The 72,089-nt window shown below is 41.3% G+C and overlaps 1 protein-coding gene across 7 annotated transcripts; it reads right to left on the bottom strand.

The window, feature by feature from the left end:
- Nucleotides 1–8,147: 8,147 nt before the first annotated feature.
- Nucleotides 8,148–59,578, bottom strand: CSNK1G3 (casein kinase 1 gamma 3). Of its 7 annotated transcripts, none has more exons than XM_079995682.1 (15): nucleotides 59,045–59,577; nucleotides 52,126–52,198; nucleotides 47,855–48,286; nucleotides 41,030–41,070; nucleotides 38,927–38,996; nucleotides 34,459–34,607; nucleotides 32,665–32,899; nucleotides 30,593–30,678; nucleotides 30,416–30,500; nucleotides 29,428–29,576; nucleotides 28,088–28,183; nucleotides 25,980–26,069; nucleotides 19,007–19,113; nucleotides 17,995–18,018; nucleotides 8,148–10,437 (listed from the first exon to the last, which is right to left on the bottom strand). In XM_079995682.1, exons 3-15 carry the CDS (start codon nucleotides 48,030–48,032, stop codon nucleotides 10,383–10,385), a joined length of 1,365 nt encoding a protein of 454 aa, XP_079851808.1. In that variant the 5' UTR covers nucleotides 48,033–48,286; nucleotides 52,126–52,198; nucleotides 59,045–59,577; the 3' UTR covers nucleotides 8,148–10,382. The 7 variants fall into 7 exon arrangements, with proteins under 7 accessions (XP_079851808.1, XP_079851806.1, XP_079851807.1 ...); XM_079995680.1 differs by having other exon boundaries at nucleotides 25,974–26,069; nucleotides 59,045–59,575; XM_079995681.1 differs by lacking the exon at nucleotides 59,045–59,577 and adding an exon at nucleotides 57,870–57,976 and having other exon boundaries at nucleotides 25,974–26,069.
- Nucleotides 59,579–72,089: the final 12,511 nt, after the last annotated feature.

The following is a 72,089-nucleotide window of genomic DNA, read 5'->3' on the forward strand; positions in this document are numbered from 1 at the left end:
CAGCGTACAGCTTCCAGGTCATATGGCCAGCATGACTAAGCCGCTTCTGGTGAACCAGAGCAGCGTACGGAAGCGCCATTTACCTTCCCGCCAGAGCGGTACCTATTTATATACTTGCTAAAGGTAAAGGTAAAGGTACCCCTGCCCATACGGGCCAGTCTTGATAGACTCTGGGGTTGTGCGCCCATCTCACTTAAGAGGCCAGGGGCCAGCGCTGTCCGGAGACACTTCCGGGTCACGTGGCCAGCGTGACATCGCTGCTCTGGCGAGCCAGAGCCGCACACGGAAACGCCGTTTTACCTTCCCGCTGGTAAGCGGTCCCTATTTATCTACTTGCACCCGGAGGTGCTTTCGAACTGCTAGGTTGGCAGGCGCTGGGACCGAGCAGCGGGAGCGCACCCCGCCGCAGGGATTCGAACCGCCGACCTTTCGATCGGCAAGTCCTTGGCGCTGAGGCTTTAACCCACAGCGCCACCTGCGTCCCGCATATACTTGCTACTTACACACTAATTTAAAATACCAAATTCTTTGCTTAATTTAAACTAGAATCGTGCAGGTTCTTAGCTGCATAAAATTGTGGTTAAGGTTCCTGATGTCTTCAGGAAGTGCACAGGTGGGACTTGAAGGCAATAACCCTTTTTCTACCATTGTTCCCCTCAACTAACTTTAGAGCTCTAAACTAGGTTATCTGTAGAGAAGTGCCTTTACCTGTATGTTAAGATCAGCTTTGGATTGGGTTACCAGACGTCCCTGGATTTGCAAATCTGTCCCCGGGAAACATGGCAGTGGCAGTCAGCCGCCTGGAGCCAGCCTGGTAGTGCAGTTGGCTCTGGCTGGCTTCAGGAGCTGCTCGCTGCCGTGACACCACCATTTTTCCTCACTGGAAGTCCCCTTATGATGTGTCTTGTGCACAACACATCATATGGGGACTTCCGGAGAGGAAAAATGGTGGGTGCCATGGCAGCGGGTAACAAGCAGCTCCTGAAGCCACTGCGCTACCAGGCTGGCTTCAGGCTGCTGTGGTTGCCACTGGCGCCACTGCCGAAGGGGAACTGGGGACGTCCGGCGGTACAGATCTCCTGCCCCCTTTCCTCGCTGTTTTGACTGATCGGGGGAGGCTCAGGAGTCGTGCCCGACCGGCCCTTGCCCAGTTTTTAAAAAACTCTGCACATTTATGTTTCACAGGGTGCAAAAGAAAGGCTTTGCACCTTGCCTGGCAGAGAAGTCGTGCACCTTGCACCCCTCCTGGGCAACAGCCGCCCGTCCTTTACTCCCGAGCCTCCCCCAAGCAAAGGGGGAAGGGCTCAGGAGTCACGGGCGGGCAGTGCACTGTTGCCCAGTTTTTAAAAAAACTCTGTGCATTTATGTTTCACAGGGTACAAAAGGGCTTTGCACCTTTATACAATATGCATGTGTGCTTGGGCCCAGGGTCTTTTGCCTCACCATCCCCACTACTGACTCCCTGTTGCTACTCAGCTTCAAAAAAAAAAAGTGTCCCCAGATTCATTGGAAAAAAATCTGGTAGCCATAGCCTTGGAGGCCTCCGCTTCTATCACCACCAATAAGATTGGCATGCACTAAAGGCAGTGCCTTCTTGGTGGTGTCCCCTGCCTAGTATGGAACTCCCATTCCAGCAGTCCTTAAACACTCAATTGGTCTGGGTGTCATTTTCCTAAGGGCCTTAGCGTTGTTGGTTTTTTTAAATGTCTGACATGTTTCATTTTATTTATAAAGGTATTCTATCCGAGAGATTTTTCTGGCATAACTATAGTTTTTGAGAAACCCATGCTGTGTCTTAGTAATTACAACATCCTTTTCTATTACAGCTCAATGAACAACTGTTTAAGTATCTATTCTACGACCTTTCCTGGTAACAATGTCAAGCTCACCAGCTGGTAGTTACCTGGGTCTTTCTCCCCTCCTTTTTGAAGATGGGGACATTATTTGCCTGCCTCCAGTCTGCAGGGACCTCACCTGTTCTCCAAGAATTCTCAGAGATTATAGACAGAGGATCTGAGATTAGATGCGCAAGCTCCTTAAGTACCCTTGGTTAAACATACCATTTCCTATTTACAGCCTGAGATTAAACAGTCCGGCAACAGCTGTATCACCAGAGGTCCCTGTGAGCCATGGATCAGTGCTGAAACAGCACATTCAGCTGTTTTAGGTGTAAGTGACCTGATCTTGGAACAAGAGATAAGACTACATGTTCTCAATGGACTGTCTGCGCAGGGCATTAGCAAATTATTCAATGGAGTGGGTGGCAAAATAAGAGAGCAATCTTTTTGCAGATTGTGATTGGGGTATACCCTATAAACAAAATACCAATGGCTGCAATTCTATGATTTTCAGATGGATTCAATGGAGCAAGAATGACATTAGCCTTCATTCATATGCTTGGCAGGTCTAGGAATTGTGTCTGTAAGGTATTTTACATTTGAATGACGCCACTGAAATTTGATATAGTCAATAATAAAAACTAATTGAGAGAGCACTAAATGCACTTATGGGAGGTCAAATGATACAGGGCTAAGTTGGAAGGAGCTCGGGTTGAGTAACTTGCGCATCATATTCTAAGCCCCCACGGAAACAAGTTTGTCTGTTAGCTACATATGCAACACTTTAGTAGTTGTAATGCGTTACATCTATTACAGCAAAATTGGACTAATCACTTCGATACATAAAAGCTTGCCTTAAAGTGCCTTATATAGATGAGGCCTGACCTTTATGATACAAATTTCATTTCATTTCACTGTCAGCTCTTACATTTATTAATGCTTAACACAAAGTATTTCAGAAATATTACCTGACAATTTCACAGTGCATTTTATTCACGCCAAGGTTTCATCTTCGCTACCGTTGGGCTTGGCATATTACAACTGCTAGAGAGCTATTATTTCAAAACCAGGAAGGTCACACACACACACCCCTGCCTATAAGCTTCATGTTTTCTTACTGTCTCATCTAAATTCAATACATTACTGACATAATATGTTTTCCTGAGTCTTTTCACACCTGGTTCATTTGGCAATCTACATGTTCTGGTGATTATTTCATCATCCATGGGGGGTAGTCTTACTCCAAGCATTGTTCAGAATGTTCCAAACAATAAAAAGACCATTGGAATGATGCCAAGAATTTTAAATAGCATCTATGTTCCATCAAATTTGGGACGCAGGTGGCGCTGTGGGTTAAAGCCTCAGCGCCTAGGGCTTGCCGATCGAAAGGTCGGCGGTTCGAATCCCTGCGGCGGGGTGCGCTCCCGCTGCTCGGTCCCAGCGCCTGCCAACCTAGCAGTTCGAAAGCACCTCCGGGTGCAAGTAGATAAATAGGGACCGCTTACCAGCGGGAAGGTAAAACGGCGTTTCCGTGTGCGGCTCTGGCTCGCCAGAGCAGCGATGTCACGCTGGCCACGTGACCCGGAAGTGTCTCCGGACAGCGCTGGCCCCTGGCCTCTTAAGTGAGATGGGCGCACAACCCCAGAGTCTGTCAAGACTGGCCCGTACGGGCAGGGGTACCTTTACCTTTACCTTATGTTCCATCAAATGTATTTAGTCCCTTAATAAGAGTTTCTCTTTCTAAACCTTGGTACTGAAATGGAAAAAAATCATCATCATTTCTGCTATACATTCAAAAGTTCCCATAAAAACTGATCAATAGGAAACCGGAGGTTTTGATGAAAAAGCTATGGTCAATTTCCAATTCAATTCTATCGTTGCCTTAATTCACCAGACTAGCATTCTGCGGTATTTCAGCTGCTAAATGTATTTAATTAATCCTGAGCCTGTCAGTTGCATATCTCTTGATAATTATTGCAGTTATGTTAAATTTTAAACAATTCTTTGACTGTCTTTCATTTCCATAACTATTCTATATATTGATTCAAAGTCAAGACCGTTGCTTTTGGTATTATCTACCTACCTACCAGTTCATACAATCCTATGGACAGATAACTAACTGAAATTGAAATTAACCATTTGTTATCACATTTCCAAAATATATGAAGGCTGCTACAATATTGTTGCATTGTTTTTCGAATGACAGCTTCAATATGTATGCTTATTTTGCATTTATAAGCAACCGCAACTGAGCTCTCCTAGGACACTGAAAAGCTAGACAGCTAGAACTAATAGTTATTTATGTTCAATGATGCATCATATACAACATGTAAAATGCTTGAAATTTGCTATTAACCCCAGCAAGTGAAATACAAGGGAAAGTATACAAAATTATCAATTTTATTAAAATATTTGTTCCTTGTGGTTCTTTTCCATTGTTTATTTACCTCTCATGCCTTGAAGAATTCCAATCACAGTGTATGATCAACTTCATGGTCAGTAGCCCAAAACCATGTATGTATGTATGTATGTATGTATGTATGTATTTTGCTATTTACTTGTAAACCCCTTGAGTTTTGGATTGGTTCTTTACCATCTCTAGATTCCAAGCTGGCAACATTTATGCATTTCTAACAAAATTTATTGCCTCCCAGAAAGATGGGGGGAAATGACAGTGCAAAGGAAATATACAATATAGTTAATAATAGTTATTTCAGTAGGTTAAACTTGTTCAAACTCACTCTCTTAATTTCTTCCATAGCTCTATTTTCCAAATATGTAAAATTGTCAATCTCTTCATCGCTGCCATTTCCCTGTTTAGTATTTCCAATGCCTTACCTGTATATTTTTTTTCATTAACTAGCAAATTTCAGAAAATGCAAATTTATCAGCATTTGGAGTACCTCTAACTATTCCCAGGCGTATATATTTAAAATAAAACACTCGGCTATGCACCAGTTTGTGCTAGTTCTGCAAAAAGTGGAATACTGAGTGCTTCTTCCCTTGCTACAACACATACTCGTGATGTGCTGTGTGTTGAAGACAAAATTGTTATTTTTATGTCAAGCAGGGGGAAAACTTGCAATATTTCACCAGCGCAGAAAACAATACAAGCCTTTTGGAAACAGTAGAAATTATCATCTGCCACCAGCAAGGGAAACACAAGGAAAGAGGAACCCTAATTTTTTATTTTCAGATCATAGAATACAAGTTGGAAGATACTCCCAAGTGTATGGAGATGGAGATCCAACCCCTGCAAGGCAGGAATCTTGAAATGCAGGCATATTTTGCCCCCCGTGAGGCTTGAACCTGCAACTCTGAGGTTGAGAGTCTCATGCTCTACCGAGCGAGCTATCCCACCTTAGGGCTCATCTACACTTAACTTTTGCTCTGCTTCTCTAGACACAGGTTTCCAGGACCATGTTTGAGCCTTTTTTTGCCCTGGCTCTTTCCCTGTGAAAATCTGCTCTTTACCACAGAAACCAATTCCGCGGAAAAACTTGGGAATTGCCGTTTGCTCTGTTAAAGATCAGTAGAGACTGGGTTTTCCTGGGGAAAGCAGCGGGGGCACGGGGAGAGTGCAGATCTGTGCCTAGAAAAGTATGGATGACACCTTAATGTGGTTGACAATCAGTCTCTCTATATATAGGAAGATTCCTGCAGGGAAGAATCATGTCGCAGCAGGTGACTCAGGGTTAGCATTAAACACAGTTGGCACTGTGGCACAACTGGGTTTAGGATCCAGCACAGGAATGTATGCCAGTTTTGAGAGCATTTGAAAAAAGGCCAAGCCTATCAACTAAATTATTTTTCAGGTCTGTGGTTCTTCAGATTGGTATTTTCTCTGCCTCAACGCCAGTAATTGGCTGCCATGGCAACTTGGCCTGCTGTCTTCATACCAGGCAGGTCATAACAAACCAGGGAGGGGCAGGGGGAAGATGTTTATTAATATCCTATTATCTTGTACCTGTTTTAAGCCTGTCCTTTTCCAGTTCTCTTAACTGTTTGATGTATTATGTTCCTCAATTGCATCTCTATTTTTCCTATAAATCTTGACCCTTGTTTCTTTCTTATTGTAGGTCTAGGGCTTTGTGTACTAACCCTTTGTACTCTTTTCCTTTGGCTGTTATTATGATTTGAATCGTGTATACCAAGAGCAAACTTATTATCCTAGAGTGCATCCTTGTAAAGTCAAAATGCCACCATATATGCAGAAGAGAGAATGTCCTTGTCTCTATTACACTCTCATGGAGATACACTGGGGGGGAAGCTTCACTATCATTTTGGCACCAGGTAAACCTATTCTTATTCTTCAGTCTTATGGGTATCTTTAATGATATTGTTAATTGATACTCGGTTCAAGTTTTGCTGGAGTTCTTTTTAAAACTGTTATTAAAACAATGCACAGTTATGATGCACTATGTTGTTATGTTTTAACCTAGAGGCACAAACCAAGCCCTACTTGTGTCTTCAAAGTACCGTATTTTTCGCTCTATAAAATGCACCAGACCACAAGATGCACCTAGTTTTTGGAGGAGGAAAACAAGAAAAAAAATATTCTGAATCTCAGAAGCCAGAACAGCAAGACGGATCGCTGCGCAGTGAAAGCAGCAATCCCTCTTGCTGTTCTGGCTTCTGGGATAGCCACGCTGCCTGCATTCGCTCCATAAGACGCACACACATTTCCCCTTACTTTTTAAGAGGGGAAAAGTGAGTCTTATAGAGCAAAAAATACGGTATATATTTTAAGTTCTTTTTAATGCTTTTTTTAAAGCCTCAAGAACACAGCTTTTCCTATTCAGTCTTAATTTTTGTATTAGCACAAAGTAATCTTATTTTATAATATAGAATAGTCATACCTCATGTTATGTTTGCTTCATGTTACATTCTTTCAGGTTACGTCCCACGGCAACCAGGAAGTACCAGAAAGGGTTACTTCTGGGTTTCGCCAATCGCACTTCGTGCATGTACACAAGCGCCAAATCGCGCTGTACACCTGCGCAGATACAGCACTTCAGGTTGCATGCTTTTCATGTTGCGAACAGGCCTTCAGAATGGATCCCGTTCGCAACCAGAGGTACCACTGTAAATTACAGAAGACCTGCATGACTCTAGTCTGCTATTTTCTTGAAAGACCTTTAGACCTCTAATAAAAAAAAATTGTTGTTACTACTACTACTACCCACCCTTTACCAGGTGAATAACCCCATCCAACAGAAAAAATTGCCACACGCAATGTAAAACCATGATTATGTTTAACAAATCACAAGTTAACTGTGAGTTGCTCTACAGATAATCAAGCCATGGCTTGTTTCTATGAAGTGTGGTTTGTTTTCATCTGCTTTTGCCTCATGCCTTTGTAGTTTGGTGAGCTTCTTTGGTGGGGTCAAATAAACCATGGTGATATGTAATGTCAAGCCAGCAAAACAAAACAATGTTCTAAGACAACATACCAAGGTTTCAGCTAGTGGTTTGTTTCCAGTAAACAATTCAGAGTTGAACTGAATTGGGTTCATACTATACTAAGCTATAGTTTAATAAAACATGGTTTAGCATTATGTGCAAACCAGGCAAGTTGGAGATATCCAACATTGGGCATACTCAGAGTAGGCCCATTCAGTGAGTCTACTCTATGCCTAATGTTGGATATCATCCAGATATATACTAGCTATCCTTAGTTCAGTCACTTCTATTTGCCAGTTAAATCAATTAATCACTATTAAACAAAAAAACCTGCCTTTATCAATTATTTTTTACATTACCATATATTAGCTATGAGTTTTATGTACTTTGTCAAACTAATACAGGTTTGACCAAGTCTAAACAAATGTGCTGCTAAGCCAGGCTTCCTCAGCCTCGGCCCTCCAAATGTTTTTTGGCCTACAACTCCCATGATCCCTAGCTATCAGAACAAGTGGTCAGGGATGATGGGAATTGTAGTCTCGAAACATCTGGAGGGCCAAGGTTGAAGAAGCCTGCACTAAGCTAAACAGAATCAGAGATAGAAAACAGCCATAATGCATGGACAATGGCACACCTTCACCTTGGTAAGAAATAAATTTTGCAAGCCTAGGTTAGATACATTACTGCATATCTGAAGTTGTTAAAAACTAGAGTACCGTCAGTAATTACTTTCAGCTTGGTATTTGAAGTAGCAGCACATGCCACTGCAAGCCTGTGTCTGCAATGGAGTCATGAAATATGCCTATTGATTCTTTTCATAGTTGTGTACAGACTTTAAATTAAAAATGTTTAGTGGTAGTGGATATAGGCCAGTTTCAATGCTGTGGAAAAGATGGAAGAGACAAGTAAAAAAACTACCTTTATTTTTTCTTCTTCATCTGTTACATATTTTTAAACAGGGATGTGTTTTATTATTCAGACATTCAGGCAATGTTGATTTCATTAGTTTAGACAGGGAAAAAGCATATAAATGCAAACATTGTTGGCTTAACCTGAACATAACTGCATAACTTACTACTGACCAGTTGTGTGTTGCGAGGACAAGGTCTTCCTTAGCATTAAAGTGGAGTACTTAAAAATATTGCTAAATAGCCATGACTAGATTCTGGTCTTTGCAGTAAACAAACAGGTTTTATATTTTTTTTAATCTTCAAGTCCATAATTGGATTATGTGTAAGGAGTTCAGATCATATAAACACTGTACAGGCCAAAGAAACCCTTGAAGATGAAATCGAACAGGTGTATGATAGGATACTGCATGTATTTACAAATATTATGAAGAAAAATTTGGTCAAATACTGCAAAGAAAGTGTTCACATTAGGATGGCTACCTTCTCAGCTCAAATAAAAATTAAAAACTCTCATTGGGAGTTTAAGACATTATCAATAATACAAACAGGTAGAGTGAAAACTTTCGACCAAGTAATATAGTCTATGTTTTAATAGGCCAGGTTCAAGCTTGTATACCAAGGATTTACTAAAGTCATGAACAGCAACAGTGACAAACAATGACCAGATCTGCACAATGTGTTCTTATGTGCACCTAATTTCAAGACAATGCACTGCACTTTTGGCTGTTAAGGGAAAAAAATAAATTACAAAACAATCCCTGTAAATGCAATAATGAATCCAAAGGTGTGCATTTATCGATTTTAATACACATTTTGAATGTTACCACAAGATATTAAAAATAAATAAGTATGCCCAAAGGCATGCACTGATAGACAAAGTTATTAAAAGTTAGCTCTAGGAGGCTCTTTTTAAAAGGAAACAAACCATTGAGTTTTGGTCAACAAATCTGTCTAGCCATTTTACTTCCTTTGCTCCATTCTCCACATGATGCTGGCAGCTAAACATGACAAAAGCACACCTCTGTCATTATGGCTTTAAATGAAACAATGGGGGGGCTGCCTTTTCTACTGAACAGTTCGCTTGTTCATAATACAGGCACTTCAAGGAGCTATGAGGAAAGTACCTGACCAAGGCTATTAACTGTTTCTTAGTGTCGCAATATTTCACCAAAGCGTAAGAAAGTTCCAGGAACCCCCGGCTGTGATCAGGAACTAAGGGCTAGCATTCATTAAAGGCAGTATTACATCCAATCCATTTCTTTTCTTAAATCAAATAGCAAAATAATTTACAAACAGACCTAAATCTTGTTACATGGCACATCCAGACCTTCACTTTGAAACTTGTTATTCAGCACTAACTTTTGATTAATTTTTTTTTGAATGTATTCCCCGATTCATGTTCACAGTTATTTCCTTGTAGTGTGTTTTTTCATAACTCCTAAGCATCTTTCTGTTGAAGTTTCAGCCTTTGTGTCGGACATAACTGGAAGCACAACTTGCATTATACAAACATTATTTCTGTACAAGCACTATTGCCACTTCTACTACACTGCATTTCAATTAGAGGCACAACAAAAGCTGAGTTTTAAATCCAGATTTTACCAACAGTGATTCACCTGCTCCCCTAGAAACCACAGCACAGACTTTTGGCATCAGAGGACTCCTTCTCTTGCTTCTGTCTCAGTACCACTGGGCAGTGACTGTACCATGTTTTCTGATAGGATTTAATGGTAACAATTTTGCAAATGCAGTACCTTCAAAGCAATGGGGGAGGGGAAAATCAATGCAAGTGTTACTGACAAAAGAAATCTTAAAGCAAGACGTATTTCAAATGTTTGGGTAGTTATGCTTTCATGTCCATTGTTCTCTGAAAAATCACCTGCTTTCGGTATGGCATCAGAAAAACCTCAGCACATGCCAGGTTTATGAAATATCTGGTCTTCAGCTAATCACTGCTAATGTTTTCTATGACAGTTTAGTTTTGCTGGAGGAAAGAGCAGCATTTTTCCCCATTGGTCCAGTATCTTAGTGGTCAAATATATACTCATGTGGACACAGATTTAAAGCTTCCAGAAGAGATGATCCAAACTAAGTATGTTGAACCACCAAATCAAAGCAAGTATGAGGACCTTCTCATTGAAATAGGGGTGCCAGAAAAACGTGTGGTCACTAATCACGATATAGCAGATGAGCAAGTAAGTAATTCCCCATGGTCTGCCTTCTTCCAAAGTCATTTGTGACGCTGAATGGTTTTCCTTTTCCTTCGCTTGAAAAAACAGCAGCACCTGCAATTGTGAAATGAAAACAGTCTTACATGCAGAACAAGGCATCTCTGATATAAATATCATGCTTATCTAAATACAGTTAAGAAAATTAAGCCAGTTCAAAGCAGGTTAAAGAGAAATCACATCGACTTATAGGGAAATAAGTGTAATAAAGCAGACTTCTAAAACATTTCATCATCTGATATCTATGCAGATGGTGCAATGAAGGTGGTATAGTTATGTGGAATCAACATCTATGAGGGGGAAAATAAGCACAACACAAGACAACAGATCCCTGTACATTGGTTTCATTAGTTACTAACAAACAGTATATGAACTAGGCATGGCAATGTTTGAGCATAAATCTGTAGTCATCAGTGGGCATATTTTGTGTGGCTTTGTTGTTATTTTTTAAGCATGTGATGCCGTTGAATCTTCTGCTTTTGACATAAGCAACATGTGCCTGAATCAAGAGAATGGCTTGTAGGAATGGCTTTCACTTTTTAAGGTTTTGTTTATATAGTGAAGAATTACTTATATAGCCTCTTTTACCATTTGTTAGTGTTAATGCCATCAGTAAGTGATAAATGTTGACAGTTACACTATAGCATTATGGGTAGACAAACAGGAAAGAGATGTGGTGGATGTTTGTACCAGTTTATTCACTGGTGTCATAACGTTCCATCCAACTGCTCTCAGGTCTTTATACAGGACATGGAACAGGCTATGTCCCCGCTCTAGCAAAGGAATAGAGCAAGAATGTATTCCTGCCTTTGTGAAAGCAACCAAGCGGCTTAGGCATTAAAGTGTGAAATGTCAAAAGATGAACATTACAGCAAAATCCTGAATGTCTGAGAAAAAATGACACTGCTAACTTCTAAAACATTGCAAAAATGGGGATCTCTGCCCCATGTCTGTTCAGTATTCTTTAACATCAACACAGAACTGTAACTGCACCCTGTAATATGCTGCAAAATAAGTCCCAGGATGACAAGCAGAAATCCCCTTTTCCCCTTTCAACAGCCTATATGGACTATGCTACAGAACATGAGACCCAGTTCTAAGTCTTAGAGAAAAGGCCACTGAAGACACAGTATGGTCTTAAGAGACACAGGTCATACAACTGATCACACTCTCCCTTACTGAGTGTGAATCCCCTCTGTTCACTTAAACTTGGCACCACCATTAATAAGGGTTCATGCTAACCCCAGTAAGGCCAGCAGAGGAAAAGTGGGAGGCAAATTCACACTCAAAAAAAAAGCTGCTACCAGCCAGTGTACTCAATGATGAACAAGAAGGTTCAAAGGGAAAGACAATGTATGATTTGTATACATTATATGATTTGCATACTGCCCTTCATTCGAGGATCACAGGGTGGCTTACAATATAAAAACACAAAAATACATACCACAGTAACAAAGAAAATCATCACCCATCACAGTTTAAAAGGTCGATACGTTACAATACGATATCTTTATTGTCATTGTCCCTTGCGGAACAATGAAATTGAAAACTACATAAAACTACATAAAACGACCACAAAACTACATAAAACTACATAAAAACTACATAAAACTACATAAAAACTACATAAAACATTCAAAAACCCCTAAAAACTCTAAAACCCCATTTTAAAATACACTATACTACAGAGACCCCTTATGCTGCGTTTAGAACAAGGAGGGCACACCAGGTTTGGGAAGGGTGATAGACTGTTTAATTAGCCAAAGGCCTGGAAGAGGAATGTTTTTGCCTAGCACCTAAAGATATGTAACAAGGGTGCCAGGAGAGCATCTCTGGGGAGAGTATCCCCTAAAAGGGGAGCCACCACAGAAAATGCCCATTCTCCTGTTGCTGCTCTCCAGAGCTCTTGCGGAGAAGGCACACAAAGAAGGGCCTTATATGATGGTTGCAGGATCCAGGATGGTTCATATGAGGAGAGACGGTCCTAGAGGTATTGAGTTCCTCAGCTGTTTAAGGCTTTCTAGGTCAAAACCAGCACTTTGAATTGGGCCTGGAAACTAATTTATAGTACAGTCGGATCAGCAACCTGGCAGCTGAATTCTGCACCAACTAAAGTTTCTGAACTGTCTTCAGAGGCAGCTCCATGTATAACGCATTGCAGTAATCAAACCTAGAGGTTAACAGAAGTTAAGCTATCCCTGTGTCCAGATAGGGGCGTAGCTGGGGCACTAGGCAAAGCTGATGGAAGGCACTCTGCGCCACCAAGACCACTTGAGCTTCACACGACAGCAATCGATCCAGGAGTACTCCCAGTGTACCAGCTCCTTCAGAGGAAGTGTAATCCCATCCATCCAATCTAGGGAACCACCCATTAACAGTGCCTCAGTCTTGTCATGCTAAAATGACAGTCAATTTTGGAAGACTTGCTTGAATGAAGATATTATGCAAATCCAAAAGTGATCAACTTCGGATATATTAATAGTAGCCCAACTTCTGATTATAGCCAACTGAAAATAGGCTCAACCCCAATCATATCAAAGGGGCTTAATAAAATCTGGGTGATTCTGAGAAGCATAATTCTAAGTATTGTAAATTCAAACATTGTTTAACCTCAGTGGATTTGACTAATCTCTACTTTAAGTGGTTTAGTACTGTTTATTTTTTTCCCTGGTTTTTGTGTTTTGTTCTACTGTTTTATTTGTGACTTTGGGTGCATTTTTATTTTATTTGCTAGACCACTTTTGTTATTAGGTGACCTAAAAATAATCTAGTGAAATAAAAAAATATGAGGAACAAGGAAGGCACACCAGGTTTGGGAAGGCTGATGTAAACAATTATCAAAACACATTACGATAAGAGTTGAAGAAATTGATGCTAATACATGCATAACACTATCCTCAACATCACCCTGTTTATTTGGACAAATACATATTTCGTAAAACGTTCTAACTGCTTTGTTTGCATTAAAAAGATATTCACACAACTGTAGAATACCAGTTGCAGCCAATGATATGCTCTTAACTATAAATGGTCACTAGAGGGCCTCGCTTTCCCATGTATAACACACAGTTACTATTCTGAGGCATTCTACAATCTATCCCCTTTGAGGCAGAAATTCCAAGTCTGTGAGAAAAGTAGATACATACTCATGACCTGTAACACAGAAGGCGGCATTTATAGTCTACATGAACTTATACTGCCCTAGTTCTAAAGGCTATAAAATGATTTAGGACTTAATTGCTTTGTGCAAACAGTAGTTAACTATTTTCAGGACCTTTGTTCTCACTTAAGGCAAATGCATGCAAAACTAAGCTGCCCTGTGCAATGTCATGGGTCTATAATATAGTTGATTTAACAACTTGTCTGCTCCCCACCTACAAAGTAAAGTGTCAAATCTTGCCCAGGCTGAGAGCCAAGGCATGGGAAATGAAATCTCCTTTTCCCTTAACATCTCTATATGTGACCTTTCCCATCATTTACTTTTAAGATGTGCCTGCACTTCAGGATTTTCCAGGTCTATTTTATAGGCTTTTAATTTTTCGTTGCTTACATCAACTTTGGCTTTGGTTGTCTAATTGTTTTCAGGAGCTTTTCCTCCTCTTTTAGGCTTACAGTCATCAAGTTCTGCTGGGATAACTCATCTGTTTCTTGGAAAGCATACTAACATTTTAAACAACAACAACTACTGAATTTCTATATGCATGGAAAACATGATTGTTCCAGCCAAATGATGGGGGTGTGGAGATACAAATATGCATCAAAGAGCTGCAAAATAAAGCCACAAGCCAGGCTTATCTAGATGAGACAGCCTCAAAGTACTGGAAACCCTTAAGTTTGTTGGAGTACAAAAACAGCTCAGTGAGGACTGTGCAGAACACACTGCCTGTTGTAAAGAAGGTGGTCCTAAAAACATGGGGCAGGGAGAATGAAATATTCTGGAAGAGAGCATGGCTGACTGTAAACATGAATAGGAGCACTGCACACTTCAACCTTTTTTTGGTTTTACATGCCCCTTCTGTCTCTGATATTCAATTTGATATTTCCCACACCATTAAATAGCAGGCAGCAAACATTCCACTCCTATTCCTATGCCTCTAAGGGCTGGTCCAGGCCAACTCCCAACAAGGAGGCAATATTTGTAGAGAGCAACAAAAACAGACAGCATAGCTGAGGCTGAAGGGGGAAGCAGACCCCAGATGCACTCTTGGTGGCAGCTACTGATGCTCTTTTACCAGGCTTGTTGTCAGTAGTTGCCAAGGGACCAACCTCCTGACATGAACTCCAAGAAATGCCCAACCAGGCTGAATCCCGTTGCCAGGGATTTTTTTAAAAACCCAAAGGGAATTTCACGAAAAACTCCCAAGTATTTAGAATTCCACCTGAAATATATGTTGCGTTTCAAGGTGACTTCCTTTCCAGGTGAACAGAAGTTTAGATACTGATTGTAAACTATGGTAGCCAAATTGATTTAGAGCTAAGAAAGCCAGTCAACAATTACTTATATTTTCCAAAGGACTCCAAGTGTGAATATTGAAATACTACAGAGACTATGATAACAGGGATAACAGTGGGTTGTTAGTAAGCTTATTTGTCCACTTACAACAAATGAAGGACACACACACAAGGTATTCCAAGAAAGAAAACAAAGAGAGAGACAGAATTAGGAAGCAAAATTTTAAGAAAGGGCTACCTAGGGGGGAAAACCCTGAGAGGATGAAATGAGAGCATAAAGAGCAACATTTGGTCCTTTGTCATTTCCTCCTCCTCACATGCAGAGCCACACACCTACGAATCTCCTATTTCCCACGTTTCCTCCCACTTTATCTCATGTAATTACTAATGGGTGGTGGAAATGTACGGTGACAGACAGACAGGAGCAGGTGACTCAAATCAGTTACCAATCAAACTGCCAAGAAAAGGTCGGCTTGAGCTAACAAATAGATATAAAGATTGGCCAACATCTCCATCCTAATAGAAAAAGCAGCTAACGCACCTACCCAACTCCCTCCCCTTCCCCACGCTTCTCAGTACTGAGAAATGAAGCAAAGTAGCTGTCAGGAAGGCATGCTTCCTAGTACTGTAATATCATTCACCACTTCAAGGAAAAGGGCTACAACATGGGGAAGGAACACAGAACATGTGCATTTCTCCAGCATCTCAAATGAACTCCACCTCACTGCTCAGTCTCAGAGAGAAGAAAGATGATGGACTATAGCTCAGAGTAGCTGTTTTGCATGCAAAACATCCTGGGTTCAATGCTCTGCAACACTAGGTAGGGCTGGGAGAGATTCCTGCCTGAAACTCTGAGGAGTCACTGGCAGTCAATGTAGACAATATTGAGTTAGATGGACCAATGGCCTGACTCCTATGTTCCTTTCTAGCCTTCAGTTAATCTCTAAACTGGATCAATGTTTCTAGAAGATACAGTGAAATTGCCTGGGAGGAGGGAGCTCCTTTCATTAGTGAGAAGAAAACTGGTGGCTTAGGCTGTGAGGCTTTGAATCAGGGTGTCTGAATGAATTCAAGGCAATTTAACTCCTGATTTGAATCAGCAAGAAGAAGAAGAAAGTATGAAGATGAAGCTTGCCGCTGATTCTGCATCAAAACAATGGTGTAAATCTGACTACTAAACTATGTTATTTTACAGTTAGTACTTTTACACTTTTCATTCTTACCACTAGGCTTTGCATCCCTTTGCCACACAATATATGCATTGCAAAGGTTTTCTTTGTTTAGCCTAGAGACGGAATGCTTCTAAAATATTCTTATATAGTCTTTCTTATAACCAGCACTTGTTTAATACATTAATGGTGCAATCCCGTGGGCATTTCTCCCTATTGCACTTAGGCAGTAAGTAACCTGTCACTCAAGGAACTACCCTTTGCAGTTTGGGAGGGGTTTTTTTCTAACTCCTCAGTGTTGGTGGGTTTTTTGGAACAATGTGAGAAGTTGATTTTTCCCCCCCAGCTGGTTTCCATTGATGTCTTCCAATCTAACTCTATGACATGATCATAAACAATATCCAAGGTTATGGAAGGACTATACCTGCCACTGACTCTGCTGGCATTACAACACTTATTTGCACAGGCATTAAAAAAAATTGCTAGCATTAGTTTGTTGTTTTAAGGAGTCCTGCTGACTCCATAATGTATTTTTTTATGATTGAGCTACCATTAAGTTTGTTTTATCTGTTCTGCACAGCTCTTAGGTCATCTGTACTTTAATTGATTAGTAACCTGCCCTAAAATCTTGCTATAGGGCTGAATAAAAGTATATTATATAAACAAATAAGGTGAAGCAAAAGCTGTGGAACTGCACATGAACAATTTCCACACGTACACAATAGTTCACAGAGACTTGACATATACACAGTTCAAGAAGAAATGTTCTGTAGTCATTTGCACTTCCCACTACTGTTGACATCAACATGAGCAAGAGCCAGCATGAAAGAACTTCCCACATTCATCCCAGGTTTGTGCAAAGATAAAGCTAGCTGAGAGCTCATTTGTACTGAAAAGGGATGACTGCGATACCATATGTGATGCATGTAAGGATGTCATCAGTGATAGGATCTTTTCGGTCAGTGCGACAATGCTTCTTTTGAAATGCATCTTTGCCTGCTCGTTCTGCACTGCATGGGAATTTTTCCTAGGCAGGCACAAAACTTTCACTTCAAATTGCAGCCAGGGCACACTATTTTTCTGACAAGATTTTGTACGAAGTCTGATTATCATTCCCAGTTCTAGATAGGATATATTATTGGTCCATCCCTCAAAGCGTTTTCTTCTCTGAATGATTTATTTTGTCATGCCTATTGTGTACCTGACACCATGCTTGTTCTGCAGCTTTACTGAGGCAGGTTTACACAGCTTTCATCAATGTATTTTAGGCTGTGACCTATACCAATATATTTATGCTCACTTGTATATTATTATAGCTCATGTTTAAACAAATACACTGGATTATGTTGTTTTAACCTTAATATGCCTCAAGAAAATGCCCCTATGTCTCCCAATTGTCTGGTACAAATACCAAACAACGTAAGTTTGACAAGCTCTTCCACCACTTTAGAAAATCTGCCATTTAGTTACAGGGTTAGTAAATCAATATGATAAAAATTAGCTTTGTGGACAGATTGCATTCAGCAATAAAGTCAGGGAACACGCAAAAGTATGAATTTGAGAAATGCAAATGTACACAGGTTGAGCTATCAGTTAGCAAGTAATTACCAATGACTAAACTTTCATAAATATCTGCTATAACTTAGCGGCAATAGTACTTTAATTGTTTATGATGTTAGCACCTAAAAAAAATAGTCTGCCCTCTATAATGGCATACCAATAGGTAAACTACTGCATATAATCATTGACATTAAAACAAAAATTTAGAAGTATTAGATAAAAGTACACCAAGATTTGAAAAACAAGCAGAAACAGAAGCAGGCAAAAGTGCTCCTCAATAAGGTAGTAAGTTTCTCATGTTAAAAAAGACCAATAGCAAAAGCCATTAGAATTCATTTGTAATGGTTTTCCAATTGTACTTTGCTCTTGAGAGCTCTTTTGTTTTTAAAATGCTCTGGAGCCTTTTTCTGCCTGCCTGCACTTTAGAACTCACCACATGTTCAACACTTTCTGGCAGCTAATACAAAGAAAATACAAAGGGGAAAGAGAATCAGAATGCTATCCATTGTAAAAGTGCTGCATTTTGCATATATAACATAACACCGAAGTTATCAAGAACCGAAACGATATTTTACAGTACAACAAATGCAAAAACTTTGCTTCTTTGCTATGCAATTTGCTTTGCAAAATTTTCAATGAGGGTATAATTATACCCTAAAAGTGTCCCATGCTCACATGCAGAGGGGTTCTTTTAGGTGTCAATAAAGCCCTATTCCTTTTACCACTACCACATCACTGGCGTATGAAGATCTTGAGTTATTTGGAGTTAAGAGAAAAGGGTACTTACATGGGTTTATGAAAAGATGCACCCACCTCCAATTTACTGTACTAATCAGGTGGAGGAGGGAAGAAATATGCTCTGTTGAGTCCCTAGAAAAGTGGCAATAGTGCTTTAATTCCCTAGAAAAGGGACTCAAGCTGCAGCCTTCCCTAGAGAATAGCTGCACTCATTTGCATTCTTTTGGGTAAGTAGTTTTGAGAGCTTTCTAAGTTAAAAAGTGGCAAATACAAGCAGCGATTGGATCTGAAGCACTTCAGCTCAACACGCACGGTCACATGTACCTTTGGGGGCCCTGTGATTTGAAAAGCTGCGTCTAAAGCGCACCATGAATGCCCCTACTGGGTAGTACTATGACACTGCCCATTTTAAGCAACAGAAATCCCTCCCGTGTCAAGTATTTGTTCCCTCCAATCTGTCCTATCTTGAGAACTAGGTACTGAAAACTAAAATGCTCCTATGCCTTGGAGGTTTTGTAGAAATAACAAAACCTCAATTTTTAACAAGTTTAAATGCAAAACTATTGGAAGCAGTTTGTGATTTGCTAGTTAAAGTCATGAACTAAAAATAGTGGAAATTACACTTGAAAAGACAGACTAACTCACACATTCAGTACCACAATATGTGATGGTAACATAGCGATTATTTTGTATAAGATAATACGTACTTTGTTTCATCCATTACTTCCACTTCTGTAGGGGCTGTGATGGGTGCATTTGAACGTCCTGCAGTAGGATCATCTGTGTTGAGCTCTCCATTTGTTGAGCTTACAACCTGCAATTACAAGCATTTCCAAAAATCAGACACTAGTAAGCGCCCATATTTGGTGTAATATTTGTTTCATAGCATAAGGAGCTGAAATTAGTATATTAATGTGTTACTTCTAGGTTATAACTATTTTTCCATTCAAGCCCCGTGCATATTTTTACTAAACTTTCTCCAACTGCTTGTAGAAAAAGCCATCTACAAAAAAATTGACTAGTTAAAGGAGAAAAAAGTGAAGAACTACTATATGTAGCAATAAAGGATTTGCCGTAAATTACAACAGCTACTATTAAAAAAGAGAACTATATTGTAATATGTAAAGACAGGTATTCACAAACAGCACATTTTCAGCTGTATGGTATAATAATGAATAACAGGATTACTATGAAGTATAGCTTTAACTTCAAGCATTGGCAACATTCAGTGGCGCCTCCTGTGGCAACTTGTAAATGCCAGCTGAAAAGTTTTCTATTCTGCCAGGCCTATGCAGGCAATGGTTTCCTGGTCTTTTTCCTGAACTTTATTGTTTTTTAACTTGTTTTAAACTTTGTGTGTTTTTATGTATTCTTGTTTTTACTGTTGTAAACTACTCTGATATACTTTTGTGATATAGAAGTATAGAAATATTTTTATAAATAAAATAAATTCTACAAAAGGGAGAACAAAGGCTTGTCCTATGAATGTCCTGTGAAGGGCTATTTTAATGAAGGTACATGCCCACAAAAACATAATGAATATGATACCAAACACTCTTCAAGCCTTTTCTGCTTCTGAGTATACTTTCACCTTAGTAAATAAGCGGTGCAATTTCTACCAAAGGGTGGAATTAAACATCACACTATACCAACTTCCTGTGTGTGCAAGAATTTCGCATGCCAGATGGAATGATCTCCTCTCTCCCTTTCTGTGTGCCATTCTCCCACCCCGCCATAGCCAATTTCTAGGGTGCAGCAATGGGGAGAGCCCTACTGTGAAAGCAGAAGTCCTTGCACAGGGCTTCCACTGACAGGGAACGTTGTGTTAATCCCATCCATAACATCCAAACATCTGCTTTGCTTGCTACATGCCTCGTGGTACTACCAAAGATCGGGGGAAAACTTTTTTTTGGGGGGGGAGAGGGGTGTATTTCAAGAAATTAAATTAATATAAATCTGACTTGTTCCTTACAAAAACCACAAAGCATCAGCCAGTTTTCAGTCTTGCTGGCTACAGGGGTCTGTTTCACCAGCAAATTCTGTTGAGGGAATGCTCTTCATGAAGCAGTACCCAGCAGGACTGAACCTCACCACCCAGCAGGTCAACATTGGTCTGTGGACCAGCCCTAAAGCAACAGCAAACTGAGAGCCTATAGTAAAGGTAAAGGGACCCCTGACCATTAGGTCCAGTCGCGGACGACTCTGGGGTTGTAGCTCTCATCTCGCTTTATTGGCCTGGGGAGCCGGCATACAGCTTATGGGTCATGTGGCCAGCATGACTATGCCGCTTCTGGCGAACCAGAGAAGCACACGGAAATGCCATTTACCTTCCTGCCAGAGCGGCACCTATTTATCTACTTGCACTTTGACGTGCTTTCGAACTGCTAGGTTGGCAGGAACAGGGACCAAGCAACGGGAGCTCACCCCGTCATGGGGATTCGAACCACCGACCTTCTGATCAGCCAGTCCTAGGCTCTGCGGTTTAACCCACAGCACCACCCGCATCCCACTAGGAAAGAAAATACAAGAAAAGAAAAGCCTATAGGCATGTCTAAAATATTTAGAAAAAACCCCAAGTGAAATCTGCCTCTCACAGTAAATAAGATGTCTGCATAATTTGCTGGGGGGGGGGGGAGAGAATCATTTTTAAAAAGACCTTTTATAAGTGTTTCAAGTTACTGCAACACAAGAACTGTGAAAGAGACAATTCATCAGAGCTATTCAGCTGACATTTTCAGGAACTAAGGCAAACTTTTGTAAAACAGGAATGTAGGAGGCTAGCTAGTGAAACACTAACAATGAACGGTATGTTTCTTCCAGAAATCAAAGCAAGTGAGAAAAATGGACAGTCAGAAGAATTTTCTTTTTTATGTCTCACATTGACAAGTCAAATAGTGTTAGACAACCAACAAATTTCTCTCCACAACTTGAATCATTCATTCGCTTTAATGAAAGCTAAATAGACAGAATAAAACTGAAGACAGATTTCCCAAAGCACCATAACCACACGTTTGAGACAAAAACCCTAATCACTACCAACAGATGCTTTGCTATTCTGTACTTACTAAAATGATAGGTAAATGAGATCAGTGAACTATTTTGAATGCATAAGGTCAAGGCTAAAGCTTTCCATTTTAAGATGCTTTCAGGTGCTTTATAACCGCCGAAGTTAATAATGTAGGCCAGTATCTTCCAACACAATAAAAGTACTTTTGAGGCAACAGTACATACGGTCCACCCATTTACAAGACTGAACACAAAGAACATTTTGCCACACAAGGTTGACCTGCTAGTGATGACGGCAGGTCCTCAGGTCGTAGGAGAAGGGATGTGTGTTGTTTAGAAGTGTACATTTCCATGAAAGCAGCACTAGGTTCCCATTCATAGTTCAAAGAGACAACCTATCTCATTGCTCTGGTACTGGGACCTGAGCCTCTCATGCCAACTCTTGTGTTTGTTTAGCACTAGCAGCAATCAGTACTGCTGTGCCAGTAAACAATGCTCTCTGCCCAATTCATCTGTGCTGCAAAGGAGATTATAAAGAATGGATTTGCTAACAGCCTCTTATGTAGGATCCTAAATGTTAGTATGATGAACAAGCAAAAACACAGCACTATAAAAAGGTTACTGAAATCAAGTAGGATAGAACTGCATAGCTATACTCTATTTGCTGGAATAGGCTATTTTTTAGCTGTAAATGGCACAAGCCTCTCCTGTGCTGAAGTTAAACCAGAAGCACATAGGTTGCATGCTATTGGAAAGTAGTCAAGATTAAAGTTTCAGGTGTCACTACTGAATTAGTTTACTTAAAAGTTTTTCTTCCTTTACACAAAACTTGTATTTCAGATCTCCCACAAGTTGCACATTTTTATTTCAATATTATGATTCATAATAGCTATTCACAACCTTAAACTCCAATTTTGGCTATGAACATTTTATTTGGAAACCCAACCCAACCACTCATTTCAGATGTTACATAACGAAAGATAAATACTCCAAGCTCAAACCTAAAATGGTTCATTTTGTGTGAAGGTAAATTTATTTATTATCCAGGAACCCAAGAACACCCAAGAAGTTCACAAGGTGAGCTTTTGCAAACATAAGCAGCAAGCCCAACAAGATGTTAAATTTATGGGCTTAATTCTTTGTATGCTTTGTAGAAGGATCCTGTAGCAGTTTCTGGTAGTTGTAGTCAGGAATTGGAAACATCTAAGCCATTCAGGAACCTTCTTCAAAGCTCACAGCAACAGAACAGGACTTAAAATATGCCAATAAGTCATATCCAAGGACATCTCCTTTTGTAATTTACTACCTAATTTGAGATGCCCTGAAAAATACAAACCATCGTGATTCAACATGGATTAAGGAGTGAATGGGATATGTTTTTAATTATTTGCTAGATTTATATTCCAGCTTGCCATAAAAAAGTCCATGACAGCTAGAACTGAAAACACAATAAGAACTTAAACCTAGACTTATTGCATTGCACCTACATATTTCAATGATTCTGATGTAGTCACATATCAGTCATGGCAACATGACTGGACTAATTTCTATAGACAACCGCTATATAAGACTCCAAGCATGTATGGGAAAACTCACCAATTCACTGCACAAGCACACAAAATCCTGACCAAATGAATATCTTGAAGAATAGTGCTTATAACACATTTATATTCCCAAATCATTTATAGGAACATCTGCCACAAGATATTGCAGAAACTTCAAGATTAGCAACTTGCAATTTGTTCCTTTTCCATTAAAGCAGGTCATGGAGGTGTCAGACGACAGTGACAGTCATCTCATTCCCTATAATCACCATTACAACACTAGCTTAGTTCCCACCTTTGTCACTATGACTATAGCAGAGAACCACTTAACAGACTCTACTGAACAAAAGCAATGAGATCTCTATATAAATGCTAAGTCAAAATGATTCATTTGTACTACTGTGAGGAGTGAGAATGCTCTCACCAAAATTAACAGCAAAAATAAATGGTGGCATTTGGTGTTTTACAATGTCCTTCATGAAGATCAGCAGTGCCTGACAATTTACCAGTATCAGAAAAATACTCATGAGTGCACTTGTAAATTACAACAGACATCCCTTTTCTTTACACAGATGTTCAACTCAGGGGGTTTTTAAAAAACCAAACTTTCCTCTCAATAAGCCAGCTTTGGGATATTATTATTATAGTAGGTAAAGGTAAAGGTACCCCTGCCCGTACGGGCCAGTCTTGCCAGACTCTAGGGTTGTGCGCTCATCTCACTCTATAGGCCGGGAGCCAGCGCTGTCCGCAGACACTTCCAGGTCACGTGGCCAGCGTGACAAGCTGCATCTGGCGAGCCAGCGCAGCACACGGAACGCCGTTTACCTTCCCACTGGTAAGCGGTCCCTATTTATCTACTTGCACCCGGAGATGCTTTCGAACTCTAGGTTGGCAGGCGCTGGGACCGAAGGACGGGAGCGCACCCCACCGCGGGGATTCGAACCGCCAACCATGCGATCAGCAAGTCCTAGGCGCTGAGGTTTTACCCACAGCGCCACCTGCGTCCCTTGATTATTATAGTATTGGGTATGATAGTAGGTATTTTGGACTGATAGTTGCAATTCCCTCCTGGCAAGGGAAGTGGATCCATTTGGATAGGCAATCCTTAGAGACTGATGGAAACTATTCCTTCTGAGCTTCTTCTCTGGCGTTGTGCAGCCCTAGTGGCTCCTTGGTATTCTGAAGAGCTATGGGATTTGAAGCAAGCTGGATGACTAGAGTACAAGAGGTACAAGTCTCACCATGAAGCCAACCAAACGCCCATAATCATGCATACCATGTGGCAGTGCAAACAGCAAAGAAGTCACATTTCACAGCCTGCATTGCATCATCTAGTGGGCAGCAAGTTGAACTATCTTGCATGGTCTGGAGGTTACAGACACAATGGCTGCTGTTAACAGACCGGTGACCATTTCAGTGACCAGAACTGACACTTTTACAAGCACCAAATAATGTTCATTTTGCACTTGCAAATAATAATTGACTTTGGAGCTCCCTGCCCATTGGCATTAGGAGGGTACCCACACTTTAATGTTTTCAGCAACTGCTGAAACCATTTTTGTTTAACTAAGTCTACCAAACATGTAAATGTCACAAATATTTTAATCTGTTGTTTTGATTTATAATGTGTATTTTAAAAACTGCTCATTTTATACTTGGGGGGAAATCAGGCTCTCTAATTTTTAACATCTGCTTTTATCATTCATTTTAATGCATATTTTATATTTTATGCAAACTGCTTGGAGATTTTGATGATTAAATGACAAATAAATTTTCTTAAATAGTCTCTGCCTGCTCACTGTGAACTATTGAATCCCAGTTCTGTCTCAACAGCCATTAAAATCGCTCAGTATGGGAAAAGCATTTCACTTCTATTGTTGTCTAGTACTTGAGACAACAGCATGCTTTAGCTAATCGTGACTATGGCTGGACAAAAATATGTCAGGAAAGTACCTTCTTTCTGTACCAGTGATTTGTAATTATCACAGTGTCATTCAATAATAAAAAGGAAGACCCTCAATTATCCTTGTATAAGCATTAGTGAAACAAGATACAAGTGTTGGTAGGATTATGGGAACAGCAAGATTAACCAGTGGACCAATATGATTGCAATTAAGGAAGCAAGAGCTACTCAGGTCCTTATTTTAGATGGAGGAAAGGGAGAGCAGAATCTTAGAGAGCTTCCCATCTGCCGCTCAATTTTCATGAGGAATTGGAAGCCCACTGAAAAGGGTCAGCAAATTTCAATGATTAGCTTTTATGCATACTCATTCTGTATTTACTGTGAGAAGATTGCTCAATTTTGTCATCAATAGCACTAATACGAATTCAATCCCCCTGATATGATGGAGCGATAGATACACTTGCAATGAGAAAAAGCAATCAGAGTATAGAATCACAAGCTACTTTTGAACACACACTCCAATTCAGTGAGAGCCTTCCAAGTGGAAGATGTGAAGGAGGTACATGTGTTCAAACCTCAGCACCGAAATACCTTACATCCAGACCCTGAGATAACAAAGGTCACTCCTGCAGCACCCATATACCACTTAAGAGTTCATTTGCTCTTGTGGCACTAACATATCAGTTACATGAGGAAATGGAAAATGCAGCAGCCAGGCATCCCATTTCCTGGCTGTTTAACAAGAATCACCACTAAAAGAACCAACAGCACTAATAATCTGTTTGGGGTGGAAGGACATCTGCACAAGCATATTAGATATATAATAGCCTACTATACCAAAACTTATTATTGGTGGCATAAAGCTTCTTTATGTACATTCCAGTAGTACAATATTTTGCAGATATTCTACAGTCCAAATTCATTTGGCCCCAATGTTATTTCTATCACTACCACTGAGTGTCATTCCATCTGTCAACTCAGTCAACTATACCAAACACTCCCCCCCCCAAAAAAAAATATCCAGATGAGTATTTTTCTACAAGCATTTGTAGAAACGAAGTCAAATTTGGTGTGATCTTTTTCAGTATGGATATTATCACAAAAGGAGCGTGGTTACAAACTTGGTTATGAAGTAGAATTTTCAACAGAAAACTACACACATGGCGCGTGTGTCCAAGGATATAAAGATGTGGAAATATTCATGCAAATAACAGAAAATACCTGTACCGAGCCACCATGTCTGTCAGCTGCTAGGTGAGCTCTCAAGTGATGGGGATTGGCCTGATGGGGGTCCCAAGCTGCCCTGTGGTCTGTCGACTGCCAGTTATTCAATGCATTAAGCATGCATGGAAGAGGAGGAATAAGAACCCAGAACATATTAAACACATCATGCAGCTAATCAGCTGTTTTCTACATTAAAATAAAAAAATCACAGGAACACAAGGGCATCTATGCACATGTAGCATTATGCATACATATGTATTTGAATACAGAAAGACACATGTTTAAAGTTTTTTTAATATATACAAAAAGTAAGTAATTGAAAATGTTCAACAAAAACTTCAAACATGAAACCCCATGCAGAATAGGAATACTTGGGGACATTTGGGGCAGGATAAACTGTGCTTTCTAAAAAGCTCACTTGAATGAGTCATTCTTAAAAACAGAGATCTACAGTACTTCCATAGCATGCACACTCAATACCATACAGATTGTCATAGATACATTGAATATTTGAAAGCTAAAATTTAAACCTGCCAAAACTGTTTAATCCAAAGTTTAAAGCAGAAGTTAACATGAGAAACTTAATGTGGTGGTGTTTACACTAATGTAATATTTAATTTTGCTATACAAAATGTAAGAATAAAATGAAATTATTTTGACAGATCCACATTTTTACTTGTGTGTCAAGTCTATTAAGTACACCGAGTCTTGAGCCAGGCTGCACAAACCTACTCATTTTATAGGCACAAGTTACTCTCAGTTTACTTTTATCCTTAGGCTTGGGGAAAAACTATCTGTCCTGCTGAGGGAAATAATAGAATAGATGCAACCAGGCCAGGCTGCTACCACTAGCTTTGGTTCAAAAAATACTGGCAACTTTGAGCTACAGTTAATATTTGATAGCATATGTATTCTTAATCAGCCCTTGTTGTAAAGATAATAATATAATTCAAATAAAAATGACAGCCACTTCAAGAAATATAAAATATGTGGGGACAAATTCAGTGTAAGGCTAAGCAGATTGCTCCACCAGAGCAAGCACTTCTGATTGCCTGACGGAACAATCTGCCCTCTCTTCCCCACATGCAGTGTTCCAAGATTTCTTTAGGGGGAGGTGGATGCCCCACTGAGTTAGCTAGCATGGGCTTCCCCAGCAGGGTTTGTTAGCTGAATCCCACCCATGAACTTAGAGAACTCCATGAACTATGGGCAAACACTGAACCAATTGTTTCAGGAACAGCTATAAAATTATACTATACACCTCAACACTTGGATGCTTTTGGTCACGGCAGCAACTCCAACAAGCAGCAAGTATTATTCCTGAGCTAGAACCATTCCCCATCTGTATGTTTGACTTCTATAGAGCTCTTGCTAGATAGCTAGCAATGAGAGCACAGGGAAATCTGGACATTCCAAAACCTTTGCTCACACCTGAAGTTCAAGCTGTGTCTAAAGACTTCATATCATTTTTAACAAGAAGCTACATTCTGGAGACTGGCAAGAAAGCAACCTTCAACAACAAAAATGGATCAGGGACAGGTGAAAGGCAATGTGTGCCCTCCTTCCAGGCCCTCTAGGCAAAATTTTCCTCACCCCTGGATTTAAAACATGGTTATCATTACACAGGCAAATAACAGTAACCACAGAGGACTAACCAGAGTTCCCTCTAAATCAAATTTTAAAACTGAGTTTGATGCTGGCTTCAAATCCTATTTTAATAGGAAGCCTTGTTAACCATAGCAATAGTTTAAGTCAGCGCTGATGTAATGATTAACCATGGTGAAAGCAGGTAAGAAAATTCAATCTGAAAAAGAGGCTGGTGTGGAGGGATAATGATCCGATATGCACTATCTTTGAAGCAGCTCTTCAATATGCCTCCACTGATCCAGGAAGTCTCTCACACACTTCCTTTTTCTCTCCCTCCCTCATGCTGACACATAAACCTAACTACATCATAAAGCACTGAACATACAGAAAGTATATTTATTTAAAGAATCAAAAGCCTTGTATGAATAAATACTGTACTAAGAAAACAAGATCTGTTTTACTGGAAGCAGGAACTAAAGCAAAACTATGACAGTACAAATGGCACACGTTGACAGACAGCATACCTGATTTTTCGACTGTTGCATCTTATCTCTGTGAGGATGTGCTTCTCTGTTGGAAGATATTGCAGGATCCGAATGGATTGAACCCACTGGAGTAGGCTACAAACAATACATTATGTTGAATACTGGCAATATAACATAGTAGTTTTCAAAGTTACCAGCATATATTTTGGAAAACTGACTGAAAGGGCATCTTAGGTTTCCATGATATTAAGTCAGTCACAAGCCTTGAAGCCTTTGGTAAGAAAGAATTACTATCACACAGAGGTTTTGTAAGTTAATGACATTAATGTGTGTGAGTAAGAAGGCTAGTTACTTTGTGGAACCAGCTGCAAGACTAACGTGAGGTTAAAGTATCCTTTTTTTTACCCTTTCAGGACACATATCCTTCCAAGCCAACTTACACAAACAGCAGAAATGCACACTTGGAGAAGAGGGGGGCACAACAAGCAACCTCAGCATATCTCAAGGTTCTACCCCATGGGGCAGCTGAGAAGTGGGGGGAAACGGACAGTCCAGCTGGAACAGAAAAAGCTCCTGATGTCTTTTTCTCTTCTCTGGAATCATTCCCACAGGGCAATTAATGGAAGATGGCAAGGAGCGGGAGAAGGGGGGCAGTTCAACTAGAGCAGGTTTTCAAAACATCAGACGTACACTTCCATTACACAGTTTAAACTTATTACCAGGAAGTAAAACACAACATTTTACTGGAAGGCTAAATGCAGGCTATCTTGATAGTTGCTTCAGTTAATGTCCTACATCAGAAAATGTAGCAAGTGTAGCAAGAGGCATCTAACAACTAGCAAGTTACACTTGCCATTTAACCCTATCTGAATTTTGTGGATTTAACATATTGTGAACACTGTAGCTTATGAGAACAAACAAGCTGCCCTGATATGATTAAACATACGTGTTTTATAGGCTACCATACTGTCAAACTTAAAGAACATGGATTTCAGAGCTAGTTTCTGTAAACAAGACCTCATTAGGCTCCTTTGATTAGACCAACCAAACATAACAGAGCGGTAGATATATACAAAGGAATGTGAAACAGGATATAGCTTTTGCAGTTTCTACTGCTAAAGTCCTGCTTACAGAGTAAATAGTGTCCTCTACACACTCAAAATACAAGACAAATATAACCCAAGTATTCTTTTCAAAGAGAGAAAGGTCCTGTGAAATATCTGCCTACGGCTTCAGAAAAAAAATTAAGGTAATAGAGGATACAATGGAGTCTCTTCTATGTATTTGCTATATTGCAGAAAAGTAGCTTATATGCTAGCAGATATTCTGTCATGAGTTTCAGGGACATTAGAAGAGTACTTGTTAAACTGTACACTTACCAGCTGTTTACCAATCCAGTCATATTCATAATCAAACATATAGCCCTTCCGATCAAACAAGTCTGTAAAGAGCTTTCTTAAGTAGTCATAGTCTGGTTTTTCAAAAAAATCTAGTCTTCTCACATAACGAAGATATGTAGCCATTTCCTCTACATGAATAAACAAATAATTTTAAATATCAGTAAAAACAGAGACCTGCTACTCTAATCCTTAATTTAGTTTTCAAATACAGAAAAGTATTTTTACAAACTGGAATTTAGTGCACAAAAGGGGACTAAATTTTGGCAATTGACAGAACAAAACACAATGCACTATATGTGGGAGTTGCCTTTGAAAATGGCCCAGAAACCTAAGCTTGTCCCAAGTAAGTCAACAAGACTGTTGACCAAGACAGGAATATGTGATCATATTGTTCCAGTGGTTTGTCATTTTCACTACCTTTCAGTCTGTTTCCAGGCACAGTTCAAAGGGCTGGTATTAACTTTTCAGGGAGGTACATTCCCAAAATACCCTATCAGATGTTTATTAAGGTTATCAGCTTTGGAGACACCACAAGTTTTGTAAGATGTTTCATAGCCAAATATTTTGCCAATTGTGAGATCATTCTCAATATGCGATATTGGACTCTTAGCAATCAAAGCCCTTTTGGCAGCTGCATAGTTGATTTCTGAGATCTCACTCATGAATTCACTACATGTCTACCAGCCACCAATTGCATGGTCAGCTTCATAAAATCTATTCGAAACAGTTCCTCTTACACAGCAGGCAAATGAAAAATGTGGGGGAGCACAAGAAACAATGAAACCTGTTTCCTCACCAATATGCTAAACATTAATTAAACCAAAATGGTGAAGGTAAGAGTCAAGAGAAAATATGCATGACTGACATCACAAATACGACCATGGTGTAGCATCTTAATTTAGTGAGCAACTTAAATCTGGCAATGTCAACTCTATACAGACAGTTCTTTTACAGAAGAAATGATTACCTGGAAAGTTCTCACACAGTACTTCTATGGGGGTTGCTCGCTTTGTGTCTCCAATTTTCTGATACCGTTCTTTCAGTGTATCTGCCTAAATTTGAAAAGATATTGAGTTGCTTCAGAAATATTTTATGAAACTATGACAATACTTGAGCAAACAAATTCAAATAATTGGCACACTACCTTTAAGCCTTGCCATGGAAGACTGCCTCTTAAAAAATACATGAACATATGACCTAAAGCTTCCAAATCATCTCTTCTACTTTGCTCTGGAAAAGTAAAGTTAAAATGTTAAGACTCCAAGTTCTGAACTTATTCATAAGAAAGGAATGATACAAGATGCACAGCTACAAAAATATATTTGCTATGTTCTACAGCTACTTCTCAAGTATAATTTTAGGTAAAAAAAAAATCTTGGTAAGAAAACAAATTATTCTTTACTTCTCAAGCCTTTAAAAGTGTGGAAATATGGAGTCTAAATTTAACTGCTACTGCTCTAATTTAATTATATATTTAAGTAAAAAAGAACTGCTTTGAAAATGGACTGTGTTGTTGCCATGTTATAGCAACAAACAAGATATTGGGGGCTTAAACCTGCAAGAGTTGTGTTCTAGAAAGCCAAGACACACTATTCCAGCTCTCCATATTCCTGAATGCAAAAAATGAACTCTGCCTATTGATTTCAGAAACATGTGCTTCTCTTCCCCTGCACCCGCCACCTTTTTTTCTTTTAGGGAAGTGTGGAGAGTTTCCAAAGGCTGCATGCAAAACTGCTCACAGCACCCTTTCAGGACCAGGGAGTGGGAGGAGAATAATAGCTATGAACACCGGTTTTAAGTTCCTCCCAGTTTTATGGCTGTGTTATGAAAGGTGCCCACAACACACTGTTCTCCCTTCTGAAAAAGCAGAGAGCTACATACACTGGCTTCTGAAAGCACTTGTGAAACTGCCATGATTCCAGTCTTACACAAATTCTAGGTCAAGTCAAAGAGAAAGCCCCATCTGCAGTTCTTAAAACACTTTTGAGTTGTTGGGATCCTGGAGGTTTATTCTCTTTCTATAAAAGAATAAAAAGCAAGCCACATCCTCCAGAGCACAACCTTTAAAACACTGGTACACATTTAACCACATGAGAGGCTGCCTGTTCACTTGAAATCTTCCAAGGTCCTGCTGTAGGTGTCCCTGCCCTCAGTTTAGGCAATTGACAAGCGGGGATAAGACACTTTTCTGTGGTAGCCCTTCATTTTTGGAACTCATTCCACAGAGCTCTATGAGGCACACAAGCTTATATTCTTGGACACGCTAATTATCCAGGGCTTTTACTTAACTGGATCTTTACTGCTGCTTCTTTTTATGTAGCACTGATAGTGGTTTGTTTATTTTGATTGTTTCATTTCTATTGTTATATTTACCGTATCTGTTTTGAATTTTGTAGGGTGAGCTATCTTGGACACAAAGTTACAAAACAGTTGCTATTAGCATTGAGTTGTATGATGAATCACAGCCATCATGGTTGGAATAGGAAAGAAAAAAAGAGATAACTCAAAATGAAAAGGTACAGATGGTATGGTCCAAAGGCCCATGTAGTACAGTATCTGTTCTCACAGTGGCCAACCAGAAGCCAATGGAGAGCCCACAAGCAAGAAACGAGCACAATGCACTCACTATGCACCCCAGCAACTAGTATTTAGAGACATACTGGACTAGCAGCCATCTATAGCCCATCTATGTGCTCCATCAATCCCCTTTAAAAGCCATCCAAATAGGTGGCTATCACTGCATCTTATGTCAGTGAATTCCATAGTTTAACAATATGCACTGTGTGAAGAATTACTTTTTTTGCCTCTTCTGAATCTTCCACCATTCAGGTTGATTGCCTGACTCTGGTTTCTAATATGATGCAAGAAAGAAAAATAATATCTCTACTTCTCCACTCAATTTTACACATTTCTATAGGTAAAGGTAAAAAGGTAAAGGACCCCTGGACAGTTAAGTCCACCTTACTTGTATTTTATTTAAAATGAAAAGCCCCATACATTGTAACATTTCCTCATACGAAAGCTGCTCAAGTCCACTATTTAAACACAAAAGCAAGTATTTTTATGCTCAACATGCACTCAAGTACCCTTCGATAAAACAAATAAAGCCTATCTGAACTACAAAAACAAGTTGTTTGCAAAAGTGATTAATATGCACAGAGCTGGTCAGAATTCTAGTGAATTGGTTAAGTTTGTGTTCTAAAAATAAATACATACCTTTTCCTAAATGTGTATTTATACTCATGTATCTAGCAGTTCCTGTAAGGCTTTTGTGTTCTCGGTATGGTATGTGCTTCTTTGTCTCTGGATCTATATATTCTTTTGCCAAACCAAAATCTATAATATGAATAATTTGTTGAGTTTTGTTTCCTGGTCGTCCTATTAAGAAGTTTTCAGGTTTTACATCTCTGTATATTAAGTTCTTTGAATGAACATATTCCATTCGAGAAATCTATTAAACAGAATGAAAGAAAGTTTGTTTGTTTTTTACCACAACTATAGTAGCAGAACAAATAAAAACAAAAAATTGCTATATCTTTTCTGTCTTGAAAGAACCTGTTTCTTCATGTGTCTAAAAATAAAAATGGAAGCTCTTCTTTCATTGAAACGTCTAGCTTTGGTTGAGGCTGCAACAGCAGGCACTCTTTTATGACTAGTGAGCAGCTAAGTGGCCTAGCACGAACAACAAAACACATGGACTCCCAAGCCGCTCTGCTGCTTCCCAGTCATTTTGCTGCTGCTCTATGCTGAACTTAAGCCATGGTTTGGTTTAATACATCATCTACATCCAGGCTGTCTCCAGACAAGCTACAAACTGTAACAAAATTTTCCCCTATGATCTATGATTGATGGTCTGCCTAGGGAGACCTGAACTATGAGTCAATGGTCTGATAACACGTTAAGCCAAACTACAACACAGCAGCAAAACATCTGAGAAGCAAAGCAGCAATGTTCACTTCTTCAGGAGTACACACGTTTGCTTTTTAGTGCTGAGTCACTGCGTGTGTTTCAATTACTCTTTGTTAAACTAAGTAGTGCTTGCATTCTGTCCATTAAGATTATTAGGCAACCACTTTTAAACTTTAATGCACCTAAGGAAAAAATGGCCAAGATGACAGTGTGTAACACTTCACAGAAAAAGGAAACTTGATTTTTATTGTGAAGAAAATGGATTTTCGATAAGAATTCAAACCTGCTTAATAGAACCCCAGCACTGCCTTGTAAATTAAATGGGTGCTGAATGAACAGACCTCAAAATATTATAAAAATCTGCACCTGAATTACATAATGCAGAAACTGGTACTGAACGTAGCATGCTGAAAATCAGTTTCCAGGTAGTACAACAATTAAAATGAGCCTGAAATATGAAGAGAGTCCCAAGTGAAATGTGGAAGAATAGTTTGCACGGGGGGGGGTTTGCATTGCTGTTTGGTCCTTTCCATGAATAACAGAGACAGAGCAATACAATTCACAAAGTTCAGATTTTCTACGTTCAAATGTTTTTCATCAGTGAGCATACAGCATCCTCAATTATATTTCATGCTAGATCTAAATGTAATGGTTTGTTTATTAATGTGTTTAGTTAAGTATAACGATGTAGCTTGGATCCAGAGTAGCCCCTCTACAAACAAAAGGGCAGTTTGTGAAAAGCAGAGGTTGTCTATAGCAAAAGAGGGATGGGAGGCAATATTTGCTGATTCCCCCTCCCCCATCCATTTATCTTCCACAATATTTCAGAGGTTCTTCCAACACTTTGAAGCAGGTTTTTAGTGGAATCTGTGTGAATCATCTGCCCTCCTTTCAATGACTAGAACTCTGCTCATAGGACCTCCATAGCCAACCCTTTGTCTTCATGACATCTAACAGTACTGTTCACAGAGAATACAGTGGAAAACAACCCTAAAGAGTTTTAAGCAACCAGGTGACACATTCTTTCTGCATTTGCTCAAAGAATATCCAGCTAATACTGAATGGACCATTATTTAAAAAAGAAAATAGAAGTATACTCACCAACTGTATGGCTATCATAAGAACAGTTTTTAGAGAAAAAGTCCTATCACACAAGTCAAATAAATCTTCCAAACTAGGTCCCAATAGTTCCAGCACCATAGCATTATACTTGCCACAAGGGCCAAAATAGTAAACCTGAGGTATTCCATCTGGGAAAATGAAATGAAACAGTCATTGCAACACACTTTTGTTCTAAGAACCATCTCACATTTCAACTGGAGAATAATTAAGACTATCTTACACAAAGATTTCCACAGACTTTAAGCTACTTATCACTATTAAGTTTCTTGTTGCAGGAAATATTTGATTCACTAAATAATTCTTAAGTTCTCCCTTTTCATTGTAGTTTGGGCTGTACCTGAAATATTATACTGAAATACTAGGTTTTGTAATCCTAGGAATGTGCAGACTTAAATGCTGGTATTTAATTATTTGCTATGACAGGTTGCCAGTTATTGTGCACAATAACTTAATTACAAGATAAACATCCACACACAAGGTACACAATGAACTTTATGAAGCCCAATCTTATGGTAACTTACAAAGTCTAGCACATTGTCTACTTAACGGTTGTCATGCACCACTGCCATCAAGATAAAATATAAAGTTACAACCAATGAATTTTAGTATTTTTACCAGAAGATGCTAGAATTTCTAGCATTTTGCCCATGTCTATACTGAACATTGTCCATCATCTTCTGTTTGCTACAACAGAACCAAGGTTCTGCAAATTTCTAAATCCCACAAACTGTATCTATGGAGCTCAAGAATAAGCACTTCACAGTGCATGAGATCAATCAAGCTAACCTGAATCTAATAATACATTGCTCTTTCAGAACATGTGTAGTTCAGACCTAAAACATTTATCTGGTTTGAGCCAGCGGCTCTGAAAAGTAAACAATCCCAGTGCAATTTTATGAAACATTATCTAGAAGAGCATGCAATGGTGTATGGGCGATAGGCCCGCACTGTTATGCAGCTAACCGTGTCTACTCAGAAATAAGTTCAACTGAATTCAATGGCACTTGCGTGGAAGTAAATGGTGTTGCAATTACAGCTTTAGATAATGCTCAGAGCAGACCCATTGAAATAAATGAATCTAAGTTGGCTATCACCATATGGATATAGGCAGATTATTCTATTGTTCATTCTCAGGGGTACATCAACAAGATATGCCTGTGCATCTCTTACTATCATCATCATCATCATCATCTATCTGTTATTACTATCAATAGTCGTTCAAAATCTGGACTAAAAGCTGTATGCCTGTGTTTATTTTAAAAAATGCTGTAAGACCCCAAATAAACTGTATTTTCCAACAGCAGATATGTAAAGTTATAGTGTTTCCTAATGCTCCTTAACTTAGTGTACCAGTTTTCCTTGGCCAAAGAAAAAGCTACAAATGATTTGTGGTGTATTTTATTCAAAGCATGTTTCAGAGAACATGTTTTCTGTGAAGAGCCTGTGGCCCATGGAAAACAATCAAGTGCCATAATCAAAAGTAGGCAGTGCCTTGGGCGGGGGGGGGGGAATCAGTGGGAGTGGTATACTTTACTTGTGACCTCTATTTTCAGCTACCCCTCCCCTTCCTTTCTCTCTGATCCCTCTGTCAGTGTTGAAAGAAAATATCGAAGCTCAGCAATGGAACAGCTTGTGCAGAGATACCAGAGATTGCCTGCTTTTCTCCCATTCAACTTTTACCCAGCTAGCTACAGAACATATACAAACTTCTACATCAAGTGGAGCTGAAAAATCAAGAATCAGCCTAAACCTATTGTCATCTGGGGCATTTTCATCTATCTTGCAATAGGTGGAAAGTGTGTGCTGGCTTAACAATGCTCCATTAGTCAGCAAGCAGCAGCAATGTCTTCTGCAGACACAGGACACTTCACAGAAAGGCAGGCCCTGTTGGCAGCAAATCCCTTCCAAATCAGATGAGCTTCCCCATGCATTAAGGCGGCAGCTGGGAGCCAAGTCACATTTGCTCATGAGAATCCAACACTGCACTTGTTACTGGTGCTGGCCAAAACCTAATGACATCAAGAAATGGATCCTGACAAGATCAGGTACCAGGTACATCAAACAAAAAGGCTTCTGGCCAACTGTCTGGGATGCTGTAGTTGTATGCTGCATTGCAGACCTTGCATTGAACAGGGTACTATACTAGATAACCTTCGAGAAGCCTTTCAAATCTAATTCTATAGTTCTAGTAGCTGAAGACAGAGTTTCAGTCACATGCCCTACATTGGATATTTTTGATGCTTTGGGGGGATCCTCAAAGATAGCTTACCCATATTGCACCAGTATCACTATGCTGCTTTCATCCCAACACAACAAAGTTGGGGAACTAGTGGGCTGGATGGAGCCTATGGATCCTCCCCTTCCAGCCCACAACACCCACTCTTTGTGCCACCCCCACCAGCAGGTTTTAGGCTGAAAAGAACTTCTTATTGAAACCAATAGCTGGCTTTATTTTAAAGCCCAATTATGGTATGGGGGCTAGACTTGTAGAACAGACCCCCTCAGTAACTCCAAGTAGTTTAGGAAAGTGTCTGAAATCTATCTACATGATACATACAGATAGAGGATGCTGCTAATGACCAACATGCAAAACATTTATACTGAATAATATATACAAAGTATTTTATCATATTAAGCTGTTTTGTTGTCAAAGTTAACATCCAGTTTCTTGTTCACAGAACTATGAACTAAACATCATCAAAATATAGTAGAAAATACAACAAACAATGCCCTCTGATGCTTCACTACTGTGGTTCAAATTTAGGCGGCCAACAATTCTCCTAACAATGTCAACTAAAAGTCTGACATGAATGCAATCAGTTATAATAGACATCTTCTTTTGTAACAGCAGTATAGAAGATATAATCATAAATAGTTTTGTCATGTACATACTCTTGTTCTAGATGAAAAATATTAGCAACCTAAGTTGCATTAGTCTGGTTCTCATATCTCATTAAATCAGTTAAAATGAAATGTGGTTTTATGTGAACAAGGACTATGCTGGTGCACGCTGCTAGATCAAAGGCATTTTGGTTTTCCCCAGTTCCTGCTGCTGCCACACTGGCAAGGAAAAGAGCAAAACAAACCATGAGTAAAGAGCAAGTGAATAAACCATGAAACCAGGTTCTGCCAAAACAACAAGTCAGGCTATGACTTTGTTTCTTATCCAGCACAGCAGGAGTGGAGAGAGAAGTGCCTGCAATTTCAGGATTGTATACCAGCATTCTGCTTGCTCTTGTTAAACCACATTTTATTTTAACTCCAATTTAATATGATTTGCAAGCCAGGCATTCATCTACTGCAATTTGGGCAACAAAGAAAAACTAAAAATTTATTTTCAAACACGCTGTGATATATGTTGGTCATCTTGGGTTTTGGAGAACATGCAACATCAGCAAGCAGAACATGGAATTGATGCAAAACCTGTAAGAAAGCTCTTTGGCATACTATTTCTTACATAAAACATAGCAGCGTATTGGATTTGCAATATAATTTCAATCTATTCAAACCTACTACCTCAGGGGTTACCGCTATAATTAAGGACAATGAAGACTAAACAGTACTGAAAGAAGTGGCAAGAGATTTGGTGAGGCATAACTAAATAGAAATGAGTGAACAACCAATTCCTACTGCTCCCAGAACACTAGTTTTGACATCTTTATTTCAGTGGATTCCAGGTGGATTTTTAAGAACTTCAGACTCGACAAATGTATGAGGCAAACACTTTCTATTCCCTGCATTTCTGGCTTCTTGGTTCCTGTCATTCCTGGGGGGGGGTGCATTTTCTTATGATATGCAGGGTAGAAGTTATCCAAAGAGGAGTACTGTCTAAATTTATTATAAGCTACTGTGTAGCACCTTATCCTATGACCAATTTCCATAATGATAGGCATAAAATACACACATGGAAGACAGCCAGTAAGGTCTGCAACCAGTTCTGGTCATGGAGAACAGCAGAAGCATATTTTCTGAACACAGCTGCCTCACCAAAGTATTTCAATTTGGTCTCTGAGCTACATTTTCTACTACTCACGTAAGGTCAAACTGAATGTTATATACTATATTGCAATATGGAATTAAATCTCAGCAACAGTTTCTCCAAACCAGCCTTACAAGGATCGAGGTACCTAACTTTCACTGGCAGATGTTTTTCCTCTGAAAAATGTATTTCCATAGGGCAAACACATATGCTGAACACTGGCCAGAGTAAAAGAAATCTGAGCGATTTCAACGGAAAATTGTCATCAGGCTAATTCTAGATGTAGCTTCAATGAACTGTGTAGCAAGTACCTGTGACTATTAATATAAACCAATGACATTAAATATACTTGTGTGTGATAAAATGCACAAATATTTACATATCAAATTGTGGGACTTTTATTAACCAATCTATAACCTCATTATTGTAGTACTTCACATTATGCTACAACTTGATAATTATACTTACCACCAGATCCTAACTGCTTGTAGAATCTGTATTCCAAGTGCAGCTGTGGTGCTCTTGACTTCATTGGCTCCTGAAGAGACCAAGATTTTAGATTTTAAAAGTCAAGTTCTCAACGCAACAATGTTAATACGACTGCTATCTGAAGAAGTATCTTTCCAATTTTCCTTCAACCAAAAGAGACTTTGACAATATTTACTTTCTTAAACCCATTTATCACAGTGCAATACTGATAATACAATATTTACACCTCATTTAATTTGTACTCCATACTGCATATAGAACTGTCATTTCAAAAATGTTTCTTTGGGATTAGGAAGAAACACTGGATGCCAAAGGCAGAATTAAAATATATGCAATGTATGGAGGTGCTGTTAATTTAGCAATTACAGGAGTAGAAATCTCAGTTTCAAAGGAACACAAGCCTCTAGCAGCCAGGAAAAGCATATGAGCACAAATATGCACCTACTGCAATAGTAACTTCCCTAAGTGATCCCTCTTCCAAGGCAAGCAACTGTTTTGAGTGCCCCCTAACATAAAAATCTCACGTTAGGTCAATGTAAAAAAAGTAAAGGTAAAGGTACCCCTGCCCGTACGGGCCAGTCTTGACAGACTCTGGGGTTGTGCGCCCATCTCACTTAAGAGGCCAGGGGCCAGCGCTGTCCGGAGACACTTCCGGGTCACGTGGCCAGCGTGACATCGCTGCTCTGGCGAGCCAGAGCCGCACACGGAAACGTCGTTTACCTTCCCGCTGGTAAGCGGTCCCTATTTATCTACTTGCACCCGGAGGTGCTTTCGAACTGCTAGGTTGGCAGGCGCTGGGACCGAGCAGCGGGAGCGCACCCCGCCACAGGGATTCGAACCGCCGACCTTTCGATCGGCAAGTCCTAGGCGCTGAGGCTTTAACCCACAGCGCCACCTGCGTCCCTAGGTCAATGTACACAGTATTTATTTTCTCTTCCTTGATCCTCTGAAACTGGGAGGACCACTATACTCCCCTTTTCTAAATATCTTCTAGTCCACCTTTTCACCAGACACCACTTCAGTAAAAGGGTGGAGGAAGAGGGAGACAGAGATGATTTCCTTTCACAGCCAAACTCCCCAGATTTTAATCACACAGCTAATGCCAAGGGCGATTGGGACAAATCAAAGCGTCTGTGCTTTCCCTTTGGTTATTAACAATGGCGGGGTGGGGGGTGCACAAATACGTGCACGTCCAAAACTCAAGGCATTAGATACAATGTCATGTAGAGTAACACTGCTGAAATATAAAGATCAGTAACACTAAATAAAGTATTTAACAGGAGCAAATCATAGGCAACCAAAAAGCTTAGAAAATATGGAACAATACTACAAGGGGCAGAACACAGATCTTCAGTGAAATGCTGGCACTCTTGACCCAATGACAAGATTGACTAGAAAGGGTCAGCAGAAGCTAAGGCCATACTGTCTATTTCTATTATTATTGTTGTTGTTGTTGTTGTTGTTGTTGTTGTTATTATTATTATTATTTTATTTATACCCTGCCCATCTGACTGAGTTGCCCCAGCCACTGTGGGTGGCTTCCAGTGCATCTAAAAACATAATACTGTAAAACATTACACATTTTAAAAGGTTGCACATGTTTTTCAAAGCACAGAAACTACCCAGATAATCTGTTTAGGTATGAGCTTTGTAATAGCAAGAAGTTTCTTTTTTTAGTATTTATCACCAGGACATTAAATTAACTGCCATTTTCTGTAGGGCTGTGGCAGAGGGAATGAGCATGTGCTGGTGTTCTATGTTGCCAAAAGTTGCTTGGAAAAAATGCTGGGCCCATTGGAGTGCTAAGCCAGTGCTGAGCCAGTCATCTGAGTAGTAACAAGTAGCTTGAAAATATTAAACTATACATATTAGCAAAAAGATTTGATGAAAAGTATTTTAACCATTGGTATACTGAATAATAAATGACTTGCTGTATCATGGAAAAGTGGAAGTAGCTGGCAACTGTGCGATCTCTGAATAAGGCCTGTAACTCTTTCATTTTGGATACAACTTGTTGAAAGCAAGCATTATTTAGTTAATGAAAATCTAAGAGCTTGTAATTATTAATGTATGTCAACTTACCAGCTTAATTGCCACATATTCATTTGTATACAAATTTTTTCCTTGAAAGATAAGAAACAAGAATGTCAGATTTCATACCTCTGTAATATGTATATATAGATATAGATGGCAAAACATCTACATTGAAATAAAAAGTTGGTGGAACTTGCCCATTTGCTTCAATATGTAAAGTCTGTCAAACTCTTATTGACCATGAAAAATCAACATTTTATTAGTATACTATCTATCTGCACTGGTTATTAAATACAATAAAGCTAGTTAAAGAAAACCAATGTGCAGCAGCTGACAGCTTCAGACACACACTTGTTCCTTGAGCTGTTTGTTTATCTCTCAGCATTGAAAATTGTTACTTTAAGAAGTAAAGCCTCTTTTAGTTTGTACAGATGGGAACTAACAATTACACACACAGAAAATCACACCACACAGAAAATCACAATGCTTACCTAAACACAGGCTTAGACTCTAGCTTTCATTCAGTGAATGAAACTAAGATCACAAAGCGGGGGATCTTTCGCTCCCCACTTGCAGACACCAGTGCTGCTATAAAATCTATTTTGGAAATTGGATGAGAATTGGGAATGGTTTACGGGGCTGCACAGGAATCTGTTGCAAGTTGCCCTCCCCCCGCCTTACATAAATGAAGGGGCAATTTAGGATCCAAGGCATAGTAACTGTATAATCGTATCTGCATTTTATTAACACACAATGATGAACTATGCAACCAATGAAATACAATACAGTTTAAAGAAGCTTAACTGATTATTCTGAGCATGCAATGTTTATTAATTGTTTAGTCAACCATAAACAATTTCTGAAAATTATTCCAGTACGAACAATAAGCAAACCTAAACAAGTTAATGACCTTATAACCCTCTTAAACTGTAAAGCCTTGATTAAAGTGTTTAATTACAACTCATATCAACACAATTTTCCCTAATAAGTTAGCTGCCCTTTAATTAAAATTATATAGAGATATCACAAAAGGTAGTTAAAGAATTGCAGAGTTCTACCTAAACAACAGGGGAGGGGTTACTTTTTTTCACTGAAGAATGTAAAGTAAAAATATCAGAACATTGCACTTTACTTATTAACATAAAGTTACAAATTCCAACAAAAAGACAGACTTTGCCTGCTTTTCCCAATAATGTTTATGCCACTTAACTGTTCCATGAGTAGCTTAACTTGAAAGGACAAGACCATCAATGATCATAAATAGTATTTTCGCTGGATTTACTTTTATATTTCTAGAACTGAAACAAATGTGGATATTTCTAAGTCAATGAGGAGGACTTTTTTATCCCAATAATTTGTATTGTTTCAGTACAGTATAAGGACAACAACAAAACAACTCAAACAGGAAACATTAGTCCAGTTACACAGAGTAGACTCCACAACTTTACAATCATAAGTCCATCCCCACTGTGCAATCTATGAGTACAAAAACAAAAATCCCAGGGACACCACTTATTGACATATCCACAGGAGCATTTAACTTTGATGGGCAATTATTTTAAATAAGTGACCAGTTCAGCATATATTTTAATATTAAATAGAACTTACTGAAGTTCATCCCTTCCAAAATTTAGTTTATTAACTATATGTTCCATTAATCAATGTTTCAGCATATAGTCAAAACCTAAAGCTATTTTGAGGTTTATAGAAAGGCAAGACAACAACAACAAAAATAATAATCAAGCCTTTCACTACCAACAACACTTTGCTATTTTATCTATAAATAACAATTAGTTAGAATCACTATGAAGCTTTTAGCATGAAGCAAGAGGCTAGATGAATGCCGACATCATCAAAAAAGAGTTACTCATTTTTCCTCCCAGACACCTGCCCCATAAACCATAATCTCAGATGATAGTCATATTGGGTTCAGGTAATACAATTTTGTTGCACCATAGTAGCTGCCAAAAGTAAGCATGGCCCTCTACTGCTTGGACTTATTCTTGTGTCAGTAACAGGTGAATATTTTGCTCATAGTTATATCCACCATCAAGAGTCTTTCATCCTTGAGGGCCACTGGCACGGCTGTGGGAGAAATCATGTAACCCTGACTACTGATATGATTGGGACATCCATATGTTATTGATGTGATGTCATGAATCTGTTTTTCTTTTTTGCTAACTGGTGTGTCAACAAAGTATTTTTCAGTTAAAGTGGGAGAAATTTTGTGAACCAGAAAAGAATATTTTATTCTTTAAGAAATGGTAGAAAGTAGTATAGGTGAGCCAGCTGTTTCCTGGCTTCATGAGCAGCTGCTCAATCATAGCCTCAAAGGTTATGAGAAATGTGGAGCTGGAGCTCCTTAAGGAGTTGGAGCAGAGCCCTTTCATTAGCTTTATCATTAATCATACTCTGAAGAAAAAAATATACTAAAGCTTTTAGTTTCTAAATCTAAACACATTTACTAGGGAGCAAGTCCTACTGAACACAGTGGAATTTGCTTCTCAGTAATATTAATATGCATAGGTTTGTGCTGTAAGTCTTAGATGCGGAACAAAATTATTTACTAAAACAAAACATATCATAGGCAACATGCAAGTGAATGAATGAGTTGTGGTCTAAAGGAGGAGAGATGAAGCTCTCTGTCCTTTCCTCCCTCCAGCAGCCTCTTCTGTTTCAATTCTAGGCCTAGAGGAGAGTACTTTGCTGCCTCTACATCAAGTCTAGCGTTCAAATGGGCTTCCAGACAGAAAAATGGAATGCTCTATCCCAATCACTAGTAGCCCCCTGCATGTGTTCGCATGTGACATGGAATATAAAAAGTACCCTTCTCCAAATCCAGTACAGAAACCAAGGGATGTGCTATTCGTCTGATCCTGTGGGATGCACTTCTATGCTGGACGTGGAGGAGGGAACCCCACTGTTCTCTACACCTGGCATGAAAAATAAACCTGTAGTTTTATTTACCTGTATTGTGCTGGCCTATTTCTTATGCATAAAGTGTGACCCTCTGATGTCAGCCCCTTTTATAAGTAGCATGCTAGTGATTTGTGGACTTGTTGGGAAAGCCTGCATTTTATATTTGCTGAAATGAGAATCAGTTTGGGAGTATGATGAGGACAGCTTCCGAGATAGATGTTCTTTTAAGCACTATTGCAATGCAGATGGAACTGGCACATGTGCTTAGATAGTATGGCTTGCTCTTATTCATTTCATTACAGAAGACCACTTTATAAAAAGTACAGTGGTGCCCCGCAAGACGAACGCCTCGCAAGACGGAAAACCCGCTAGACGGAAGGGTTTTCCGTTTTGGAGGCGCTTCGCAAAACGAATTTCCCTATGGGCTTCCTTCGCAAGACGAAAGCCCATAGGGAAATCTCCAGGACAGCGGGGAAGCGCAGCGCGTCTTCCCCACTGTCCTCGGACCTCCTCCGAAGGCTGGCGGTGGGGTGGAGAGACCTCCTCCCGCCGCCAGCCTTCGGAAGGCTGCTCCGAAGGCTGGCGGCGGGAGGAGGTCTCTCCGCCCCACCAGCAGCCTTCGGAAGGCTGCTCCAAAGGCTGGCGGCGGGAGGAGGTCTCTCCGCCCCACCAGCAGCCTTCGGAAGGCTGCTCCAAAGGCTGGCGGCAGGAGGAGGTCTCTCCGCCCCACCGGCAGCCTTCGGAAGGCTGCTCCGAAGGCTGCCGGTGGGGCGGAGAGCCCTCCTCCCGCCGCCAGCCTTGGGATGGCTGCTCCGAAGGCTGGTGGTGGGGCGGAGAGCCCTCCTCCCGCCGCCAGCCTTGGGATGGCTGCTCCGAAGGCTGGCGGTGGGGCGGAGAGACCTCCTCCCGCCGCCAGCCTTGGGATGGCTGCTCCGAAGGCTGGCGGTGGGGCGGAGAGACCTCCTCCCGCCGCCAGCCTTGGGATGGCTGCTCCGCAGGCTGGCGGTGGGGCGGAGAGACCTCCTCCCGCCGCCAGCCTTGGGATGGCTGCTCCGAAGGCTGGTGGTGGGGCGGAGAGACCTCCTCCCGCCGCCAGTCTTCGGATGGCTGTCCTGAAGACTTGCGGTGGGAGGAGGGTTTTCCTTACCACCGCCAACTTTCAGAATGCTGTTCTGAATGTTGGCGTGGGGAGGAAAAACCCTCCTCCCACCGCAAGCCCCGGGAACAGAGGAGAAACGCTGCGCACCTTCCCCTCTGTTCCTGTACCTGTCCTGAAGGCTTGCAGTGGGGAGAAAAGCCCTTCTCCGCACCGCCAGCCTGGCAAGCGGTCTCCATAGGAACGCATTAATTGATTTTCAATGCATTCCTATGGGAAACCGTGCTTCGCAAGACGAAAAACTTGCAAGAAGAAAAAACTTGCGGAACGAATTAATTTCGTCTTGCGAGGCACCACTGTACTCCTTTTTCCAATCATAAGACATAGATAAATTTAAAGATATATGTGAAACAAATTTGGCAGCCATCTAAAAAAAAAAAAAGTGGGATAAGCCTGCTAGCCTGACGATAAAATGAAATTTGTTTCAATAAAATGTTTCAGAGCAATAGTGAAGTATATACACTCAACACTTGATGTGCCTAAATTTAAAATCCATACTGAGGCATGGAAGCCACATAGTGGCCTTGGGCCTGTGACTGTTTCAGCATCACTTCTTTCACAAAGTTATTGAGAAGAAACAGAAGGGTACAAATATGATCAGTATTCTCTCCTCATACCTCCAGTTTGATAACTGATCACAGCTTATATAAATGAAATTAGTACACAATACTTGGTCTTTTTTTCTTCTTCTTTTTTGCATAGACTGTATTTGTTGATTGTATGTGCTTATATTTATAATAAAAGCTCGAACAACCAATGTGATGATTATTCTGCTTCTAAAATTTTGAGTTAGTAACTTAGAAATATAGCAATTAACATATATTTAGCACCATGTTATTTGACTAGTCCAGACATAACAATACTGACATAATAAACCACAAGTTAATTAAGGGCACTGGATTACATGCCCCTTCTTCTCCTGTGCTGCTTCTGCAATTTCTTTAAAATAGTTTCTCCATTATGTGAGAAACAGGGAACTGTAATAATGTCACTTTACTAACTAGAATTGAAGGGTGTCCCAAAGGAAAGTAATCTAGGTCCCAACCTTATAAGTACGAGGACCTGTATGCTAATTGTTCTGGCCTTGCCCCACAGGTCCACCATCTTGGAGAGTGCCACATCATGGACACTGAACTGTACCTCTCCGTAGCAGCAGGGTAAAGCAGGAAGTGGGTGAACACTGCCATATGCACTATGTGTAGGGGTGTGATGTCAGCCTAGCAGACACAAAGGCCCACATGGTGGACTGCCCCAAGGAGCTTGGGCACAGGGCCTCCCAAAAGGACACAGGTTGCACCACTGCAGGGGGGGGCAGTGATGTCATGTGCAGGGAACTATTAAAAGGAGTTTCTTTCCTTCTTTCAGCAGGCATTGCTAAAATGGTTAAAATACCCTCTTCAGCAGGAGATTCTGAGACGCAGCCCTACCTGAATCGTGGAGGGGAGAGTGTCTCAAAACCACCTGCAAAATGGGAGGAATTTTCACCAGTGGAAGATGGAGGCTAGCACATGGTGGCACCTGCAGGGAGACTTTCCAGTGCTGAGTTCCAAAAGTTGGGTCAGGGCAAGCAAGTTCAAGACCATCTTGTCACTGGTCTTAAAGACAAAAGTGGTTCCAATGTGTGGTAAGCCAGCACACTCAGGCAAAATTCTTGGAAGTAAGGTTCACATAGGTGTCCATGAACCACCTCATGTGATGCTTTTCTGTTATGCACTCTCACACTCCAGAGGGGCCTGCTGGGAAGGCTCCAGGGGCAGTCTGTTTCAATGAAGAATGCTGGCGGGAGGGGGACACTGTGGCTGCAATGGTGGCAAGGAGAGGTAGAAAGATAATGGGAGGGAAGAAATAGGAGAGACAGAATGAGAAGGGAGGGGCGAAGGAAGGAGTGAGTAAATAAATAAATAGAGAGGTGTGAACAATGCCCAGTCCCTTACCCAGTCCTGCACAGCCACCACTGCAAGGGACCCAGGACTCTAATTGTTAAAAGTTGCCATGGCTGCAGCAGCAGGGCAGGTGCCAGTACAGCCACCCTCTCTCTCCTCCCCATTTTTGGATGAGAGCCTGATGCTCAGTTTATGCCCAGTCTTCACAGGCTTTTGCAGAGCACTTGTGATTAATTCCATGGCCCACTAGGGGTCCGCAGCCCACAGATTGGAAACCTCAGAGCTACAGTTCCCCTTTTCAAACATAATGGGGAAAGTGATTTAAAGAAACCATAATAGAAATACTAGGGTCAGGCCAGGAAAGCAGTGGGAAGCATACTGCGTCAATGCTCACTCAAGGCTTAAAAAACTTATTATTTAAAATAATGAATGAATGAATGAATGAATGGTTTATTAATCCAATACTGTTAAGTCCAAACCTACCCATTCTTTAAATAAAATGCAATGAAAATAAGGGCCTACGTGTAAAAAAAAGATAGAATGCCACTTCCACTCCTGGAATTCAACACAAATCAAGACCGATGACGGAAGATCCAATGATCCAAAGTTCAATATTCGATAATCTATTGTACCCAAAGAGCCAACCTGCAATCTATGTACTCAAACGAATATTCCTACCACAGCATATGGCATGGATTCATTCAAGGGTCCAAAAATTACATTCCCAAGATATCAGAAATGTACTACCTTTACACTATGCTGACAAATCTATAGTAACTACCAGCAGTCATAATTTTGTATTATAGTCTAAATAAACAGACCTCATTATTTTGAAATGAAACAAAGTTAACATACAACACAGATTTGAATGTTTCAAAGGCATGTGCATCCAAAATTAAATGAGCAGAATCTTACCTAATCGTAGCTCTCCAAAATTGCCACATCCAATTTTTTTTCCAACTCTAAAGTTAGGTCCAACCATTAACACTCCAGAGTTTGAAGAGCTGCTGCCTCGTGGATTGTGACTTGATCGTCCACTAGGCCTTGCCATTCTATCATCCAGTTTGTCCTTGTCTTTCTTTTTGCTATCCATATCAAGTTTACGGTACTCCACTTTGAACTTCTTTCCCCTTTCAAGACAGGCAAGCTCAAATGGGGTAAAGTAGAAATGGACACATCACTAGTTAAGTGCTCCAGCTAGTCACTGTGAGTCAGCAAGCTGCTGCTGGCAGTCACTGCTTGTGTATTCATCCCATTCGCAAAGTATTTTTCCTTCGTAGTTGTTACAGGAAAATATAATCTCAGTAGATCTTCTATCAGCACCATTTACTGGTTTTTAAAGTGCTTCTGTAACAACAACAACAACAACATTTATTAATCAAGCATGTAAGGACAAAGGTATACAGGTAAATGTATAAATTACATACAGCATATGATTAGAAGTTTACTGTTTATTGGTTCAACAATAAACTCACAAAATATCAGAGTTGTGTACATGTTGTTAAATGTATCACCTACATGTTACAACACAGTATCTACAAACAAAAATATAAGGGTGCGAACAACCAATTAATAAATCTTTGTAAAGTCTAAAACACCCAAGTCACGAAATTCAAACTGATCTCTAGAAATGTGCTGAGCTCCAACATTAGTGCACATCAAAATAACACATTTGCCCAAAATAACACATTTGCCCAATAATAAATGTTGGAAATGTAATGAGACTGAAGGTACCTTCTTTCACCTTTGGTGGACCTGCCCAAAGATTAAAGCCTTTTGGGAAATGATCTATAATGAAATTACGAAGGTACTTAAATGTACTTTTCATAAGAAACCAGAGGCATTTCTCTTGGGCATGGTCGGCCAATTGGTGTCAAGGAAGGATAGGACTTTTTTCATGTACGCCACTACAGCAGCAAAGATCCTTATAGCAAAGTATTGGAAGACACAAGAACTCCCCACACTGGAAGAATGGCAGACGAAAGTGACTGACTTTATGGGATTGGCAGAAATGACTGGCAGAATCCGCGACCAAGAGAAAGAGACGGTGGAGGAAGATTGGAAGAAATTCAAAGCTTATCTTAAGAACTGTTACAATATTGATGAGTGTTAAAATGTCAAGGGGAAGGAAGATGCAGAATTACAGCCGAAAATGTTTGATGATTTAAGGTGAAATTGAGAAAGATAACAAATTTAAATTTAATTGGCTAAAATGGTTGCTGAAAAATTGTAAAACAAGGGTGTAAAAAGGGTGAGGTATGGGGAAGTCCGAGAAAGGAGGCTTATGAAAATGAGGTTAAGAATTTATATTTGTGTGTTTGTTTGTATTTGTCAATGTTTTTATGTTGTTGTGGTTGTTTTGTTTTAAAATTGGAAAACTAATAAAAATTATTATAAAAAACAACAACAAAATAACACATTAAATAAGTAGACATACCACACACCATAGCACATCCCAAGAGAAGCTAAATCTCCCCAAGACTAAATTGCAAAAATCTGCTAAAATTGTTTAATGATTGAGCCATCAGACTGATGGAGTCATTATATAAAAATGCCTACAGGTGAACTATTATTTCACTTTAAGTTGCAATAATACATTTTCAAGAACTAGCAAGAATAGGCTTTAAATAACAGCATCAATAGCATGCAACAAAGTACAGTGGTACCTCTGGATACGCAAACCTTCAGTTGCGTATCCTTCAGGTTGCAAGCGCAGCAAACCCGGAAGTATTTTTTTCCGGGTTTCACCACGCACACATGTGGATAAGTGCTCTACCACCCCACGCACATGCGCAGAAGTGGTCCCTCCAGTTGCAGAAACCTCAGGATCAGACTGGAGCTCCGAAACAGATCCCATCCGCAACCAGAGGTACCACTGTAATATATTATTTCAATGCCCTCCTCTATCCCACTTCGTGCAAAACTTTCTATTGTGGACTATTTTTTTCCCCTTTCCTAAAAGGTGTCTGGGATGTTGTAAAATATAATTTTAGAAGGATTCTTTATGTTCACATTACAAAATCTGTTGGACATACATAAATTCTGCAGTACCAAGTGTGAAAGAAAATTATTACAAAAACACTCTTGGATCAAGTGACTTTTTGGGTCAAAAACTGCCAAAAAGTTGAATATTTAAAACACTAACTTTAAAACACTAATTCCCCTACACGCAAAGAAATGCTGAGAGGATGAGACCAATAGTGGGTCCAACAGTCAAGAAGGCAGTTTCTGCATGTGCTATAGAGGGAAGTGAGGGGCAGATGGGGCTCTTCAACCTGGGAAGGGAGCCCATCTAGGAGAAGGAAAACTGATCCTAAACCTCTGCTGCCTTGCAGGTTAGACTCTACACATATCCAGAATGGAGTCCTTAAGGTTGGCTGTTGCTTTATACTTCTCCTTCCAGCAACTTCTGCAACCAAGCTGGTGCCAAACGGATTGCTCTGCTTTGGACCACATCAGCAAGGCTGCTGGGCAGCCCAGGACCTCCATACACACTCCCCAGGTTTGAGCTCTGGAAAGGTCACTTTGATGCTGCTAACACAATGATTTGACTCCCTCACCCACTGGGCGCACTCCACTGTCAAGACAGGCAGGTGCCAACAACAATTTAAATCAAGACAAAACAAAATACTAATTACAGAACATCTATCTTCTAGATGAGTCCTCCAGAATGGGAATGAGGAACCTCCAGCCACTGAACAATACTCTTTGTCACCTCTTTAAATCAATCTCCAGGCCAAACTCAGTGTCCCAAATCCCTCTGGAGAAAGGGAGGTGAATTTAAAGAAGTATCTTGACAGCAAGCTGGATAAATCCTTAATGCCTAACAACGTAGAGCACAACTTACTTTTTTTTTTCACAGCCCTAATTCTATCCTGTTGTCACTGGAAAGTGTGCTGTTTATAAAGTGCCATATCCCACTGGAATGAAACCCACAAGCTGAATAACTAAGCAGCAGGCATTTGATGAAAGGAAAGTGAATTCTGATATGTGAAGTAATGAGTCATCAAAATGTAACGAGCAGAGACCAATAATTCCAAAAGAAAGGAAATGAGTTTCCAAGTTTTAAATGTTAAATAACCTATTTCTCATCAACAACTGACATCAACACTTGTTTAAAAAGAATACATATGAAAAAGAGGAAGAAAAACATCACCACCATAGAAGTACCATAGCTCTGATGCTATTTTCAGATGCTTATCATTACTTTAATTTCATTGCCAATATAAGTAAAAAAAGAACAGTTTAGAGTTGGAACTAGATTTCAAATTTCTAGGCAACACCAGATTTTTTTTTAAAGGCACCTAGCATTTCTCCTAGTATTACTATAGTATCATGCAGCTTTTTCCATAGTAAATTTGTCTCTGAACTTTTCATCATTTCAAAGCATTGCTTGTTAAAGTTCCACCTTTCCAGCACACCACTTCCTGAAAGTTATGAGAACCAACATAAAATTACATAGATCCAAAAGCTAGTGATTTTTCTTACTATCATACTGAAACTATTACACAATAACGTGTCTCTTCTTTCCAAGCAATTCACTTTGCTTGACTGTTTCTCTGTATACAATTTTTACAATGAAAGCAGCCCATCTATTGGCTGCTCATTTTAATTCCCCTCCCCTAAACTCCTAATACATATTCTCCAGACCCTAGACCAGACTTTCTCAACCTTGGATCCCTAAATAATGTTGGACGACAGCTCCGATCACCCTTGCAGGAACAGTTGTTGAAGCTGTAGTCCAACAACATGGAGACCCAAGGCTGAGAAAGGATGGGCTAGACATGATTCAGATCTTCCAAATTTAACAAGAAAAAGGGAAAATGTGGTGGAGAAATGGAATAAGATTTTAAAAGAAATTTAAAAAGAGGAAAGTAAAAATATACAAAGAAAATAATAACAGATCTATAAAAAGGGAGGTAAACTTTTTTGCTCCTAAAGGCAGCTGGAGGCATCATGCCAGTGGGTGTATCTGGAGCTAGATTGCGATGGGGAGGAAGACAAGTGAAATTCCCAAGTGTCTTCTCTTTGGCACACTCCCCCTTAAAATTCAGTTTGGGGGGCAGCTTGGTCACCCACAGTGGATCACACTTAAGGCCTGCACACAGGTGATTTAAAGCAATCACTAATTTTTACACCTGACCGTAATTCCTTATAAAGAGACAGAATTTACAAGTCACACTTACCCAATATAATGTTCCAATATTGATACATTTCCCCCCATCACAATTCACACATTGTTTTATTCATAGATGAATTCTGAAAAAAAGAATGAATTTAACATAAGCAATCAATCCAAAGCAATTTTGATGCTGTGACTACACAAATCCATGTGGCCAGATACTGAAAAACACACAAACAATAAATATATTTTCCACAGGAAGTATGGATTATTAAACAGTCATACTTTGGACTCCCTATATACCGTATTTTTCACCCTATAGGACGCACTTCTTCCCCTCCAAAAATGAAGGGGAAATGTGTGTGCGTCCTATGGGGCGAATGCAGGCTTTCGCTGAAGCCCCACCGCCAGCCCCGCAAGCTCGGGGGACAGCGGGGAGGTGCAGCGCGCCATCCCGCTGTCTCCCTGCCGCCAGCCCCACAAGCTCGGGGACAGCGGGGAGGTGCAACGTGCCCAGGCTTAGCTTCAGCCGTGGGAGCCCGGCGCTGGGCTCCCACGACTTGCAGAAAGCTGCATGTTCTGGGGGCTGGGGTCGGGGGAAGCTCGGGCCCCGTTCCCTGGGGGGGGAATAATTTTTTTCCCTTTATTTCCCCCCCCAAAAAAAAAATTAGGTGCGTCCTATGGGCCAGTGCGTCCTATAGGGCGAAAAATACGGTACCTTGACTTGCTTCTATTTGCCAATGTCTCCACAAAAATTGAGTATTATGAACAAATACATAGTACATTTAGCCACTTGCCTAGTTGCATTTGGAAATGCGTATTTTCACCTGTGCCCTTCTATGAGTGGAAGGCTCTTGGAACTATCAGAGGCCCCTACTAATGGAAAAGGGGGGCAAATTTTGCCAATTCCCACTTTCTCATGAGGCTGCAACATATTCTTCGTTGTTATGAAAGGGTGCCCCAAGGGGATGGAGGGGACTCTAGGAGGAAGAAGGAATTGACAAAAATTGACTCAGCCCCACCCTGTTACCAGAGGTCTCCAATGAATCAAAAGCTCTTCTGCAAAGTGAAGGGCACAAGTGAATTCCACCCACTGTCACTAAAAATCGGCTTCCATTTCAGAGGTCTAGAAGGGAGTCAATACAACTATAATATTTAAAGAGAGAGCCAGGAAATTACAGGCTAGTCAGATTAGCACCAGTTTCAGATAAACTGATGGAAAACATTTAAAATGATCAAGCATATAAACGAACAAGTCCTGTTGAAAAACAATCACCATGGTTTCTACTAAGTACTGTCTCTCTAATATGTTATGGTTCTTTGGAGAGCGTCCAAAAGCTTGTTGATAAGTATGATCCAGTATACATTGCATACTTAAATTTTTTAGAAAGCTTCTGACCAGGTTTCTCACCAATGGCTCCTGACTAAATTCACCAGTATGGACTAGGAATTGGCTGAAGAACAGAAACCAAAGAGTAGTAATAAATGTACAGTATTCACAGTGAAAGGATGCAATTAGTGAAGTGACTGAATGACCTGTATTAGGAATAGTGCTTTTAAATATGTTCATAAACAAACTGGATTACAAATGAGTAGTGATTTAGCTTTTGTTTCCCCAAATAATGTAGTATCACCCACAAATCTGGCTAAGAAGAGCTCAGAAAAGGATCTCTCTGAACTATATGAAATGAACAGAACCGAAACAAGTTAAATACAGTTCAAAGAAAGAGCAAAGTGATACAGATGGCAGAGATCCTAACTTCACATATAGGGTCTGAATTTGCAGTGGTTTATCATAGAAGAGCTCTTTGGGTTATGATAGATAGCTCAATGAAAATGTTGCCTCTGTTTGTTTGTATGTGTGCGTGTGTGGCAACTGTGAAAAATGCAAACTCTATGTAAGCTATTAGGAAGTGATTAAAAACAAAACTGCTAGTAACAAAAACCCTTTATACAAAGTTATAGTGTGGCCATGCAGTCCTTGGAACATAATGTACAGTTTGGGTCACAACGTCTCAGAAAATATATTGTGGAAGTAGAAAAAGTATAGAAAAAGCCAACCAAAAGTATCTGAGGGCTGAATCAATAGCCCTCTAAGGCTACATGGGGGAAATGAAAATGGGATGATTATGAGAGAAATTCATAAAATCATGTATGGAGAAAGTGGATAAAAAGGATGTTTCTCCCTCATAATACTAGAGCTCAGGGGCCATAAAAGGAAACTGACTTAACAGAGAATGTGAACAGACAAAATGAAGTATATCGTCACACAGCGCATAATTTATGCAATTCACTGCCACAGTACATGGTGTTAGCCATTAGTAAATTGCTGTAAAAGGTAGTCATAGAATTCATGAGGCATAATCCTATCAACCGCTTCTAGTCATGACTGCTATCCAGGTTCACAGAAAATGGTGATTCAGAACTATTAAGCTTCATTCAGGTGGTCTGTGGTGTGCCTGTAGATTTGTGTTTGAAGACTAGTACATACAGTACATTCAATACAGTGGTACCTCGGTTTAAGAACAGTCCAGTTTAAGAAAGATTCGGTTTACAAACTCCACAAAACCGGAAATGGTGTCCCAGTTTGAGAACTTTACCTCGGTCTAAGAACAGAATCCGAACGGTGGAAGGGCAGCAGCAGCGGGAGACCTCATTAGGGAAAGCGCGGCTCAGTTTAAGAATGGACATCCGGAATGGATTACGTTCATAAACCAAGGTACCACTGTACTCACATTGATTTTAAATGTACTTTAATTGCTTATATTGTTTTTTATTATATTACAATTTTGATTCTATGAAATACAATACAGGTAATTCACAACTTTCACAGAGGTTAGGTTCTGGGGTGCCAAAATCGTATATAGTCAAAAAGAACTCCTTGGAACTGCTCACACACAAGCATCTTACCTTCCACAGCCAGCACACCCAGCAGGTCTTACCCCACCCCAAGCATCACAGAGCACTTTTAAGCTCTCTGCTTTGCTCACCAAGCTCTGAAATATCTCACAGGGTCTCACAGAAGCCTCTCAGAGCCCAGTAAGTAAGTATGAGACCTTAAAAGATCTTTCCACTCCAGGAAAACCCTGCACAAAAAGAGCATTTTAAGCACTCCGCCTTCCATGCATTTAATTTGTGTGATTTCAACCAGTTGGTCTTCAACCGTGTAAAGTGAAATTGCACAAGTTAAATGCATATAACTTGTTATCTGTACAATGCATAACTACTAAAAGCAATAAAAATAAAATCAGAAATCATACAGCATCTAGCACAGTGCATTGCAATTGCTACAACAGCCAGAAATCATTAAGTGGTCCATCAAGACCCTCAGCAAGTTTCAAATGGCCTATGGGGGAAAGGTTTGGGAACCACTAGCCTGACACCACCTACAGACAGAGGTACTGAAAACACAAAAACACACACACACACACACTTGCACCTTTCCCTATTTCAGAACCTTTCCCCTTGAATTTATCCAGCACTGGAGTTCCAGTGGGAAGGAAAACCTGAGAGTGGTATGTTGCAAGCTATAGAGATAAAGAGTTGTATGTGGCAGAATGGTTCAGCAGCACACATGCCCTAACATTGCATTACATTCCATTACACACACTTTAAATGTAGTTATGGAACAGATCATATATTTGGAAGACATGGGCCTTCTGCCATCACTTAGTGTCATGCCACTTTAAGCAAGCCAGTGTGACACACTCTTCTGGGTGAAACACTTATCAATCATTGAACATTCCATTAGGCCAGGCATGCCTTTGTAATGGTAAGTAGCCTACTTTTTCAACTGTATCATGGTGTATGTGGTGTATTCCGTACATTTAGGGAATGTATATATTGTCCTTTTACATAAGGAGCGCAGTGGCAATTCTGCCTTACAACAGTGTTCTGATTTGGTTTAGGCTCAAAGTTGTCAAGTGATTTCAGTTAATTTGGCACATTTAATCCCAGCACTCTGTCCACCATTGGTCTGCCTATGCAGCGATCAAACAATGGGCAAATATTAAAACATTATTTAGAATAGTAACAGAAAAGCTTTTCTAAAAATAAGTAAATCACAAGTTAACTCTTATAGAAAATTGTGATTCAGAACTATCATTATAGCAATATGTTGATATAAATGCATGCAGAGAAAATATAAAGTATTTAATAATATGCATTGGCACTTTAGCATTTCTGGCACTCTACAGAGTCCATATTTACAATAGCATACAATACAATGGTTCAAGTGAGTTTTTATGATGTATATGTCTGCATGTGTCAAATGAGATCTCTGTAGATCTGAAGCTCTCACTCATTTCTCCATACAAATAAGATTAGCATGCCTTCCCAAAGTCAGCAGTATGCAGAGGTACTTTCTGGAAATGTTAATAAGCTAACAATCTTATGCATGTCTACTGAGAAGTCCTAATGAGTTCAATTGTACTTACTCCAAGGTGAATGTCGTGCATAGAATTCTATAACTAAATCATAACTTGGGGGGTGAGACAAAGAGATAAGCTGGACAAAAAAAACCTATGACATTTCACTTACACACATTGAATGATAGGCAACAGCAAAGTTTTGCTTGAACCCTTTTGTAGAAAAATTAAGTTATGCAACAAGTATTCTTCTAAGCAATTACTGTGAGATGAGCCTGCCTGACAATGTTTTTAGCCAATAAGAAGTCAGAGTTGTGATGATAAGCAAGTTATTTGACTCCAAGGCAACAAGAATTGCTGATGGGGGGGTCCTAAAGAGATGCTGTTTTCACTTCCCATTAGGTGCACTTTAGAGGCTTCTGTCTTATTTCCTTGTCCTCAGAATCACCATAGTTTACCCTTCCTTTTCCCCTAGCAACCAGGATGAATCTTTCCCATGGGTGGATTCATCTGAGATCAGGTAGTCCCTAGAAGTTGTTTTCTTAAAATACTACTAGTTTCTCATGTCATTATTCCATGGTCAAGCCTCTTCTTGTATGGAATTATAATTCTGGGAAAAGCTTCACCAAGACTGTACTGTCCAACTGTCTAGTTTCTACAAAGTTCAGATTGTTTTCTCTTGCTTCATGCCTTTGTAGTTCGGTGAAACAAGCCAAAGTTAGAGGAGAGTGATGGGTTCGGATGTAACACCCTGCTATAGTTAAATCAAACCAAAGTTCACAAGCCAACCATAGATTCTGACTGTGGTTTGTTGGCAGCAAACAAACCATAATTAAGCTGCTGGGCAGGATTAACACATGCCACACTATAGTTTAATAAACCATGGTTTAATAAACTATAGTTTGGTTTTATGTGAGAACCACAGGCCAAAGTTTCATTATTCCAAGACTCTAGTGGTAGTATCTGTTGTTGACTGAACCATTACTTTTCAAGATTACTTCATGCTACATTTTCACCATAATACCCTCAATTTTTTAAAGCATCAGTTTCAGAAAATATGCAAGGCAGCTCCATAACTTGTAAGAGCAAAAAAAAATGATATGTACAAAGAGGCCCTAGCACTAAGCAAAAGGAAAATCCATTATTGATATTTATCTGTATAATTGTTTGATAAGAAAGTATTATTTTGATTTCTTATTTTTCTGGTATTTCTTGAGATCCCACACACAGCAAGTAAATTACTGAGGATTGAAGCTTTTTCAAAAGACAAAGAAGTAGTCTTTAAGCCAGCTTGACATTTCACACAAAGGAAGTTTTTATGCAATGAGGTATATGACATGCAAAAATTACAGGTAGAAATTTTTAATAGGACAGGCCTTCAGCTTGAACGCATGCTGCATTTAAAGAGTATAAACTTTTGAGGGAGAAATAAAATATTCACCCTAAGTACCCTATAGTATTTGCCATTCGCTCTTACTGGCTATCCAGTAGCCAGCACAGTAGCTTAATTAACCAATTTTCGAAGCAGAGGCATAGGAGCAGGCCTACAGAAAAGAGACCTCTTAAGTATTGTTTACAAGGCTGCAATCCATTATTTGCAGCTACGGAAAATGCCCAGCAGTCGAGAAAGAGTAAATATGGGCCTTACAGGAAATGGGCATTGCATTCAAGTACAAGGCTCGGCCATCCAAATGGACCATCCTACCTTTGTATACTGGGGAGGTGGGGAAAGGAAAGGCAACAACCACCACCACAGAGCAACACAAACCGCACACATGCGGCATCATTGTAATAAATCCCGTCTGTTAAGGGCTCGTCCCTCCTAGGGAAGAGATTAGGTTGCTAATTCCCTTCTGCTTTTTGGTTGGAGGAGAAGGAAACCCCGCTAGCCTTCGCCCTCGTCGCCCCTGCCTCCCACCCCCATTTAACACTCCTCCGCAAGGCGACGGGCAGATGCGCCAGCCTGTGTGCCTATATGTGTGTGTGTGTGTGTGTGTGTGTAAGTACCACTGCTACCCTCATGTATTATGCACATACACACAATTCCACCCCCACATGCACACGCACACACACACAAAATACGCACACTGATGGGGGGGGGTGGAAATCACACCACACTCCCATACACAGCACAACAACAGACTGACTCACGGCGATGAAACCCACGTATATAGATAGCGCTCGTTGTCCCCACCCTTATAAGCTCCAGTTGGGACGCGGGTTTCGGAGCGAACCTCCCTTGTGGAAACACAAAACAGGCTCCGGGAGTCCCAGCCACCCGCAAGGTACGAGATTCCCCCTTCGCCTCCGCCCGCCCCCCACAATAAAACACACACACACACACACACACACGAAACACTCCACCCTTCTCCTCACAAAAGCAACATGCCTCACAATCCACAGGCGAGGCAGGGCCCCAATCCCGCCACGGCCATATTTCTACCACCACCTTCTCCACCTCCCATTGTGTACCGTTCAAGGAGGAAACCCCCCCCCCAAAAAAAAAAATCTCCACAGGAACACCCGCGCCGCCAACCGCCAACCCGGCCCCATCACACACACACACATATACACACACCCGCGCGCGCGCGCCTGGCTCTCGTGAGGCGGCCGTACCTTGAGGGAAGGAGGGAGGTCTCGCGCGCGGGGAGAGGTCGCGGCCGACTCCGGCCTTGTCCTTCTCTCTCTCTCGCTGTGGCGGCGGCGGCGGCGGCTGAGGAGGAGGAGGGGGAGGGGCGCAGGTGCCTGGCGGGGGCAGCAGGAACCGGGAGGGAAGAGAAGGAGGAGGAAGGAAGGTGGCGCTGCTGCTGAGGCGGCGAGCGGGCGGGCGAAGGGAGGCGAGAAAGGCAGACAGAGAGAGAGAGAAAAGAGGGAAGGGGAGGAGTCTCCGCGGCTCCTGGCCGGCGCAGGGAAATCAAAGAGGGCGGACGGCGCTTTCGCGGGGTCGACAACAGGCGCCACGGAGCCGTCGCCTCTCCTGAGGGAAAGATGGGAGAGGGCGAAAGACTGCCGGGAGGTGAGGGACCAGCGGCGGAAGTCTCCCCTGTGGCGGCGGCGACGGCGGCAAGCGGAGGCGGCCTCCCGCCTCGCTCCCGTCGCCCCGCCTCACAGGCAACGGCCGCAGTTAGCTGCGCCGGCCGGCGGCCTAGGAGGGGCGGGGCTACGCCGAAGTGGGCGGAGACGCGCCCACGAGCCAGCCGGCCATGAGGAGGGCTTTTTTTTGTTGTTCTCTCTTCAACCCCCACCCCTCCCCCTCAAAAAAAAAAAAAAAAAACTCCCCTCCCCTGCCAACCTCGAATTCGTAGGCAAAGTGGGCGGTGCCCGAGGGCGGGGGGGAGGTGAGTGACGCAAAAGGGGGAGGAGCTTCTGGGGCGGGCAGGGCCGTGAGAGAATCCGCGGCGGGGGCAGGGAAAGGGCACACGAGCTGGTTGTGTGGAGTCTCTTCTCCGGGAGCCGCCTCTCTCTCTTCGCCTTGAAGGATGGGCGTCGCGGCCAATCAGCAAGCGCGCAAGGGGGACGTAGGCAAGGTGCTACGTTACGAGGGAAGCGGTGGGAAAGTGGGGGTTCCGTGGGAGGCGTGCAGTGGCTGCGCTGACTTTTACCCACCAGTGCAGAAGCATCTGGCTCCGTTTGCGCTGCTTCTTTGGAAGTGACCCAAGTAACCAGCCTTCCTATGGTTGGTGGCCAGCCAGTTCCTACTCAAGAGTAGACCCACTGAAGTTCTGAAGAGAGGGAGGAAAGTTCTCTATCAACTCTTTATCATGTTCATCGTTACCTAAAAAGCTCCATATTTTTTAAGGTTTCCTCACTGGGGAGTTGCTCCAATCCCTCGATCATTTTGGGAGCCCTTTTCTGAACCTTTTCCAGATCTACTGTACTGTGATTGCCGAAGAACTGATGCTTTTGAATTATGGTGCTGGAGGAGACTCTTGAGAGTCCCATGGACTGCAAGAAGATCAAACCGATCCATTCTTAAGGAAATCAGCCCTGAGTGCTCACTGGAAGGACAGATCCAGAAGCTGAGGCTCCAATACTTTGGCCAACTCATGAGAAGAGAAGACTCCCTGGAAAAGACCCAGATGTTGGGAAAGATGGAGGGCACAAGGAGAAGGGGAAGACAGAGGACAAGATGGTTGGATAGTGTTCTCAAAGCTACCAGCATGAGTTTGACCAAACTGCGGGAGGCAGTGGAAGACAGGAGTGCCTGGCGTGCTCTGGTCCATGGGGTCATGAAGAGACGGACATGACTAAACAACTAAACAACAACAAAATCCTTTTTTGAGATGAACAGAACTGAGAACAGTATTCCAAGTGTGGTTGCGCCATAGTATTATGATATTGGCAGTTTCATTTTCATTCCCTTAATGATCGCTAACGCTGAATTCTACTTTTTTGCTACAACCTTGGTGTTTCATTTCTAAACAGTCACCATCAGTTGAGACCACATTGGCATACATGTGAAATTAGGATTTTTTTTTGCCCCAGTGTACACCACTTTACACTTGCTTACATTGAATTACATTTGCGTTTTACTGCTCATTCACCCAGTTTAAAGATCTCTTTTTGGAGCACCTGACAATCCCTTTATTTAACCATCCTGAACAATTCAGGCACCCTACTGCTCACCCCTAACTCTAGGTGATTTATAAACAAGTCAGAAGCCACAGCTCCCAGTACCAGTCCTTTAGGGACTCCACTTTCTACACCCTTCTGTTGGGATAATTCTCTGCTCCTATTCGGCTTCCTGTTCTGTAACCAATTGTGATAGAATTTAATCAAAGCTTTAGGTGTTAAGTTGTGTGCCAGACTTCTAACTCCTGGATCCAGCAAGTGTTAAAATCTCAAACTAGGTTAGCATCCTGGGTGATGGGCCATTAAGAGAACCAAGGATCAAGGGCTTTTGCAAGATGGCAAATGAGTTTTCCCTCAACAGATAAAGCCAGAATTTTAGGGTGTGAGCCTCGATGCAAAAGCTGCAGGCTGGGAAGGAAGAGAAGCAGAGCAATGACTGATTTCTGTTTGAATCCAAGGCTGCGGTTATAGGAGAAATAAGACCCTGTAGGGTTACTGTATTTTCTGGCGTATAAGACTACTTTTTAACCCAGGAAAATCTTCTCAAAAGTCGGGGGTCGTCTTATACGCCGGCTACAGCAGCAGCTCCTGCAGCAACTCACCACCAAAGAATAAAACGACAGCAAATTAAATCAGAGGACACCAAGCTCTCTAGATGAAGCAGAAATACGCTTGAAAATTGGCCCCAGAAGCCCCCGGCCACTGGGAAGTGGAGCGGATTTCCGAGCCGGACTGGAGACTGTTTTTTTTAAAAAAAATTATTTGGTGTGCATTGGAAGAGGGGTAGTCTTATACGGCGAGTATATCCCAAACTCTATATTTCAACTGGAAAAGTTGGGGGGTCGTCTTATACGCCCAGTCGTCTTATACGCCAGAAAATACAGTATATTGGCTCGGGTAATAAACCATCTAATGCTATGGGACCTCTGTTGCGAATGGCAGTTGACACCAGTAATAATTGAGCATGATGACTGACTGTGGTGTTTTGGTTTTTTGCTGCTGGAGGTATATATACCATGTTACACTTAACTATTAGCACCTAGAAGACAGGTGATCTTCTAGAACTATTAGATAAAAGTTTCTGTACAAAACAGCGTAATATTTTATCTGATAAGTTTTTATTGGTTGTTTTCAGCCTGTTCAATTTACCTTAAAGAACATCCTTTAGGACCCAAAATGCATCTTCTTCTTTTTAATGCAAGACTACAAACCATTCAGTTCTTTGGTTTCACAGCAAGGACATTTTGTTTATTGATTTTGAAAAACAAATAGGCTGCTTTTCTGTTCCCCAAAGTGTGTAAAATACTGCTAAATACCCAACAGTAAAATAACGAGAATAAAAATAATAGAAATTTCCATATTTATACAGCAATTTTGCTGGTTGTTTTATGATGTTTTGGCAGCATTGCCTACATACCAACTGCAAAATAAATTAAGCTCTTTTTGTCTAGAAAATAATTTTAGTAGAAATCTCTTTAATACTCCATCTGGGGGGTTTTCTTAAATTAATTATTTCCTTGTAGACTGGTTGAATACAGTCTAGAAATGAATATAACGTGCAAATTACATTTATCACAAGCTCCACATATATTTCAGGGTGTTCAACTATTTGTCTTCATAACAGTCAATATTCAGCAGGCAGTTTTGCTCCTGCCTGCTTCTGCTTACTCATCGCATTTTGGCCTTGCAGTGTATGAAGAGAAGAAAAAGTCAGTACTGTATCGGAAGGATATAATTCAGGAGTGCTCGGTTCAAAAGTTCTCTAAATTTTTACTAAAGACTGCCACATTTTTATGCTGAGCACAAACTATTACAATGTTAACTGTGGAGTTTTTCTTTTTAAACCATTCTCTCAAATGCCCTTTTTTCTGATGGTGCTCCATAGTTTGAGTTATTTATGCATAGCACAAATCTGTCTAAATTGCACCTTTCCACTTACTCTTTCTCCACTCCATAGTCTGGCACCTATGGTCAAATACACACCATACATTTAAACACACTCAACACATGTTTAAAGCGCATGGCTTCCTCCAAAGAATCGAGGGAACTGTAGTTTGTTAATGGTGCTTGGTATTGTTAATCTGTGAGAGACAGCTTGGGAGTTCCTGGGATTCTACAGGGAAGCCATGTGCATACAACATCCTCCTTAAAGGACTGTCTCACACTTTCCCCTCCATAAATCCATACTAACCAACAGTCCCCAGCCACCTTCCATTAGTTTTTCCAATGAGGGCATTTTCACTCCATCTCTTTCCAGTTTATCATGCTTCTGCTAATTCCTTTAATCACATTTTTGTTTTTGGAAGTCATCACAATCACTTCCACCTTATTAGTGAGCTAGTATATCTGAAGGAGCGTCTCTACCCCAATCGTTCTACCCGGACACTGAGGTCCAGCACCGAGGGCCTTCTGGCGGTTCCCTTACTGCGAGAAGCCAACTTGCAGGGAACCAGGCAGAGGGCCTTCTCGGTAGTGGCGCCTTCCCTGTGGAACGCCCTCCTACCAGATGTCAAAGAGAACAACTACCAGACCTTTAGAAGACATTTGAAGGCAGCCCTGTTTAGGGAAGCTTTTAATGTTTGATGTATTACAGTATTTTAATATTTTTTCGGAAGCTGCCCAGAGTGGCTGGGGAAGCCCAGCCAGATGGGTGGGGTATAAATAATAAATTATTTATTATTATTATTATTATTATTATTATTATTATTATTATTATTTATTACTAGATTGGTGTTTTAAAAAAATTGATATAAACAGAAGCCAGTCTTTTGTTCATAAACAAAAATGTCCAAATATTGTCCTTCAAAACATCTTCTTTATTTTGCAGTGATTTCTAACTTGTTTCCATGATTTCCTGCGGGGTGTTTTGCTATCTCTGTTGTCAAGTCCCATCTCACTTTGCCATTCCTGAAAACTTCACATACCCTTATAAGCATCATCACTTGTTTTAAAAATCATCTGCCTCATTCTTGCTAGGGGATTCCCTTTTAAAATGTTGTATACCTTTATATAAAGAAATATTGCATTTAATCTAAAGCATGTGGATTATGAACACTTTATTGCAACAGTCCACCAAAACCAAGAGCTCATCCATACTCGCTTAGAAAATCCAGATTTTGAATCATCGCTTTGTCCTCACACTGCCCAGAACCAAGTGGTTTGTATACGGGCTATTTTTAAAACCCGGATCTTCTGTGTCCATCTCCCCCTTATTTATCATTAATATCTTCACCTCTAACCCTGTCTCCATGGAAACTGCTCTTACCTATTGAAGTGAGCATGCTCGACAGAACCTTTTTTCTCCGCCTCCCTGCAGATCTGTTTATTGGAAAATAAAATAAATTCCCTAACAACTATATGTGCATAAAGTGGGTGATGTGCAGTTTAACACTTTATTGACACCAGAGGACTCAAGGAATAGGATCAATATTAGTGCATGTTAAAAAAAGTTTGTTTGGTTTTAAAACAAAGGGTGTTTCATTAATGTTATAGTAAGGCAACATCAATCAATTCCAACAAAACTCGGAGTGTTACATGCTTATATTGGTCACATAAAAGAAAAAAAAAGGAGCAAGGAAATTGTCAAATAACTAAACCATTGAATGTATTGCCAAGGCCTCAACTATCCATGATATAGCATCTCCATAAGTAAGCATTGATAGCTGGAGGTCTGACATTAACATCACTTCTATTTGCATAGCTGATATATGATTGTGTTTAGTTTGGCTTCTAACAACCCCCTTTTTTTTGTTATTAAATGCTTGGCAAGAGACAGATCCCAAACTTTTTTAATGCTCTTGGGTTGGATCCAAAGCTGCGCTTAATAGAGCTCTACCAGCTAGATGCTCCATTAGGAGGAAGAGGTGGTTTTCAACTAATGCTTCTTCCCCTATTCCTCTGGCCAAAATCCATTTTGGTGATGATAGAACTGCCAGTAGAAGAAGGGGCCGCCAAAATCACTGCTGACCCATCTTCCTGCAGGTATAGGTAAAGGGACCCCTGACCATTAGGTCCAGTTGTGACCGACTCTGGGGTTGCAGCGCTCGTCTCGCTTTATTGGTCGAGGGAGCCGGCGTACAGCGTCCGGGTCATGTGGCCAGCATGACTAAGCCGCTTCTGGCGAACCAGAGCAGCGCACAGAAACGCTGTTTACCTTCCTGCCGGAGCGGTACCTATTTCTCTACTTGCACTTTGACGTGCTTTTGAACTGCTAGGTTGGCAGGAGCTGGGACCGAGCAACGGGAGCTCACCCCGTCGTGGGGATTCGAACCGCCAACCTTCTGATCGGCAAGTCCTAGGCTCTGTGGTTTAACGCACAGCACCACCCGCATCCTGCAGGTGGGGACATCTAATTAGCTGAGAGGGTGCGTGAGCATAGCCAGGGTTTCTGTTGGGGCGGCAGGACTTTGTTAGGGGGGACAGGACTTTTGTTAGTGGAGGGCAGAACCGATGTGATTGGTCAGTTAAGTGTTTTTATTGTTTTACTTGATCTTGGGGGGGACCTGCCCCTCCGCCGCCCCCCAGCTACGCCCATGACAGGGATCCTTTGCGCAGTCTCCAAATGGAAGGAGACCTTCCTTCATGGAGACAGGTGTCCAATCTTTGGGTATTTGAAATTCTCCCAAGAGAGGCAGAAAGTAGACAGGGAGCAGATAAACATGGTTTATTGTTAAGCAAGACTTCTCTTGCTAGCTTTGGAGCGGTGGTACAGCCTATAATTAGAGTACTAAAGTGGGGTTCCAGACACTCTTTTGCTTGTAAAATAGCAATACACACACATCCTGAGCCTAAGATGGAGGCGTTCACAGCATTAACACCCCAAGAAGGTCTTGTTTCCCCCATTCCTGCACCCTTGGATTCAAGCAGAACCCAGCTCTGTCTCTCACTCTCCCCAGCTTGCTGCTTTTCTTCTAGCTCACACCACTCTCAAATATCTGTTCTTAACTCTGGCTTTGTCCTTCTAATGATCCATGAGTTGATCCATTTGCCGCCCTCACACAGATCTCCTTCCTTTGTTCCCCTCAATGGCCCATCACCTAGGCAATCACTTCCCCAGGAGGCTAACCTGGCTATTCTGATAATTAGAAGGGAGCCCAGGCATTAGAAGGGTCTCAGCAGACAGCCTACTCCCCACCGCCAACTCATAACAATAAAATAATTGAGGTAATACTTTGAACTTACCATGAAGTTACTCAGAAGCATCCACTGCATTCATTTGTACAGCTTCAGAGAGAAATCACTTTTTATTCTGAAGTGTAACTTGCTTTTCTTCTGGGGTACAAGCAGCTGCAATGCAAGCTTCAAAGCAGCCGCCAGCTGTAGAAATGGCTTTCTACTGCTCATGCGTATCTTTTTCTTGGATTGTGGCCAATATCAGGGTAGCGCAAGTAATGTGAAACCTTGATACATAAAGCTCAAAAGTGCATAATAGGCAGGAGCAGCAACAAATACATGAAAATACAGTGGTACCTCAGGTTAAGTACTTAATTCGTTCCGGAGGTCTGTTCGTAACCTGAAACTGTTCTTAACCTGAAGCACCACTTTAGTTAATGGGGCCTCCTGCTGCTGCCGCACCGCCAGAGCCCGATTTCTGTTCTTATCCTGAAGCAAAGATCTTAACCTGAAGCACTATTTCTGGGTTAGTGGAGTGTGTAAACTGAAGTGTATGCAACTTGAAGCGTATGTAACCCGAGGTACCACTGTAATCAGAAAGTTCAAAACTCTAGGCAGGAGATAAAAGGTAAAAGAGCCCTGACAGTTAAGTCCAGTCACGAACGACTCTGGGGTTGCGGCGCTCATCTCGCTTTACTGGCTGAGCGAGCCGGCGTTTGTCCGCAGACAGTTTTTCCGGGTCATGTGGCCAGCATGACTAAGCCGCTTCTGGCGAAACCAGAGCAGCACACGGAAGCATCCTTTACCTTCCCACCGGAGCGATACCTATTTATCAACTTGCACTGACATGCTTTCGAACTGCTAGGTTGGCAGGAGCTGGGACCGATCAATGGGAGCTCACCCTGTCATGGGGATTCGAACCGCCAACCTTCCAATCGGCAAGCCCTAGGCTCAGTGGTTTAGACCACAGTGCCACTCACGTTCCATGTACAACAGAAGCTTACCCTGTTGCGGAGGCAGGAGATAATATGCTGCATTTGAAAGAGCAGCTACAATACATTCCATACTCATGTACGTGCTGATTAAATCAGTGTACTTTTCAGTGGAGTGCCTCATTGTCGGATGTGTGTGACTGCTTTTGAAATAAATTCAGAAACACGGAAGTACCCAGGCTAGAAGAGCAAATACAACTGGGTAAATATTAATCAACTCTCCTTTTTAAAAATAAATAAATATGGAAGACGGTAACTTTCTGCCTCTTATGCTCATATTACTTCTGTGGGTCTCTGGTCTTGGTTTGGCAGCCCAAATGTATACAGCCAAAATTGGGCATTTTTCAGTTCTATTGATTTCAGTGGAAGAGTTCAACACATCCTTACGTCTATTTCACTGAAATCAATGGAACCCAAAACTACTTAATTAATCATGCCTATATATATTTTTAAGGGACGCAGGTGGCGCTGTGGGTTAAAGCCTCAGCGCCTAGGGCTTGCCGATCGAAAGGTCGGCGGTTCGAATCCCTGCGGCGGGGTGCGCTCCCGCTGCTCGGTCCCAGCGCCTGCCAACCTAGCAGTTCGAAAGCACCTCCGGGTGCAAGTAGATAAATAGGGACCGCTTACTAGCGGGAAGGTAAACGGCGTTTCCGTGTGCGGCTCTGGCTCGCCAGAGCAGCGATGTCACGCTGGCCACGTGACCCGGAAGTGTCTCCGGACAGCGCTGGCCCCTGGCCTCTTAAGTGAGATGGGCGCACAACCCCAGAGTCTGTCAAGACTGGCCCGTACGGGCAGGGGTACCTTTACCTTTTATATATATTTTTAAGGCACCAGTTTGGTACCTCTGGATATGCTTTTCAGGTCTTCCCTACACTCTGGTTGATTTCAGCAAAAGCTCTTGAGAAAAAAACAGCAGTAAGTGGGTGAATTCTGTGGAAATGAAGGTCGCTTCCAGGCCTGTTTATTGAGCATTCATCCTGATTTCTTTGCACAAAAGCTATATGATTATCACCTGCACATTTGTTCAGATTTGTTTGTGCAGAGGATATGTGACATTGCATCAAGAAAATGTTAAGCCACACCTTCTAGTCCATTTTCTGGTCACTTAAAGTAAAGGTTAAGGGACCCCTGACCGTTCGGTCTAGTTGTGACCAATTCTGGGGTTGTGACGCTCATCTCGCTTTATTGGCCGAGGGATCCGGTGTACAGCTTCTGCGTCATGTGGCCAGCATGACTAAACCGCTTCTGGCGAACCAGAGCAACACACAGAAACACCGTTTACCTTCCTGCTAGAGCGGTACCTATTTATCTACTTGCACTTTGATGTGCTTTCGAACTGCTAGGTTGGCAGGACCTGGGACCGAACAACGGGAGCTCACCCCGTCGCGGGGATTCGAACCGCCGACCTTCTGATCGGCAAGTCCTAGGCTCTGTGGTTTAACACTTACCTTATTGCACAAATTCTGATTTCTCTTTTTCTTTTGGGGGCAACTGGATGTGTTCTACAAGAGTGCCAGGATGTGCAATCTACTTTAACTGTACAACCAAAGCCTTTTGAATATAGCAGGTCGCCTTTTTCCAAAACATGGAGCTTAACGTGCAGATATCAAGCAGCACTGAAGTAAAGCCCTGCTATTATTTCCAGTAATCCTTTGATAGAAATGATATTTTTTTAAAAAGATAAGAATTAAAAGATTAGGACTGCTGTGGAGAACCACCCACATACACCAACCCTGTCCCATCCAGCTATGACAGGAGAAGACCAAAGCAACAACTGGTTGAAAAGAGGGCAACGTGGCCTATAGGAAGCCTTGGGCAATTTTAAATGCCTTGGGGAGACAGGAGAGGGGAATTCTGGAAGGGATGGCATAGATGCAAGGCGAAGGGGGGCAGATAATCAGCAAAGCAGTGGCACTAACAGGTTTGTGGCAGAAACCACATACTGGTTCTCTGAACCAGTAAGCTTAAATAGCCACGTCCTTGTGCACATTACTGACTCAAAACACAGCAAGGCCATTTCCCCCATTGCATTTCAAGTTGCATTTTTAGATTGCTGTACAGAAAAGGAAGGGGACAGGGATATCTTCACTCAAGGCACATTGCCTTATTTGTTTCCCCATGCCCGCAAACTCCTATCCAACAATATTGTTATCTGCGCTTACACAACACGTCTGAATGTAGACCCCCCAGCTGAACCGCAACCTATGTTTTCATATTGGTTAGAAGCTAGTTTGAGGGGAAATGCATCAAACCAGGGTGTTTCTCAAGAAACTACAGGATACGTATGGATTGTGGCTGATGTCATGTGTACTTGGCTTGACATACTAGTGATGGGAGTGCAGCGAAGCCAGAGTAAATGGTAAAGTGTACACAGCCAAAGTTGCCACTCCAAGAATAGGATAGGGGAGTCAAATGAAGTCTGGAGGAGGAATCTATAGCTATTCCAGTCAGGTGGGAGGCACTTATAAGCAGCTTCTCTGGTTTAAGCAAACCTGTCTCTGTCCCTCAAACTCAATGTTTTGGGATACCATTGGCTTTATGGAGATGAGAGCCTTAACCCCTTATGACTACTATCATTGCTCTTCCATGGTACAGGCAACAGGAGGGCCTGAGATGACAACCCCCCTTCCCACTTACCAGGAAAACCCCAAACAGGAATCAGAAGAGAAGAAAATTAAAACTGAATCCTTAAGGAATTACCCTTGGGGAGGGGTAGGAATCAGCCTCAGTTGCCAAGATTGGGCCTGAGGACACAGTACCCACTGATGCAACTTGGAGAGATGATGATGGTGATTATTATTGCCATAATAATAAATATATTATTTATACTCCGCCCATCTGGCTGAGTTACCCCAGCCACTCTGGGCGGCTTCCAACAAAATATTAAAATACAACCTTCCGAGCTGCTGTCTTCTGGAGTGAGTGATGGAAGAATGGTTGACGTCCTCTTACCAGGGGATAGTTGTCAAAACATAGCAATCCAATTGGGCATTCCTTCTGCCACTCCCTTTACAGCTAACTATTAAAAACGGTTCTAGTTAAGAGAACTCTTTCTGACAGGTGCATTGCCATAATTTACTTTTTAAAGACAACATTGCCACGTTGGTACCACTAATCACTTTACATGCTCAGGAACGCCAGAACCTACTTTGTCCTAGGATGAATGGGAAATGGCTGCAATCCAGTGCACAGTAAACATGCTTAACTCCCATTGTGCCCCTTTTCTTTCCGTGGGACTTAAGCATGCTTAATTGTGCACTGGATTGCTGCCAATGCCTCATCCTGGATCCTATTCAAGAAAACACAATAACCAACTCTGCTCCGATTATAAAACAGAGCACAAATAATGAGAGGTCTCTTTACTTCATATATACCTCGAACAGCAATCTGCCTTTTGATCACCCTGGATTCTGTGATCTAAATTGGTCATGGAAAACTAGTGATTTGTGAAGTGCAGCATCATTTATTGTCACAGAAATTAGGTTCATATGCATCTTCATTCTCTACAAGGAAGAACAAGACATTTTAATGTAATACTGACTGTGGGGATTATAAGCACTATAGCACAGCCAAGGACATTTATTGTGAATCATTTATCTGAAGGGGGAGGGGTGGAATAAATTCTTGTAGATTAAACAGATAACTAGGGTTTTAAACAAGATGCTGGGAGAATGTGCATGTTAGTTGTCTCTGATGAAGAAAAATCAATGCGGATTTTGCTAATGCATCCAGTAATTTGAGGAAAGACCTAATTGAAAGTAAAAAGGTAACGGGACCCCTGACCATTAGGCCCAGTCGTGGCCAACTCTGGGGTTGCGGCGCTCATCTCGCTTTATTGGCTGAGGGAGTCGGCGTACAGCTTCCAGGACATGTGGCCAGCATGACTAAGCGGCATCTGGCGAACCAGAGCAGCGCACGGAAACGCCGTTTACCTTCCTGCTGGAGCGGTACCTATTTATCTACTTGCACTTTGACGTGCTTTCGAACTGCTAGGTTGGCAGAAGCAGGGACCGAGCAACGGGAGCTCACCCCGTCGTGGGGATTTGAACCGCCGACCTTCTGATCGGCAAGTCCTAGGCTCTGTGGTTTAACCCACAGCACCACCCGCATCCCTAATTCAAGGTAGCTTTCAATTTTAAAACACTATCGAACTGCAGAAAGTAACAGTAAAAGCAACAGAATAAACCAGGGGCGCTGACTTGCCCCCCACATTGAGGGGGCTCAGTGTCACAGGATTCATCCCGTCTTCACCCGGTGGGCCAGCGCTGGCTCAGCAGCAACAGGGGCCGTGGAGGGCGAAAACTGCCTACCTCTTGCCCCCCACCCAATGGGCCAGCGCTGGCCTGGGGGCGGTGGGGGATTATGACCCCCTCAATATTGGGGTGGACTTGCCCCCCTTGCCCAGAAATATTGCCCAGAAATATTGCCCAGAAATATTGAGGGGGCTGGAGCCCCTTCTGCCCCCATATTTGGCACCCCTGGAAGAAACATAAACAAAGGCCTTAGCTAAAAAACATTTTTTTGAAGAAGAAAAATACCAAAATAGTCGATGTCTACTTAAAAAGCCAAGGGATGCAGGTGGCGCTGTGGGTTAAACCACAGAGCCTAGGACTTGCTGATCAGGTGGTCGGTGGTTCGAATCCCCGCGACGGGGTGAGCTCCCGTTGCTCCAGCAGGAAGGTAAACAGTGTTTCTGTGTGCTGCTCTGGTCCGCCAGAAGCGGCTTTGTCATGCTGGCCACATGACCTGGAAGCTATAAGCCGGCTCCCTCGGCCAATAAACGAGATGAGCGCCGCAACCCCAGAGTCGGTTATGACTGGACCTAATGGTCAGGGGTCCCTTTACCTTTATCTTACTTAAAAAGCCAGTGAACAGGGCTGCATTCCCCAGGTGTTTTGAACTATAACGCCCATCACTTCCAGCCAGCTTGCGGCTGGTGAGGTTGTAGTCCAATATACCTGTAGGACATCAGACTGTGAAAGGCT

This window comes from Podarcis cretensis, assembly GCF_951804945.1.
Source record: "Podarcis cretensis genome assembly, chromosome: 11".
NCBI classification, from domain to species: domain Eukaryota; kingdom Metazoa; phylum Chordata; class Lepidosauria; order Squamata; family Lacertidae; genus Podarcis; species Podarcis cretensis.

What these genes read in the sequence shown, in the direction of transcription:
- CSNK1G3 (XM_079995680.1), bottom strand. Translation starts at nt 48,032, where the DNA reads ATGGATAGCAAAAAGAAAGACAAGGACAAACTGGATGATAGAATGGCA. An exon ending in AATATGTGGCAATTAAGCTG is followed by an intron (nt 38,997 to 41,029) that starts GTAAGTTGACAT and finishes TGGTCTCTTCAG; the next exon opens with GAGCCAATGAAGTCAAGAGC. An exon ending in CAGAAAGTGTTGAACATGTG is followed by an intron (nt 10,438 to 17,994) that starts GTGAGTTCTAAA and finishes TCACAATTGCAG; the next exon opens with GTGCTGCTGTTTTTTCAAGC.